General features: G+C 42.1%; 4 protein-coding genes and 1 long non-coding RNA gene across 7 annotated transcripts; 3 read left to right on the top strand and 2 right to left on the bottom strand.

The window, feature by feature from the left end:
• Positions 1–5,249: 5,249 nt before the first annotated feature.
• Positions 5,250–9,470, bottom strand: LOC9271391 (wall-associated receptor kinase 1). Its single transcript, XM_026021626.2, has 2 exons — positions 8,448–9,470; positions 5,250–5,620 (listed from the first exon to the last, which is right to left on the bottom strand). The coding sequence occupies exons 1-2, from the start codon at positions 9,400–9,402 to the stop codon at positions 5,472–5,474; spliced, it is 1,104 nt and encodes a 367-aa protein (XP_025877411.2). The 5' UTR covers positions 9,403–9,470; the 3' UTR covers positions 5,250–5,471.
• Positions 9,471–20,217: 10,747 nt separating this feature from the next.
• On the top strand, positions 20,218–30,082 carry LOC4325722 (putative wall-associated receptor kinase-like 16). 2 transcript variants are annotated; one of them, XM_015774104.3, is made up of 4 exons: positions 20,218–20,427; positions 23,687–24,615; positions 28,005–28,163; positions 28,610–30,082. In XM_015774104.3, exons 2-4 carry the CDS (start codon positions 23,736–23,738, stop codon positions 29,836–29,838), a joined length of 2,268 nt encoding a protein of 755 aa, XP_015629590.1. In that variant the 5' UTR covers positions 20,218–20,427; positions 23,687–23,735; the 3' UTR covers positions 29,839–30,082. The 2 variants fall into 2 exon arrangements, with proteins under 2 accessions (XP_015629590.1, XP_015629584.1); XM_015774098.3 differs by having other exon boundaries at positions 20,221–20,427; positions 23,692–24,615.
• Positions 30,083–31,526: 1,444 nt separating this feature from the next.
• LOC9269648 (uncharacterized) lies at positions 31,527–33,905 on the top strand. Of its 2 annotated transcripts, XR_010738985.1 has the most exons (3): positions 31,527–31,712; positions 31,827–32,209; positions 33,294–33,905. It is a non-coding gene; the product is annotated as an uncharacterized lncRNA (long non-coding RNA). The 2 variants fall into 2 exon arrangements; XR_001547322.3 differs by lacking the exon at positions 31,527–31,712 and having other exon boundaries at positions 31,716–32,209.
• Positions 33,906–34,537: 632 nt separating this feature from the next.
• On the bottom strand, positions 34,538–46,696 carry LOC107275705 (wall-associated receptor kinase 3). The gene is made up of 4 exons (XM_015775947.3): positions 45,720–46,696; positions 40,148–40,648; positions 39,843–40,004; positions 34,538–35,985 (listed from the first exon to the last, which is right to left on the bottom strand). Exons 1-4 carry the CDS (start codon positions 46,609–46,611, stop codon positions 34,745–34,747), a joined length of 2,796 nt encoding a protein of 931 aa, XP_015631433.1. The 5' UTR covers positions 46,612–46,696; the 3' UTR covers positions 34,538–34,744.
• An 8,878-nt stretch (positions 46,697–55,574) lies between these two features.
• Positions 55,575–58,897, top strand: LOC4325724 (uncharacterized). Its single transcript, XM_015790864.3, has 6 exons — positions 55,575–55,911; positions 56,722–56,859; positions 57,161–57,337; positions 57,478–57,531; positions 57,648–57,794; positions 58,426–58,897. Exons 1-6 carry the CDS (start codon positions 55,816–55,818, stop codon positions 58,513–58,515), a joined length of 702 nt encoding a protein of 233 aa, XP_015646350.1. The 5' UTR covers positions 55,575–55,815; the 3' UTR covers positions 58,516–58,897.
• The last annotated feature ends 13,192 nt before the right edge of the window (positions 58,898–72,089 follow it).

Below are 72,089 nucleotides of genomic sequence, written 5' to 3' on the forward strand. Positions count from 1 at the left end.
CTTTGGCATAACGGATTTCATTTCGGACACCGGTCTAACCATGGCTCAGTTGGTTGGAGGCGCACCAATCCCGAAGGCGGAAGTGGCATACAAGTTTGAACTCGGTAAACCGCTTGTCAGGCCTGAGCAGCTGCAGTCCCTACCGACACAAATGTACAAATTCCATGAACGGTACATGGAAATGAGCGCCAATGGTAGAGAGATGTTCGGAGCGAGGATCAGAAACCCCAACTTCTTGCAAGGAGAAGATGTTCTATGGATCCATTTCAAGGATGTCTTCAATCTGTACCATCGGGACGCCCTCGACGTCTCTCTTTTAAGCGTATGGATTTTGTAAGTATCTTTGAGTTCGATTTGTTTCGTTCAATAATTAGCTCCTGGCATATATGTAAGCAATAATAATTTCCTTTCATTGTTGTAGAATGGAGATTCAAAGGGCCCGACGGCGGGGGGTTTACAATACTGGGTTCATCGACCCTCGGAAAATCAACACCGAAATGCTCGACAAGTACGAGAAAGACACAGAGGACAATCTTGTCCATCTCCTAACGCAGCAGCATTTCAAGACGTTCATACTATTGCCGTACAACACAGAGTGAGTTTTTATTGTCGTTCGAACAAATTTCATTCCCATACATATAACATGTACATTCTGATATTTATCTCATCTCACGCATATTCCAGATTCCACTGGGTCCTGTTCTTTTTCGACTTGGACGCATGCAGAGTCACTGTGTACGACTCAATGAATAAAGAGGAGAAGGTTTTTGACAAGGTCTTCCAACTGATAGACAGGTAATATAATGCCATCTATTTCAAAGTCGCGGGACTCTGTTGCTATTATGTTGATCTCGGGTAATATTTAATTAATCATAGCTTGCAACTGCACATGTAGGGCTTGGGATCGGTTCCGTCAGTTGGTCCGCGGGACTTGGAAAGCAAAACTTGGACGGAGGTTTCATTTTCCAGGGAGTACATGCATGATCCAAAATTATATTGAATTGAATCTCTAGTTACAGTTAATATAAAGAGTATATTAAATCTCTCATCGTTTCTCATGTAGTGTGCAAAGCAGGTCAAGGGAACTAACTTATGCGGCTACTACGTATGCGAGTATGCCCACTGTTGAGATTATGGGCATATAATGATTTAATTTATTCCATAAATAAGTCATGACATTACAGATGAAAACTAGCATGAACGCATCATTAGATCTACACATGTAAACTACGCAGAATAACATGAACAGATCAAATATGCGCAACATATTGAACACGTACCGAGGTGACGAAAAGACCGGCTGCTTGGTCGAAACTTTTCGCAGGTGTCTACGAAGGCACGAAACACGCGAGCGAAGAGGAAGGCGAGCCGTCGCGAACGAACAGGGAGCAGTCGCGCGAAGCGCTTCCCAAAAACCTTATTGCCGCCTTCTCCCGGTGCAGGACGTCAAAGGCAGAGGTTCCGGAGACCTGCTCTCCCGATCGCTGGTGCACGCCGGCGAGCGGGATGGAGTAGTCTACGAGCGACGGCGCAGTACAGAGTAGGAGGCAAACCCTAGATTGATTTTCGCATTTATCGCGTGAAGACGGCGGGTCGGTTTATATAGAGAAAGGTCGCTTGATCAGGGCGCCCGCACGATCTCTACTGCGCGTAACCGAACCGGATAAGTCGCGCGTAACTTATCCGGACTCCACGCCGTTTGCACGCATCGGATTTTTCGGAACGTTTCCAAAACAAAAACGAATCCGAATTTGCAGCAAAACAAAACTGCAAAAAGAGGCTGCATCTGCGCAAGGGTGAGGAGCCAATTTTTCGGACCATTCGACGCGTACGTCGTGCACGCGCGCCGCCTGCCCTGCCCTGCCCTGCCCTGCCCTGCCCAGGCCAGGCCAGGCGAGGCGAGGCGAGCGAGCGCGCGCGTGTGTTTCCCCTCTTCTCTCCACCACACATGCTTCAAGTGGCTAGGAGGGCATCCTCCCTTTTAAGGAGGTCCCCCTCTCCTAGAATAAGCAAGGTGGTACTAAACTCCACATGCATGCCATCCCATGAGGTGGGCTTTTGTGATTTTCCAAAGAATTAATCTTCGAGTGGGCTAAGACCCATTCATTAATTCCAACAATCCCCCACCAAATCTCAAAATCCCACTGAGATTTGCCTTTTCCAATGTACTGTTTATATACCAGCGGTTCGATGGAGACCAATTAAGGTTGAACATCCACCTAGAACTCCAAGCTACACTTACTCACAACTTGAACAATGGACTACGCCTTGAATTGCAAGTCTTGTGCAAGCAAGTTTCACTCAAAGTCTTATCTGGTACTAGACCGTCTGTAGACTACCCCTCGGGTGGAGCGTATAAGTCATACTCCTAGGTCTTTAGTAAGCTTCCTAGAAGATTCACCCAAAATCTTCATGGACTGCGACCAACAGTCAAGCTCACAAAGGTGAGTTCCTTCAAGAATGCTCTGCAGGACAACATCTTTGCTAATTAAAGCCAACAGAACTCATTAAGGCATAGCCAACCTGCCTTGCAGCTCACGAGAGTATATGCATCTTCACTTAGAGAGGGTATATATATTGGTACTCTCCTCTAGTTTATTAATGGTTTGTTCTTCCCAGGATCTAATTCACGGGATCTCCGATCACATAGACTGGGTTACCACCATAGTATAACTCACATGGGTCTCAAACCCATCTCCTTCGATGCATTGTCTATCACATTTCGTGATAGTCCCTTCGTGAAGGGATCTGCCAGGTTTCTCGCTGTTTGGATGTAATCCAACGTTATAACTCCGGAGTTTCTTAATTTCCTGACAGACTTCAATCGTCTTTTCACATGTCTAGACGATTTCATATTATCCTTAGAACTATTCACTTTGACAATTACCGTTTGATTGTCACAGTTCATAAGGATAGCCGGCACCGGTTTTTCAACAACAGGCAGATCCATTAATAGATCACGCAACCATTCTGCCTCAACAGTAGCAGTATCCAGTGCCGTTAGCTCTGCTTCCATGGTTGACCTCGTCAAAATTGTCTGTTTGCAAGACCTCCATGAAACAGCACCACCACCCAGTGTGAAAACATATCCACTAGTGGCTTTGATCTCATCCACATCAGAGATCCAGTTAGAATCACTATAACCCTCCAGTACCGCAGGATACCCAGTATAGTGAAGCCCCAATTCCACAGTACCTTTCAGATAGCGCATTACTCGCTCAAGCGCACGCCAGTGATCATCTCCCGGATTAGAGGTAAATCGGCTCAACTTGCTCACAGCAAAGGAGATATCAGGCCTAGTTGCACTAGCCAGGTACATCAACGAGCCAATGATTTGGGAGTATTCCAGTTGATTCCTAGCAATTCTCTTGTTCTTGCGAAGCGACAAGCTAGAATCATAAGGTGTTGGAGAAGGCTTACTATCAATGTAGCCAAAGCGATTCAAGATCTTCTCCACATAATGAGACTGCAAGAGTGTAATCCCATTCTCACCTCTAATTAGCTTAATGTTTAAAATAACATCAGCTACTCCCAAATCTTTCATATCAAAATTTTGAGACAAGAATGATTTAACCTCATTTATCACCTCAATGTTTGTCCCAAATATCAGTATGTCGTCAACATACAAGCACAAAATAACTCCCTCACCCCCACCATTGCGATAGTACACACATTTATCTGCCTCATTGACTGCAAAGCCTGCAGATGTCAATGTTTTGTCAAATTTCTCATGCCATTGCTTAGGAGCTTGTTTCAGACCATACAAAGACTTCAACAATTTGCACACTTTGCCTTCTTGACCTTCAAGTACAAACCCATCAGGTTGATCCATATAGATCTCCTCATCCAGCTCTCCATTAAGAAAAGCTGTCTTAACGTCCATTTGATGAACGAGAAGACCATGTGAGGCTGCTAGGGAAAGTAGCACACGAATTGTGGTCAATCTAGCAACAGGTGAGTAAGTGTCAAAGAAATCTTCGCCTTCTTTCTGAGTATAGCCCTTAGCAACAAGCCGAGCCTTGTACTTTTCAATAGTACCGTCAGGCCTAAGCTTCTTCTTGAACACCCACTTGCACCCCACAGGTTTACACCCATAGGGTCGCTCTGTCACCTCCCAAGTCCCGTTAGCGATAATGGAATCCATTTCACTACGGACAGCCTCCTTCCAGTAGTCTGCATCAGGAGATGCATATGCTTCTGAAATTGACTTAGGAGTGTCATCCACGAGGTACACAGTGAAATCATCACCAAAAGACTTAGCCGTCCTTTGTCTCTTACTCCTTCGAGGAGCTTCACTGACATCCTCCTCAGAGACAAGTTCATGTGTATGTTCAGTTTGTTCTGGTGGTGTGATTGAACTGGGAATTATTTCAGAGGGTTGGTTCGAACCACTATGTGTATCCTTCATTGGGAAAAAGCTCTCAAAGAAGGTAGCATCACGAGACTCCATAATTGTACCAACATGCATGTCCGGTACCTCGGATTTAACTATTAAAAATCTATAGGCAATGCTATGATGAGCATATCCCAGAAAAACACAGTCCACAGTCTTAGGTCCAAGTTTGCGCTTCTTCGTTATTGGTACATTGACTTTCGCCAAGCACCCCCATGTGCGCAAATAAGAAAGTGATGGTTTTCTACCAATCCATATCTCATATGGTGTTTTGTCCTTATTTCTGTTAGGAACTCTGTTTAACACATGATTTGAGGTCAACAATGCCTCCCCCCACCATGCCTTAGGCAGTCCCGCGGTGTCCAACATGGCATTCACCAAGTCAGTCAGTGTGCGGTTCTTCCTTTCAGCAATCCCATTAGACTCGGGAGAATAGGGAGGCGTCCTCTCATGTATGATGCCATGTTCCTCACAGAATAAGTCAAACTCGTTCGAGAAAAACTCTCCACCACGATCAGACCTAAGCCTTTTTATCTTTCTGTCAAGTTGATTTTCAACCTCTGCCTTATAAATTTTAAAATAGTCTAGAGCCTCGTCTTTCGTTTTCAACAAGTACACATAGCAAAATCTAGTAGCATCATCAATCAATGTCATGAAATATCGTTTTCCACCCTTCGTCAACACCCCATTCATTTCACAAAGATCTGAATGTAGGAGTTCTAGTGGTGCCAAGTTTCTCTCCTCGGCAGCCTTGTGAGGCTTGCGAGGTTGCTTCGATTGCACACAACTATGGCACTTAGAACCTTTGACAATGGAAAACTTAGGAATTAAACACATGCTGGAAAGCCGAGACATCAAGCCAAAATTAATATGACATAAACGTGAATGCCAAACATTAGCCTCATCATCCACACTGCCACAAATATGGTTCACAGACTTATTGCAGAAATCAGAAAGGGAAAAGCGGAACAGGCCTCCGCACTCATAACCTTTACCAATAAAATATCCATGTTTAGACACGACTACTTTATTAGACTCAAAAACCAACTTAAATCCGTCTCTAGTCAGACGGGAGCCACTAACAAGATTCCTGTCGATAGAAGGGACATGCTGCACGTTCTTCAGCTGCACGATCTTTCCCGAAGTAAACTTCAGATCTACCGTGCCAACACCATGAACAGAAGCATGTGACCCATTCCCCATTAGGACGGTGGAACCCCGTGCGACCTGATAAGAAGAAAACAATAAGATGTCAGCACAAACATGTACATTGGCCCCAGTATCAACCCACCAATTAGTAGATTGATTAACTGAAAAAACAGTAGGTAAATTACCATACCCGCTTCCATCTCCAGTGTTGCCAATGGTCACATTAGCAGACTTAGAAGTCTGCCCTGCAGGTGCCTTCATCCCCTTGCGTTGTGGACACTTCCTAGCCAGATGACCAACTTGGCCACACACAAAGCAAGTCCTCTCATCCTGATTAGGATTGTTGTTGTTCTTCTTCTGCTTCTTGAAGTTGGTGGTCTGCTGAGCTTTGTATTTCCCCTTGCTCTTGTTCTGGGCCTTGTGCACAACATTGGCACTGGACTGCCCACCATCGCCCTTAGACGCGGCATCTTTTTCCCGAGCTTTCTCCTCAACATCAAGAGACGCAATCAACCCCTCAACGGAGTATTCCTGTCTCTTGTGTTTGAGTGCAGTACCGAAACTCCTCCAAGATGGAGGTAGTTTTGCAATAATGCACCCGGCCACAAATTTGTCGGGTAAGACACACTTAAGGAGTTCGAGTTCCTTAGCCATGGTTTGTATCTCATGAGCCTGTTCGACTACAGAACGGTTGTCAGCCATTTTGTAGTCATGAAACTGCTCCATGATATACAGATCATTGCTAGCATCAGTAGCACCGAATTTAGTATTCAGTGCATCCCACAACTCCTTAGCGTCGGTCATATGCATATACACCTCGACCAGACGATCGCCAAGAACGCTAAGAATGCATCCCACAAAGAGAGTAGTGGCTTCCTCGAATTGCTTCTGCTGTTCAGCAGTAAGAACTCCTTCAGGTTTGCCAGTACTCACCCAGAAGCATTTCATAGCTGTCAGCCACAGAGTGACCCTGATCTGCCATCTCTTAAAATGCACACCGGTGAATTTATCCGGCCTCAGTGCATCGGCAAAACCAGCCATAGTAAAATCACAGTGCCTATAATAAGGTTTTTGGATTGTTGAGATTATGGGCATATAATGATTTAATTTATTCCATAAATAAGTCATGACATTACAGATGAAAACTAGCATGAACGCATCATTAGATCTACACATGTAAACTACGCAGAATAACATGAACAGATCAAATATGCGCAACATATTGAACACGTACCGAGGTGACGAAAAGACCGGCTGCTTGGTCGAAACTTTTCGCAGGTGTCTACGAAGGCACGAAACACGCGAGCGAAGAGGAAGGCGAGCCGTCGCGAACGAACAGGGAGCAGTCGCGCGAAGCGCTTCCCAAAAACCTTATTGCCGCCTTCTCCCGGTGCAGGACGTCAAAGGCAGAGGTTCCGGAGACCTGCTCTCCCGATCGCTGGTGCACGCCGGCGAGCGGGATGGAGTAGTCTACGAGCGACGGCGCAGTACAGAGTAGGAGGCAAACCCTAGATTGATTTTCGCATTTATCGCGTGAAGACGGCGGGTCGGTTTATATAGAGAAAGGTCGCTTGATCAGGGCGCCCGCACGATCTCTACTGCGCGTAACCGAACCGGATAAGTCGCGCGTAACTTATCCGGACTCCACGCCGTTTGCACGCATCGGATTTTTCGGAACGTTTCCAAAACAAAAACGAATCCGAATTTGCAGCAAAACAAAACTGCAAAAAGAGGCTGCATCTGCGCAAGGGTGAGGAGCCAATTTTTCGGACCATTCGACGCGTACGTCGTGCACGCGCGCCGCCTGCCCAGGCCAGGCCAGGCCAGGCCAGGCGAGGCGAGGCGAGCGAGCGCGCGCGTGTGTTTCCCCTCTTCTCTCCACCACACATGCTTCAAGTGGCTAGGAGGGCATCCTCCCTTTTAAGGAGGTCCCCCTCTCCTAGAATAAGCAAGGTGGTACTAAACTCCACATGCATGCCATCCCATGAGGTGGGCTTTTGTGATTTTCCAAAGAATTAATCTTCGAGTGGGCTAAGACCCATTCATTAATTCCAACACCCACTGCCTATCAAACCAAATATACACTACACGAGAGCTCGATGTACGTATACATAAACCATTCAAAATTTCATTGCGTATCGATTTGTTAAGTTGTTTATTAATTTCATATATTGATATGTCATTATTTTTCGAATGATAGCGTATTCACATGAGGGAAAAACTCCCACATAAGGATTTTATCACGACTGTTCAAGAACAACTGATGGGGTTCATCAACGAAGAAGTCCTTAATCCCGATGGTGAATTCTACTACGACGGATCGACAATTCGTAACGTCGGTCCTTCCTCTTCTGACGTAACGCAGGCGTCGAAGTCATAGCTATAGCTAGCGAGCAAATGAATTGTACTATACATGCATGTATATATATATATATATTTATATATGTACGTACATTTACTTTAGAGTTAATATATATTTTGGTAACATATATGTACATAAAATGTTAAGTGCTTTAAATTATAAATATGTGTGTAATATATGTATTTATACATATATACATACGCATATATATATATATATATATATATATATATATATATATATATATATATATATATATATATATATATATATATATATATATATATATATATATATATATATATATATATATATATATAATCAACCATGCAGCAAACAGGGCCATGCAAATAAAAAAAATGGTACATAGATCTTTAGTCCCGGTTCGTGTTACCAACCGGGACTAAAAATCGATCTTTAGTCCCGGATTCGTAGTCCCGGTTGGACAACCGGGACTAAGGGGGGTTACGAACCGGAATTACAAACGATTTCTCCACCAGTGGGAGGTAGTATGTTTGTAAGTAAACATGCAGTTAGAGTTACCTTGGTCGCAGTCACCGTCGAGGTAGGGATTGCTATTAGTATATTTGATGCATGCACAACGGTAGCCTCCATTTTCGTCATCCGCATCCAAACATTTGTTATCACCACAAGCATACCGCTCAGGATCCTTCTGCGCTATTGTACAGTTTGGTTGGTCTGCGATAAAGGTTGATAGGTACGCCGAAGTAGATGCAACAGTGGTTTCATTTATCTCATCGGAGAGGAGATCTCCTATTGTAAAATTGTAATGGTAGGTCGTACTCTCTTCTGATAAGAAAACCTTGATAGTACTAGCATTAGCAACTTGGAAAGGCTGCGTTGCTTCTCTCTGAGTGATGGAAACTCTGAAAGCCCGGACAGGTCTCCGGAAGGTGACGACGCAGCAGCCCATGCCACTGCAAGCTTTCCCCTCTGCTTCCTTGTGCATCATCGCCATGTCAGTACACATGCTGAAGCAATAGCCCAGCATATCTTCCGTATCAGGGTCGACCAAGTAGACCTCAATTCCGCAACCGACAGCCACCAAAGCATAATAATCCGGCCCGATGCTAAGGATTCTCCCTGGGGACTCCCATGTCCTGTTGTAGGTGCCGAGCACACCCGGTGTGGTGGCTATGTTGAAAGAAACATAGGCTTGAACATACCCATCTCTATATTGATCCACGATCTTGGTGGTGGTGGTGTTAGTGTTGGTGGCAACACCCAATAAGAGGAGCTTTGGGGGTTTGGTGGAATGGTCGCAAGTGAGCTCGAAGCCGGGGCGGAAACAGCCGGCCCCAACGCCGTAAGGATAGGAGATGTTGGCGCCCCCGCAGGATTTGAGGCAGTGAGCAAGCTTGGCGGCCGTGGGAGGCGCTCCTGATGCAGCCTGCATCTGCATGGCGGCCGCGATGACCAGACACATGAGAACGAGGAGGCGCATGGCGAATAGCAGGGTATCAGCAGCTGCACTCATCCACAGCCCTACACAGTGCAGACCAAGAGATATTTCTTTACTGCTCCGGGGTGAACTTTCAGCCTTGTATATATGCCAATTTTACGGATGACTCTCCTCCATATCGGAGGCCCAAAGTTTAGTCAAGTCAAGCCGACGTGACTGGGGCGGCAATCATCTCAGTACTGTCTCAATCTAATTAATGTGCAGACTTGGACGCTGCGATATCACCACATAATCGAATGATTTTGATTTTTCAAGTTGAAACTGTTTGCAGTTCTGGAAGAGATTATTCTCTACCTTTAGAAATTTCTAGTAATACAAAACTTGCGCCCATGCTAATTATCCATAGACATACGTACGAAAAGATAGAAACTATTTCGATTGCAATATCGTTAATTACTAGCCGTGCTAACTCCGGCAAGTCTATTAATTATCTTCCCCTGCCCAATCACGTTAAAGCCTGTCAGGGAAAGCTAGACAGCAAGTCTATACGATGCAATGCAAGCTAGGCAGCGGGATGGAAAGATTTCCACGAGTCCAATTCAAAAGAGAGAAAACGTACGTATAGGTGGTTCGTTCTGTTCTCTAATTTGAAGTTAAGCTAGGTCCACGAAGCCACACGAGATGTACGATTCGCATCGAAACATCTACAGTAAACACTTAGATATCGCAGTCAACTTTTTCAATCGTAGGATCGGTCATAATTCACGTAGCAGAACGTCGGATGATGGAGAAGGTACGTGGCAGCTACATTAATACATATATAATATTTTTTAAAAAGAATCAAATCTTAAATTTGAATTTGTACATTCGTAATGTCCATATTTAAGATTAAATTTTCTTTAACAAAGGGAACTACAGAAATCGACATCGGTGCTGGTTGGGAACCCCGCATAAGTATCGGATTTCCCAACCAACACCTAACAGGCGGCACTTATGTGAAGGAAAATAGGTATCAGTTTAGGAATCGGCACCTTTGAGGTTCAATGAAAAGCTAGCTCGATGCATCGGGCTCGAGAGCATCCACCCCACGTCTACCCCGAACAAACTCCCAAATCGAGCGCATACTAACAACGAACTCCTAAATCAACATCGCTGAACAATGAATCCACAACCAAATCGACATCATAGAACAATGAATTCACAACCAAATTGACATCACATAACAACGAATTCACAACCAAGAACAAGGCCGATGTAAAAGGATTGAAAGCTAACGCCACCGATGCTCACTATCACCATCAGCCAGATCCGCTGTGAGAGAAGCCGACGCTTCCGCACATCCGCCACCGCCGCCTCCTGATCCACCTGCGGGAGCAGCAATCTCCGCCACCACTGGTCATTGAATCCACCCACGGGAGAAGCCGGGCCGCCGCCACCCGTCGTCGCGCAAGCGGGAGAAGGCCGACGCCACCGTTGCTCAGCATCGCGGGAGAAGCCGCCGCCACTGGATCTGCCGCGGGAGAAGCCACTACCCGTCGTCACGCATGCGGGAGAAGCCACTGTCACTCGTCGTCGCTCACTCGGGAGAAGCCTCCGCCGCTCGTCGTCGCGCACGTGGGAGAAGCTGCCACTGCCTGTTGTCGCCACCACCGCCCAGAGAGGAGTGCAGATGTGATGGACGGAGAGGAGGAGGGGGAAGGGCGTGGGGGAATGGAGTGGAGCGGAGGGGAGGCGGGCCGATGAGGCGAGGTGGGGAGTGCGAAGAGGACGAGGAGAAGAGGAGGTAGGGGTGAGAGTGTTGCTGATAAGGCTGGGTGGCGAGAGTGGTGTGGATAAGATCGAGCCGAGCGGCTCGGCTTGGTTTATGTTGGTGCCGGTTTTTAAAAAAAACTGACATCTACGATACTATAGGTGTCGGTTTTAAATTAACCGACACCTATAATATATATATTTTTTGCGGAGACATCTATAATATATTAATAGGTACCGGTTCTTATAGAAAACCGACACATATAGTATTGGTTTTTTTAATAGATCCGACACATATAGTTGCTGAAAGGTCCCGCTTCCATATTTTCTCACACCGTAGAGGTGGGAAAAGTACTATATGTATCGGTTGTAGCTATTCCAACACCTATAGTACCGATCTCTATGTGTTTTTTAAGTAGCGGGAGTACTACGGAACAATTAATTATTTAGTTAATGGGCATGGTTGTTCAAGGTCATCGCTGAAGATCAGCACGAAATTTACTCCTAGCATCTATGCCAATGTCCAAGTAAATTGATATTCTCTCTCAAACTCAAAGTGTAGCTTAGCTCCCATTACTACGCAACACCATATCAATGCCGGTTTATGAAGGTCATCAATGCTAGCTTTTGAACATGACCTTTTGCACCACAGGTGAGGAAAAGCTATCAGCGTCGGTTCCAAAACCAACACTGATGGGTTTTCATCAGTAAGAAAAACAGCACCGAGGATTTTTGTGATAGAGGTAGTTTTAGAAAGAGTGATAATGCAATAGGTCTAAGTGTAGTGGCTTTTCTTTTTAATCTATATATTAGTGAATATGTTGCATTATAAATCATATGAAATTATGAATCTTGATTGTTTACTTGAGCTTAATTGCCATATCTTTGGTTCTTACTTATACTAAATGCATGCTTGTTAATTAAATGATGAATTTATTTCATTTGTTTTGCAACACATGTCCTTGAATTGCCATATAAATATTTCAAATCTCTATGAAATAAAAAGCTGAATTACAAAACTAAGAAGAAGAAGAGATACAAAATGTGCATGTTTTCAAGTGAAAGGGAAATTTCTCTCTTTTAGAAAGAGGGAGAAATTTTCTTTTGAATTTTTAAGCACTCCGATGTTTTTTACCACTTCTTGATTTTTATTTTTTTAAAACACCAAAACAATAACATTTTGATGGGTTTACTAATGTGTTTATGAAGGGGGAGATTGTGAAATCAAATTAGTGTTTTGATTATTCATTTATGATAGATAATTGGCATGTGATCGATAATTGATTTTGATATTTGGTGATTATTGGTGAAGTGGTCCTCTCTACGTGGAGCCGGTCGGACCTCATAGGTAAGGCCGGTCGGACCAGTGTGGTATGTGCGATCAGACCAGTCAACCCGACGGTCTGACCAACTGGATTCTGATTAGGGTCGATTTTTGGTTGTTTATTTGATACTTATGATTATCTTGTGGTTATGATTTCTAGATGATTTTTATACGTGTGTAATACTATTGTCTGCTAATGTTGAGTCAAATTGGGAAAGAATTTGTGCTCGGATATAGTTTCTTGTTTGAGTCATGTGTAGATGTGCCTTGATGTCTCAGGAGGACATTGCCGGGATGGATCGGGAGTCAACTTGGCAGAAGATGACACTTGAATGTTTGGGATATCATGCTGATGGAACGTTTGGGACACCAACCTCCCTCCCTGACCATGCTCTGGCCACTACAGCAATGAGAGCAGAGGTCGTCCAGGCCTCCAAGATCCTTTTTCTCCTCGATTTCATCTCCAGCTGCAAAGAAGATGCTATCTCCAATCGTCACAAGGTCGTCTTCCAAATATCTCTCACGTTCCATTCTGTGATGCACAGCATGCCTAAAAACATTGATTTAGTCTTTCCTCCGTTTTCACCCGTCGATCAACTGAAGTCTGGAACGCGACCACGCCACCGGAGGTCTCTTCGGTGCTCCGGTCCCTCCGGAGGCTGTTGATGGCGTCGTCTGGCTGCCATGTTCCCGTTACCTCGGTTGCGTTGATTCTGGCCGAATCGCTGCCGTGTCCCCTAATCACGTACTTGTGCATGCATATGCCAGATCGAGCGGTCATCGCCGCCATGGAGTCCCCTCAAGCCGACGGACCATTTTCCACGCCGCCACCGCCAGCCGGACTTTGCTGGGCTTCGTGCCAGGTGAGCACCGGGAAAAGTACACCGAAGGTTCCTCAACTTGTCATCGAGTTACAAAATCATCCCCCAACCGCAAAACCAGATACCGGAGGTCCCTCAACTAACAAAACCGTTCGCTTGAGGTCCTCTGATGGTTTTGAGCCCGGTTTTGTCTGACATGGCGGGTGAGAGCGTGGGCCCCACCTGTCACTACGCCAACTCATCTCTCTCCCCCTCTTCTCTTCCTCATCTCTCTCTCACTTCTCTCCAATTCGATGGAGACGCGGGCAACGCGGCTGTGGTGACGGCGACGACAGGCGACGCGGCGGCGGTGGGGGGAGGAGCTGCGAGCAGGCAGCGGAGGAGGGGCGACGGGGGAGGAGCAGCGTGCGGGCTCCCCCACTGGCCGCCACCCACAAGGCCCACGAGGCGGCGGCGGGGGGAGGAGCTACGGGCAGGCGGCAGCGCGCGGCAGGCGGACCGGGCGGCGGCGGGCGGAGCGACGGCAGATGCACCCGCCGCACAGTCCTGCCGGAGGACCGGGCGACAACGTGGGGAGCAGCCGGCCGGCAGAGCAGACGGGAAGCGGGCAAGCACGTTGCGGAAGAGGAAGATGGCGCCGACGGGGAGCGGGATGGGGAGTGCGAGGACGCCGCCGCCGTCGTCGTCCATGGCCGTAGATCTCGCGCCAGCGCCCTCAACGGTGTGGCCGGCGGGAGTGTGTGAGCGTTTCCCCTCTTCTCCCTTTCTCTCTCTCTATCTGTTTTCTCAGGACGGCGACGGGCGACGCTGTGGGGAGGAGGGCCGGCAGGCCGGTGCGCGTGGCCGAGGGCGGCGTCGTCACCGAGCTCGACCGGCCATCCCCATTTTCTCGCCAAGGAACACGCAAGAGGGGCGGTCGCCGTTGTCGGTGAGCTCCCAGGAGCTTGGGGAGTCTGACGGTGGTGGCTTGCCTCAACCTCCCAACGAGCTAGGGGACATCGCGATGGCACGACCCGCGGCTCTTCCGCTGGTTGGAATCGAAGCTGAAGCATGCGCAATCGCCGGAAGGGACCGCTTCCACATCAGTGTCGGTGTCCAGTGGCCGTGGTGATGACGGCGGCGGGCAACGTCAGCGCCCACATAGGAGGAGCTGGCTGCTCTGGTGGCAGAGAGTGCGAGGAACCGCCGCCCGCGCGCCGCTCCTCCCCGCCCACCCCACGCAGCTCCTTCCACCGCCGCCTATGCCCGCCGCTCATGCCCAGCTAGCCAGCTGCTTCCCCGCTGTCCGCCGCCCGCACCGACCCCGCTTTGCCGCCGGCCGCCTCTCCCTTCTCAAGTCGCAGTCGCAGCCGCTGCCGCCTCCTTCTCCTGTGTCGTCGTTGCCGGACCTCCTCCCCACCCGCTAGCTGCCTTGCAGAGAGGGGGGAAGCGAGAGAGACATGAGGAAGGAGAGAAGAGGGGAAGAGAGATGAGCTGGCGTACTGACAGGTGGGGCCCACGTGGGGTCCACGCTGACTCACCCGCCATGTCAGACAAAACCGGGCTCAAAACCACCAGAGAATCTCAAGCAAACGGTTTTGTTAGTTGAGGGACCTTCAGTATCTGGTTTTGCGGTTGGGGGATGATTTTGTAACTCGATGACTAAGTTGAGGGACCTTCGGTGTACTTTTCCCGTGAGCACCCAGGACCTCTGTAAGTCCATATGCACCCCAAAACTTTCCACCGCTCGCCACCCCGCCGGAGATTATTCCGGTTATCAGTCTGAGCAAGATATCACCACCGTTGGGTGTGCAATGGGCTTGTGCATATTTTTCATTTTGGCCGCATCGTCTAACTCGCCCACCGCTCGCCGCCGCCGCCGCCGCCAAGCTCGCTGGCGCCCGCGGCTGCTCTGCCAGACTCCACGACAGGTGGGCGCGGATCATTAGGCGCTAAGGACTGCAATTAGTGATAAGTTTTAAACATCAAGGAACAATTTGTAAGAGTGCAGTAAATGACATGTGAGACCAGGGACTTGATTGGAATAACAGAAAACTACAAGTACTCTTTATAAAAATGGTTTTAAACATGTGGGAGGACCTCGAGTACTAATTCAAGAATGCCAGAGGGCCTAATTGCATAACAGCCAGAAACTGACCAATGGACCCCCTGTATTTAAAATCTGGGAAATGCAAAGAAAATAACTAAAAGATTTATTGTTCAACTGAAAAATGGAATATATTGTAAAATCCATATAAAATTCATTTTATCTCCATTTGAGGTGAACCGAATTTCAGTAGATTCTTCAAATGATGCTCTTTAATGTGGTAGGATAAAACTAGGCACTTTCAGTAAAGAATATACCGCTAAATATTTGTGCAATAAAATAATTACTAAAATGCAACTACAAATTATAAAATTCATAGAAAATGCTCTCTAGCTCCAAATGGACTGAAATAAAATTTGTTGGACCCAACTTTAATTCTAATAACTACTCCCTCTATCCCATAATATAATAAGTTTTAGAGTTAGACACGGTTGTTAAGAAAGTAGGTAGAAGTGAATGGTGGAGGGTTGTGATTGGATGAGTAGTGAAGATATGTAGAAAAAATGAATGGTGGAGGGTTGTGATTGGTTTTTGTTGTATTATGTTGCTTTAGTTATTTTGCAAGTGATGTATTTATTTTAGGTTGAGTGCTATGGGATTCGTTGCTTCTTCATGACGGTTGTATTAGGGGCATATCCCTAATCGGTTTACTTGTGGGAAATGGGTAGACAAGCTTCCACCGAACTCTGAATATTTGGCTTTTTAGCCTATGTATCTCTAGTTAAGTTATAATATGAATTTAGTTATTTATCCTATTGTTATATAAAATTGCTTTTGGTGAAAGTGTCAGACTAGCCCTTATCCTAAGACCTAGTTGAGTATGAGTACGAGTTTTGAGCAATTGAGATGATCGTGGAATATAGCATTATTATGGTCACTGTCTCCTGAGATATTATGTAACACATTTGGTCACTGTCTTCGAGTGTTTTGATGAGTATTTTTAGGTTGAATTTGACTAGCAAGCTATCCGATCGAATATCTCCCTTGCTCATTACTCAACGCTTTGGGTTTTATATTATGTTTGGTATTTCACATGCCAGATCAGCGATGAGGTTGGATAGTTATAGTTTATTTTGGTTTTATTTGAGACATCATCCAACTAAATAGTCTGTGTTGTCATGCTTAATAGCCTACATAATATATAGCCTGGTTGTCTTGATATCCCTCCTCGTGGTCATACCATGATACATTTGACTTCTCTGCAGTGCTCATCTCACGAAGTTGAGGGTGGGACGAATGAGGAAGATGCAGAGTGGAAGGAGTCGAAAACTGCGAGTGGTGGGAGGAGGAGGCGGTGGGAAGAGGGGGACTAGGAAGGCAAAGAGAGCGATAGACAGAGAGTGCAGATAGTGAGGCCTAGAATCAATTTCCCCCACACGGCTTAGCTCAATTTTCTATGACAGTTCATCATAAAACAAACACTAATAGTGGTTTTTCTGTGCCTATTTGTTGTGCAGTCATTAGTGTCGGTTTTTCCCTGCCCGGGGTGTGCACATGTTCCGGGTGGCAAAAAAACCCTCTATCATTGCTTGTTAACCAGCTGTGAATATATGTTGCACATCTGAGCGTGTTATATAGAAGTGTATCTTCAGCATTCAAAATATGTTTCAGAATATAGTTACTCCACTTTTTAACTTCTCTCTAATCTCAATTTAACATAGTCACATCTAATTTAATTTATCCACCTACTTAATTATCTCAACCAATCACAACCTTCCTCATGTAATTTCATTCCATTCCTTAAGCCTTCTAAGAATGCAAAGAGGGAGCAGTGTATAGGTACTATAATGAAAACAACATACCCAATGCATGATGTTTATTAATCGATCCTACATAATTATTCCTTTCATCGATCCTACATAATTATTCCTTTCATCGATCCTCTCACTTTCTCTCTCTTCTCATAATGCAATTAGTCATCATCTATTAGATCATATGAGTGGCGTAGCCAGATATATTTCCTTGGGTAGTCCTAGTTCACAGGTCCACATCACATACTAAATTTTTTTAACACCGTAAACATGATATATATAAGTGAAAACTTAGTGAAAATATAATAAATATGTAATAATATTGTCTTATAACATGAATAAGTGGCTTACTTAACAAGCTATACAACAGCACATTCACTAATTAATATCAACACATTGTATATTCAGTTATTTACTTATTCACATATTCATTAATCACAAATCTATTTTTGAAGCCATTATCTACAGAGGCACAGAACTGCTGCGCTAATCAACTAGAGGAAGAGAAGCAGAGGCATCTGTTCATTACCTTAAAATACCTGCAGGTGAAGGCCATTGCGTTCCACTGGAATCGAAGCGAAGGCTGCGAGGCTAGGGGCCAGCAACCGAGGTGACGAGCGCCGGAGCAGGAGCAGGAGCGGGGGGCCGGCCGGGAGCACCAGAGTGGGAGCGGGAGGTTAGTCGCTTGGCAGGCCGAGAGCGCCGGAGCAGAGACAGCGGCGGAACCCGCATCCTGTCGTGCGGCGCCATGAGGACGGGCGCGGCCGCGCAGGCCACGCGGCGCAGCGCAGATGGCAAGCGGCTGACTCACGGCAGCACGGCGCACAAGCGGCGGTGGCGTGGTGCGGCGCACAGCGTCACCTCGTCGGCGACTCGGCGACGGCGCGTGGGGCGAAGCCGAAGGAAGGGAAATAGGGAGTAGGCTGTCAAAAAAGCTAGAGGCTCGCGAGCAGCTCGAGCTTGGCTCGTCCTAGGCTCGATTCGAGCTCGGCTCGATCTTCAAACGAGCCGAACCCGAGCCTGAACAAAAGCTCGCGAGCTTTACCGAGCCGAGCTCGAGCTTTTGCCAAGCCTGGCCGAGCTTGACTATTTATAGTTCATATTGCATGTTCACCTTATTAATATAATAAACTAATAGGGACTACTGTATTCTTTCCGATGAGTTCGCAACTTATATCTCTTATTTTTCACGTGCACGTTTTTCAAACTGCTAAACGATACGCGTTTTGTAAAATATTTATATAGGAAAAATTGCTTTAAAAATTATATTAATTCATTTTTCATGTTTTTTACAGCTAATACTTAATTAATCGTACGTTAATTTATCGCTCCGTTTTACGTGCGGAGGGGAAGGCTTCCAAACCCCTCCAAACACAGCTAGGTGGTATTTAGAACTCATGTAGGTGAATATGAAGATGAAGATTAAATGTTTTACGTAAAACAATGTGGTATTAATGTACGATAAATTGAGTTTTAATTATTACAAATTTGCAAAATATATTTATCTAATATTTTAGAGCAACTTCCATATAGAAAGTTTCTTATTAACAAACCGCTTAGCGGAATGAAAAGCGTGTCACGAATATCAAAATTTTCATCCAACTTAGGCCACGTTCGTTTCTCCAATAAAAGTTTCGTTTCTCCAACAAAAGTTGGATGAAAATTTTAATATTTGTGACACGCTTTCCAAACTGATAGCCTTCGTTCTTTTGAGCTTACGGGCTTACTTTTTTAGCGATATATGAAATTGGGTGACTTTACTATATTAGTTAAGCATTAACTACTGCAAACTTAAACTATAAGTATTTGAATATTTTAGAAAAGCTTTATGTACATATATCATTCACGGTTTGTTTCAGCTTAGAATTATTATGATCTGGATTATTAGTAATAATCTGAAACAAACAGATAGATTATTGTGATAGATTATTACTCTCACTGTCCCAAAATATAGCAACTTAGGATGGGATCATGTCCAGATTCGTTGTCCTAGGATGGGTCTCATCTCATTCTATTCTAGGTTGCTATATTTTAAGACAGATGGAGTATAATCTATAAGCTAGATTAGTATAATCTGATAATCTCCTCTAAACATGCTTTTTTTCATAATATTGGGTGGCTAAAGATTCACTATCCTTATTCTACCATGATCTAGAGAAACAAACAACTCATAGTTTATTCTACTATAGCTTATTATAATCCAGCTTATAGTAATTTGGCTCAATAATCTGTATTAGAGGCTCAGAACTGAGGACGATGTAATATGCTCATCGTGTAAGGGACAATATGACACCTAATATGCTCGTGCGGATGATAGCGAATTAAGGAAGAGAGCCACGAAGAGATTGCTTTGGGTACAAATACGAGAAAACATAGACGAGGTGAAATTAAATGTCGTATTACCATTTACGTATCTAAGTTTTTATTGTATTAATTAGTGTGGAGATTAATTCGTGTAACTTATTTGGTTAGTTTTTTTTCCGAGCGATGTTCCGGTTCTCTCTATTAATAGTCCTGTACTATCAATATTATTAGGGGTAAATTATTAATTTACTAATATAATAATTAGTAATTACTTTGTCATTTATATTTTTTTCCCAGCTAAATCGATCTATGATCATCCATTATGTTGGCATCGCTCATATTTCATCGAAAAAGAAAACAAAAGTATAGTCACTACTAAATAACGATTATACTATTTTTTTCTGATAATAATGCCCCTCCACATTAACTGGGGTGGTAGTATAAGTAGATCTAAACCCTTTGGTCACTATTAAATAATGGTTTGTGTTGTTCTACTACCAGTAAAGATCACCGTATTGAGCCTCTTTCTTTTCATGAAACCAATTCATATGGGTTTAAGTTCTATACTTGATTCATATGCTCTCATTCATGACTAATTATTTTTTTAATGGTATACAACGTATATGTCACTAGCGAGATGATCGCGGTGACTTTTAGTCACCGTAGGTTGAGTATACGTACATTTTGAGGGTCTGTTTCCCAAAAATTAGTGTGGAGACCTGCAACTTGCAAGCTGCGTCAACCATTGTACATGCATCACTGGAACTGGTCTAGCCTGTCATCAGTCTGGTGAAATGTCAGCTTCGCAGTCCTGTTTCTATTTCCCAGTTAACTTCCTTGGGCCTACTGGATCGCAGCGAAGAAATGGTCCTGCAAGAAAACTGAGTCGCGCTTACCAATCCATGGCTTCAGGCTTGTATTTGGAGGTGAAGTCGAGTTGCAACTTCCTACGAGACACCTCCTAGATCGCTCTGGAGTCTGGAGTCTGGACCGAGGGCCACAACTACTCTCATAAATCATCAGATTTCATATATAGTTTCTTCATCATCCAGTTCAGCCCCCAAGGTATATACACTAATTCATCCGAATTATACGATTTATTGCTGCTCCTCTCTCTTCTCTCTTCCCGCTGTGTTCATGCAAGATTAATCGGTTCCTCGTACTGCTAAAACGCTACTTTCTCCGTTTCGCATTACTCATATTTATATATATGTTAATAAATCTAGACATATATGCGTGTTTGGATTTATTAATATTTATATGAATGTGGATAATGCTAGAAAGTCTTATAACGTAAAACGGAGGGAGTAGCTACTAAAAGCCTACTAGTTCCTGGACAGGATTGACAAGGTTGCAGCTTATTAAGGTGCCCAGCCGATCGATCGCCTAGTTTGGCTGCGTACGCTGCGAGTCCTGAGAAGAGGCCGGGTTTAGAATATTCGAGCCGATATAGCGTTAAAAAGTTTAGTGGTACTGCAGTCTAAGGAGATCTTAGGATTGCAGCCAATTCTTGTCTTACCAATTATTTGGTAGTTTTGAATAGTACTTGTTAAACCTTACCAATTACTTGCTCTATCCCTAAATATTTAACGCCATTGACTTTTTTAAACATGTTTGACCATTCGTCTTATTCAAAAATTTAAGCAATTATTAATCTTTTCCTACCATTTGATTCATTGTTAAATATAGTTTTATATATACATATAGTTTTACATATTTCGCAAAAGTTTTTAAATAAGACGAACGGTCAAACATGTTTAAAAAAATCAACAGCGTCAAACATTTAAGGAAGGAGGTAGTATTTGCTAATTTTGAATAGTACTTGTTAGTTATTTGGATTGAGATCAAATCTTAGCAATTCAATAGGGTTAGAAACAATAAAACCGTACCAAAATTTTTGTAGTGGCAAATAATAATGAGTACCCCGTTTAATATTATAAGTCATTTAAGTTTTTTTTAGTACTATTTTCAACATAAAACAAATATATCATTAAACTATATCCAAGGTTAGATTTAATGGAACTAATTTCATATTTTAGATGTTAATTTTTTCGATAAACTCGGTTAAAGTTTGACAAAAAAAAAAGTAAAACGACTTATAATATAAAACGGAGGTATTATAAACGGAGGGAGTACTTGGTAGCTAGTACTTGTACGGCCCAAATGAATGAATTACATATTAGAGAGTTGATATGTTTTAAAAACATTCTCTAACAAAATGCTGATAAATATTTTTTTATATTTCTTTTTTGGGAAAAATAACGTGTACAGCATGCTTTGAGTTGGAGAACTTTGACCGAAATAAGACTCTTAAAGTTCGTAGTCACTAACTTTGGCAACCACACTACATGAATCAAAGATGCCAATGAATTTTTCTGAGGTTGACCTAGGATACTCGAGATTGCAAGATTTTTGTTGGGATATGTGTAGGCTACAATAGCATAAATCAAAATTTTCTATCGCGTAAACCAGGAACCAGGCAAGTATTAGATCATAGATCGTTACCACTCGATGCGCTGCGCAGCGGAAGAAGACGCTGAGAAGTCGAAGGAACTCTCGCGAAGTAGCGCGCGTCGATGTAGAGGAAGTAGTCGATCACACCGGCTCGACCTTCTCCTCCTCATGCGTTCTTCTCGCCGTACTCCTACGCCGATCAGCACCGCAAACCAGCGGCGCCTCTACCGGTATCCACACGTACAGGGACGGAACGCCACGCGTAGATGTGCTAGCACCCGTACGCGGCTAGGGTTTTGCTCGGGAAGGGAGTGGCGGCTAGGGTTTCTCACGTGATGCGATGCCTCCGCCGGTCACACCCCTCACGAATATATAGGATCCATCACTCGAGCCTCCAAGGCCCGTAGGACTCCTATTCGGATCCCTATCCGAATTAAGCTCATATTGGATCTCCATCCAATCCCCTTATTCTGACCCATTAAGCGTGCGACCCTGTAGGTTCATGTACACTCGGTTGTAATCTGAAAACTCCTTTTCGGTCCATGCATCAACAGCGGCCCCTAGCAGAATGTATTGACCCATCGGGCATACATAAAGATCATATCGGCTGAACCTCTAGTGTATACTTGTATGAACCCATTTGCCTCACGATATCGATTAAGCTTAAGGCTAGATATGTGCCATCCTCTAATAGCTCAATCATTCACTTGAACCTGTGATAGATTATATAACTTGTGATTGATTCCTCAATCACCTTTGGCATGGCCATGCACTTCCATAATCTACAACATCGAGGGGCCCAGAGATATCTCTCCATAGGAGGGGCAAATCCCATCTTGATTATCCATATCCCACTACATGTTTCATAGCATACCCGAAAACTATTTTTATAACTACCCAATTACGGAGTAGCGTTTAGCAGTCCCTAAGTAAGCTACTACACATGTTGGAAATCATGATAATCTCAGGTCTAAGGATTCAACACCAACATTAAATGAAATCACTGATGACACAACACATATGGCTCTTGCAGTGTCTCATGTTGGGTCTATCCAACAACATGTTCCCCAATATGTGTCCACATTATTAATTTGGTATCTCTATACCATGATCCATGAGATATGATCATCAATTAATACATGTGCTGATTATCTAAACATATTTGTTCCACATATGATATTTGATCAGGGATCCTTTAGAAATAGTAACAAACAAAATAAAGAGTCTCGTGAAAAAATCACATATTCATTAACCAATAATGAGTTATCTATTCCAAGGAACAATATCGGATAAATATGTAAATATAGTATGTGATATAATCATCTCTATGATTGCCTCTAGGGCATATCACTAACAATTTTAACATTGAACTTTAAGGGTGCCTAGCTTAGCTATTATATTTGATACATTTGCGACATCATATATTACTTGAATGAGCATGCTAAACTATATTGCATTAAAAATACATAAGAAGTTCAGATTAGCAATACCAGAGCAGATAAAAGAACCCATAGAAAAAGTAGTTAATCATTCCTTTTATAACTTAGTTGTGTTTGAGTGACTGGTTCAAAAGAGGCTGACAAACAGTAAACTTATTTGTGGAGTGACTGTTTCAAAAGAGGCATACAAACATGAACTCAGTACTAGCAACAAACCGACACCATTATTACTAACATTATAATGGTGATTTTGACAAAAGAAACAAAGAGATGCAATATATATGTAACTAAATAAGCATAAAGAATTATATGAAATTTTACTACTTTGAAATATACCAAGAGGTTAAAACCAGTACTATAGTTTCTTTAAGCCTTAAACAGTTCACAAAAAGTGAGTTTTTAATGTGTGTTTTTTTTCTGTCCTGCTTTAGCGCAGAAGATACAATACTCTAGCAGCACCAATGTCAGAGAAGAAATAATATGTCCCCAAAACTACTTCTCAGTGTTGCACTAGTCATGCTGCATCTAGCGTCTATATCTGCGCAGCCTAACCCTTGGTGCAAAAAACAATGTGGTGATGTCAAAATCCCTTATCCGTTTGGCATTGGCACTGGATGTGCTATTGGTGAAGGCTTTGAGATCATTTGCAACAGGAATGCTGATGGAATTGACCAGCCATTCACCGGTAACATCGAAGTTCTAGACATCTCAGTGGTTTACGGTCGAAGCCGAGTATTAGGCTCCATCACCACAAACTGCTACAACTCCAGTACAGGATCAGCGAATGTCAATTCCTGGTGGATGGATTTATCAACATCGCCATACCGTTTCTCTGATGCGTACAACACGTTTGTAGTCATTGGGTGCAATACGCTCGCATATATCTACAACGGACTGAACAGAACATCATATACAACTGCATGTGCATCAGTGTGCGGAGGACCAGAAGACCTGACAAATGGTTCATGCCTCGGAGTGGGCTGCTGCCAAAATGCCAATGCCATACCCAAGGGTTTAACTCGCCAAGATATCTATTTGTATACTATTTACAATACTTCAGAATCAGATAGTTGGAAGTTCAACCCATGCAGCTATGCTGCACTGGTAGAAACAGAGTCATTTAGTTTCAGCACAGAGTACATAACTACCATGAGGTTCAATGATACCTATGAGGGGCAGCAGCCGCTAGTGCTGGACTGGGCAATAGGAGATGTGTCTTGCGAGGTGGCGAAAAACATGACTTCATATGCATGCCATAGTGGGAATAGTATTTGTGTGGATTCGAAAAACGGCCCAGGGTATCTCTGCAACTGCTCAGAAGGGTATCAAGGAAACCCTTACCTCCCTGATGGATGCACAGGCAAGTTTTCCTCTTCACTCTGCAATTCCTTATCCTTATATCTTCAGTTCAACGAGATCTTGAATGATGTACTTAGTGATTATCTTAAAGGTGTAAATTTAAAACCATCATTTCCAATGAGCAAGGTGATATGCAACAAAAGGGACGATACATCATATATAGGAGGAATTAGTTCTTTTTTCTATTAGGGCCATCACAAAAAAAATAAACCAAAAACGTCACATCAAATGTTTGGACACATGCATGAGGCATTAAATGCGGGAAAAAACCAATTGCACAATTTACATGTAAATTGCGAGACAAATTATGTGTCCGTATACTTCAAAAACTTTACACCCAAAGAACTAAACACACCCTAGGGTGAAGAAATTGAAGGCACATAAATCCAGGTTGAAAAGAACCTGAACCTAGACTGCATGTACAATATGACATGCTTGATTTTCTCTCAAAAGCTTTCACACAATCTGAATAGAGGTGCATATATAGGGATAAGAGCAAGTTTAATAGTATAGCCCACTACTAGCTCCAATTCATTTATAGCCAATCTAATAGCTAATTTATATAATAGTTGCTTACTATACTATTAATATATATATAGTCCCACCTGTCATACATACATTGCGTCTTGGAGTCCGTGCTGTAGCTGGCTACAGATCTGTAGCCCGCTGCTTTTCTCTCTCATCATTTATCTTATTAAAATATGTTTATAGCTGGCTAATAGTCTGCTATTGTATCTGCTCTAACACGGCATGCGCATGGATATTGAGGTAGACTTGGTTTATGAGTTATGCCACCACCCAATGTCTTCTTGATTCCAGATGCATTCGAAAAAAATGAGGTAGCACATATGGACAATTAGGAAGCTAGACATATATAATACCATCATACAATGTTGAAGGGCTAAACGATTTTGAACAATAATTTAAAATTAAGATCAATAGAAGATTTTACACTCTATAGCTTATCATATTTTCGCTTATGCTTAAGCTTATCAGCCAAAATTTAAATTTTCAATCTTAAATTTAAAGCTGATTTTAAGGTTTATTCATCGAAGTTTATATTTCAGCCTTTACTTTTAGATCGCTAAGAACACGTATATAAAAATTTTATTCACAAATTACTTTTTATTTGTAAATATGTAGTTTCGCACTTCCGCCTATTCCACAAATAAGCGAAACGATGGGGCTTATATATACTTCTTAATAGAGCAGATGATACAGTGAGAGCATGAGGTTCACTTCCATTCCTTTTCCATTATTGTTAGGAAAAATTATTTTGGTGGGAAAATATTATTTTCTCCTAATTCCAGACAGAATTTTTGCATGTAGCGTCATTTCACAGTTATCAATCAGTAATAAAACTTTCCAAATTTTTTTCACACAACTTTTAGTCTTTAAATGAAGGAGTTGATGATAGTGGATTCTACACCAATTCCAACTACATATCATTTGTGCGAACATATATGCGAATGTGTACATGCTATCTGTAAGATTTATAGAAAAATCTTGTATTATTGCATAGGGAAAAGTCCGAATTACTCCTCTAAACCTAAAAACCAGACATCTTTCACGCTTGACTATTAATATCGGACAAAGACCCCCACCCCCCCTAAGCACTGTTTTGGAGCGGTTTTGACCTGAGATTGCATAGGTGGCATCTACATGGCAATTCAGTCAACTAAATAAATAGAAAAAAAATCCATGGCCTCACTTGTCATCTCTCTCCCTCAAAATATCCCCTCCCCTAACCTCTCTCCCCTACTCTCTCTCTCTTGGGGAGACGCTCGCGGCTGCGAGGGAGCCGGGGGGGGATGTGCGGCAGCGGACGAGCCGGGAGGCAAGCGTAGCGGCGGGGCAAGCCGGGAGGCACTCGTGGCGGCGGGGGAGTCGGGAGGCGCTCGCCCTCGACGCCCCCTCCGCGCCCCGACTACCTCTGCCCTCGCCCCCGTCGGCCGCCGCCCCGACTGCCTCCGCCCTTCGCTCCCATCGGTCGCAGTCCTCGGCTCCCCCTTAGCTGTCCCAACTGCTTCCGCTCTTGCCGACGACGGTGGCTCCCCTTCGCCGCGCCGACTGCCTCCACCCCACCCCCGTCAGGTGTCGTCGCTGACTACCCTCCGGCCCTAGAGCTGCCCCTCCTCCCCACTGCATCTGCCCGCCACTATTCTCGAGTCCCCCTCCGCCGCCCTAACTACCTCCACCCTTGCCGATGACGGCAACTCTCCCTCCGCTGTCCCGACTACCTGCATCCATAGTGGAAAAAACCGGACCGGTAGATGACCCGGTCACCCTGCTGGTTCACCAGTTTGACGGTCCAATTGTGAAGCGGCCGGTCAAACCGCGGTTCACTAAGTACATGTAATACATGTATTTCCATACTAATACATACATCCAGCTGGTAGGATGGCTACGGAAGTTTGCTTGTAACCAATTGACCAGGGGTCGACTCCCCACCTAGCGCCGGCAAAAAAAAAAAATCAAGCCTGCGGACATGTATGGCCCAAAACACACTAAATGGGCCGTCGCGTTGTGTGGCCCATTCATTCACTGACTTGTATTAGTCCAGTCCGAGCGAAGGAGGTTTATTGCCCGGTTCATTGCAAAACCGGCCGGTTCAAGCGGTTCAATTGCATATCTGGTCTTTCTATTCGACCGAACTGTGCCAACCTCTGGTTTTGGTTTTTTCCGGTTGAACCGCTGGTCCGGTCCGGTTTTTTACACTAGGCCTGTGCCCCTGCCGATGACGACAGCTCCTCCTCCACCACAACGACAACCTCGGCCCCACCCCTGTGGGCCACCGTGGAGGAGGCGCGCCGGCGGTTACGTGTGTCTTGCGGCGGAGGTCGACGACGAGCCGCGTGCCGGCGGCCTCGAGCTGCCTCCGCCTCCACCCCTATCGGCCGCCGGCGCTCCCCCTCTGGTGAAAGAGAGACATGGAGATGAGGGGAGGAAGAAGAGAGAGAGGTGAGGGGAAAGAGATAGAGAGGGTAAGAGACTGACAGGTGGGCCCCGCTGATTTTTTTAAAAAAAAATTGCTGACTGGACTATCACGTAGGATTAAAACCACTCTGGTTTAAGTCAAGGGGATAATTTGTCTGGTATTGATAATTGAGGGTGAAATATATCTAGTTTTCGGGTTTTAGGGGGGTAATTCGTACTCACCCAATAGTTCAGGGGTGTAATTCGGACTTTTCTCTATTGCATATGAGCATTCATATATGGTCAATTTGGATTCGTATAATCATGTCTATAAGTTTTACATTTAAAGATAGCTATTTATCTATTGTGTTTTAAATTCTAGACTGATAGTAGTAAGGATCCATTGAAGCATTTGATGGACATGATAGCTAATTTGCAACGATTGATTGGGAAATATTTTTATGTGTAATGCAGATGTCAATGAATGCGAGCAGAATCCAAGTCCATGCACAAAGGGTGAAACTTGTCGCAATACAATAGGATGGTACTATTGTTCTCGGCCTTCTTGCCCTCTGGGAAGAAAGTTGGCAAGGGAAACAAACACATGCAACCCAGACATCAACCTTATCATAGGTAAATAGCTAGAGGTTAATTAGGAGCTTACTCTACTTTTTGCAAAATAGGTAAACTGCGCCTGCTCCTGCAACTCTATTCTAGGTCAGGAAGATAATTCATAAGCTTAGTTAGTAATAAAGTGGTCCCTTATGTAAATGGTACATATCTGCCCATGTGCATGGTATCATAAATCACAAATGCAGAAATGCTTCAATGAATGAGCAGCTACAAGCACACAAGGAAAAAAAAAGGCACAAAAGCATCTGAACCGCAGAGCATGAAAGAACAAAATGGCATGAGCTTGCTACTAGGCCATGCCAAGAATCTGAAAAGGAGAAGACAAGAGAGTAATATAATAATATCTGTAATTGTAGTAATAGTAATGCTACTGCTGCTACTAATAACAGTAATAAATTGTAGTCCATTGACATGCTAATGTGTGGAATTAATTTTACATTATACAGGTATCTGTATTGGCTCTGTTGCTCTAGTGATCACCATTTTCTTCATGCGTTTGATGTTTGAGCGAAGAAAGCTTACAGATGTCAAGAAAAAATATTTTCAGCAACACGGAGGACTGATATTATTTGATAAGATGAAATCGGATCAGGGACTTGCATTTAAGGTGTTCACTCAAGCCGAACTAGAACATGCAACAAATAAGTTTGAGAAAAGCCAGATTCTTGGACATGGAGGACATGGCACCGTGTACAAGGGTATAACAAAGGATAACATTACAGTGGCAGTTAAAAAATGTGCATTGATTGATGATAGGCATAAGAAGGAATTTGGTAAAGAAATGTTAATCCTTTCACAGATCAACCACAAGAACATTGTTAAGCTGCTGGGTTGCTGCCTTGAGGTGGATATCCCAATGCTAGTGTATGAGTTCATCCCAAATGGAACATTATTTGATCTTATTCATGGCAAGAACCGTACGTTTCATATCCCTTTTAGTTCTCTCCTAAGAATCGTCAATGAAGCAGCTGAAGGGCTTGCATTTTTACATTCCTATGCAAACCCACCAATTTTGCATGGCGATGTGAAAACCTCTAACATCCTTCTTGATGAGAACTACATGGCAAAGGTGTCAGATTTTGGAGCCTCCATATTAGCACTAAGTGATGAAGACCAATTTGTGACAATGGTTCAAGGGACATGTGGCTATCTAGATCCGGAATATCTGCAAACATGCCGATTGACAGACAAGAGCGATGTTTACAGCTTTGGTGTGGTCCTTTTGGAGGTCATGACTGGGCAGATGCCATTGAAATTTGAAGGTCCTGAGATTCAGAAAAGCTTGTCATCAAGTTTCCTACTGGCAATGAAGGAGAATAATCTTGAGGCCATGTTGGACAGTCAAATTAAAGATCATGAGAGCATGGAACTGCTAAGTGGGCTTGCAGACATAGCTAAGAAATGCTTAGACATGTGCAGTGACAATAGGCCATCAATGAAAGAGGTATCTGAGGAGCTTAGCAGACTACGAAAATTTTCAAAACACCCTTGGATACAACGTGATACTGAGATAGAGAGCTTTCTCAGTGGACCATCAACTAGTAACCTAGAAACTGAGCACAGCTATCTCAGTGGACCATCAACCAGTAACTTTGAAATCGAGCACAACACCGAGTATAGAAGGAAGGATGAAGAAATGCCCATAAACCCAAGCACTTCATACTTTATCCGGTGAAAACAAATTGTTACAAGATTGTACTCAAGCATTTCCACTTTCGTCCTTAACCTTATTCTGTCCAGTTCGCTGGTGATGTTTTATATTGCAATTAGGAATAACTTCTGTTTGGTTGCATAATTTGTCACTGTATATGCTTATGATAGTTGACCATGATTAAATCTATAGTGAAGTAACTATTATGCTATATACTTTTTTTTAAAAAAAAGTATAATGCTATATGAAATAAGTCAGTGTCAGGACATATTTGTGGCCAAAACATAACTCTATTTAGTATGTAACTCATGTTAATGTTCCTCTAAACAACTTCCTAAAAATTCTTGAACACTCATTAGCTTGGTGTCTGAAGAAGTTTATGTTTTCCGTTTATTCCGAAAGTGTTTGCTGAGTTCCTGGGTTCAATCTTAAAATTAGGAGTATGATGTAACACAAAGTAACTTACTTTGGGGGTGGTCTGGTAGTTTAAAGATGCCATTCTTGGCAACAATTTAAACTACCTACAGGAGCTGAGAAGTCTTCAGATGTAGCTTCTGTCGTTGTGCATAATCAGCCAAATCTACCGCTCCCGCACGCAAGGAAAAATTGCAAACGATTGTACCGAACTATGCGGAATCAGCAAGTTGGAAACTGTCATGGATCCATTCAATCTACACTATGGAGATCGGTCTGCGCTGGCTGGATGGGATTGGAGATCGGAGGAGAGACCTACGGATCGGAAGGAGAAAAAAATCGGACACCCATCCCATCGGATCGAGGGATTAAATCCCGACCATTGATAGCGCGTCGTCACTGTTGGATGCAAACTTCTCCGGGCAGCTGCATGCATGCAACTTTTCCCGCCCACAGAATTGCATGTGTGACAGGGATAGTTAATGTCTTGTAAGCAAACTGTAAACTATTTTTTCTCTTAAATTATTAATCCAAATCATGATCCAATTACACCATTAAATTCGTTGCAATTAAATCTTTAAAACAAGATCACACATGGATATATTCCGACGAAATTTTTTTTAACTTATTATTAAATTATTTTTAAATGTTGCACGATGTTACACCAAGTACATTGGAATTGTTTCACTGAGTAGATCGAAAATGTTTCAGTCATTTAAATCGGGCGTTGTTTCACCTTACATAAAAACAATATTTCAGTAAATAACGAAAGAATGTTTCAGTTCACTGCAATATTAGATCTATACATAGTGAAACATTGTGAGTACATTAGGTGAAACATTTTATGTGGAACAACAAATAAAACGAATTCCCTTAATAGAGTATTTCCAAAATACATGGCAAATATTTGATTTTTTAAAAATATTTTTGTATTTAGCTTGCATCGAATTGTAATTGTTGAAACATAAAAAAAAATGTTTGCTGAAACATATAAAAAATAATGTGCAACATGGCTAATGCATTAGTGAAATATTAATAAATACTTGTTGGAACATACATTAACAATGTGTGCAACATTTAAAAAGTAAAAAAAAAGTCATCAAAATATAGTCATGTGATATCTTGTTATAAAGATTTAATTATAACAAATTCAACGATATAATTAGTTTGAAATTCAGATAATAGTTTGAGTAAAAAAATCATTTTAAGTTTAAAATATGCTTACATGCACGCTCAGACTTACCACCTGCTGCTCATTTGGATTGAGGCGTCCAATTTTTTCTTCCGTGTCGGACGGCTGATGGTAAGCATTATCGGGGATCGGAACTTTCGGGGTCGATCGATCTGCACGTCGTGCGCCATCTTTTGTCGTCCCGAGGGGATGGGCGGGGTTGATCGGCGCCGCGAAGGATGCGGCATGGTGTGAAGGATGTGGCATGGTGACCGGCTGGAGGGACACCCGTTTCCCTGACTCGATTTTCTAGGTTTCATCCAATATCAATCTCTTCTCCTCATCGATCCTCAACATCTCCCTTTTTTTTCTCTTGTCCTTTCTCCACCGTTCTTCTCGTTCAATCGGCGGGCAACTGCTGTTGCAGCTACATCGGCGGTGACGCCGCCACAGCTCCGCCAAGCTAGGCTTCCTCCCGGCGACTGCTCCCCCAATCTCTGGCGCCCTCTCTGTTGTTTGCTCATCGATCATTGAGGGCGAGGTGGTGGGGAAAGGGGACCGTGAAGCAGTGGAGTTCTCGATGGGCGACGGCGATGGCAGGGCGGTTGCTCCCGTGTCTGTCCGCGAGGCAGCCATGGCTATTCCGGTGGCCGTCAGCGAGGTCCCCACGGAGCACTTCGTGAGGGACATCGGCGCAGCCATGGGGGTTCGCTTCCTGGCGTGCGAGGCGACCTACTACAATGGGGATCTCGTAGGTGGAGCTCTTATCCCCAAACCAGCAGCCAACCATGGGGCAAACTGGATCCCAAGGTGAGTGAGTATAATCTTTTTTCCACATTTTGTTCAAGGCGGGTGAAGATGTTGTGTTTGTATTTTTATAGGGATACTGTTTTTTGTTTGATAATGCATATGTCAGCACGATATATTTTGTTGAATTCGTTAGAACTGTTCATGGAAGGTACAATTTGTTTGATTCTTTGGTTGCTGTCAAGCCTGCTTTGAGACTTAGCAATCTGTTTAATATAATTTACTTGAAGCCACTGATTTATTTGCAACCAACTTGTACTGGCAGTAGCCCCATTATATGTTGTATATATTATTGTGATGGCATATGAATTTGATATGATTTGTCTTAAACAATCATTTCAACCTCATTTCAATTGTATGCATGGGCTTTTGTTTATGCTATAGAAGCTCAGCTTCTTCCTGAAAGGTTGACTAGCAGAGTGTTGATGAGCTACAGCAGGGTAGGATTTGTCAATGATGTATCCACTTATTCATATATTTTTTTTCCAGGGACAATTCTTGTCACATTGGTCATGCTCTGTTTAATGATCTGATCTGTTCTGCATTAAGCAAGTGTTTCTAGTTATTTCAATTGCACGTAAAATTCTGAGTTTGTACATGTTTGTATAAGATAGCCGATGAAAATTTGAGGACCAAGAACAACATTTATACATTGTTAATACACATAATAGAGAAAAGAAACAATTTTGCTAAACAAGAAGGTTGTTTTGTATAAACTATGAATCAGGACAGTGGCAAACTAATTTTGTATGAACTTATTTTTCAGGCGCAAACTAATTGACCTGTGACAATCGATCAGATGCTTTTTTCCTTCGTTGATACTACTATCTGCTAAGCTTACGTTTCAGTTTCCAGTTTTCATTTGTTCATGCACAAGTCCTCAAAAGGTCACAACCAACCAAATCAAGGATCTTTTTGCCACACACATAAACACTGCTGCAAAATTTGTTTACCTGTGTTTCTATGCACATTTAATGCGAAAGTGAGTTCATCGAAAGATCAGAGGCAGGCATCTTTTTCTTTGTGGTGTTTTGCTGCCTTTGTTTGGTTTTGTGCTTAGTTGAGCTGAGGTTGCCGTGTGATCCAGGTAGGGATGGTGGTGGTGGAGCAGGGGGGAGGGACAGTTTCTCAGCGAACTCTGCAAGCACAAGTTCAGCCAAGAAAAGCAGAATAGGTACAGTGAAAAGAAGCATTTGGACCACGCCTCCTGATTTACAAGGTTAACTATTTTGTAAAACCAAAATATTATGTGCACATTACAGTTTTGTTTTACCTTTATTGAATTATTTTGTAATTTATTTTATGTGTGTGCTGTGATTGATGCACATGAGTGGACATCTTCATTCCTTTTTCTGTTCTGGGATATTCTAACCTTCCTTATTTGGCCCTCCACGTGGACGTCGAAGATTGCTTCTCAACGACGGTTGTGGGGCATTTCCGACCATTCCAACCACCACAACCGTCATACTCGAGCTATAAATAGGTTTCACCTCCTCCACTCCTTCACACACTCCAAGAAGAAGATCAAGCTCTCTCTAAAGTTTAGTTTAGTATTCTAGTGCTAGTGGAGTAGAATTAGAATAGTTCTCTTAATCCTCGAGTCTTCAGAAGATTTCCGCTGCTGCTTCTTTGTTTGTCGGTACACTCTCTTGGAGTCACTCTGAAGATGTGACCTCCTAATAAAGGTATAATCTATCTATGTTGTACTTTGTTGCTCCTATGCATCTAAGTTGTCCGCAGATACCAGTATGGTGTCCTGGGACTGGTACCGGCATCTTGGTTCTGTAGGAGTTGGTTGGGACCGATTTCTACGACGCACCCTCTCTGATGTCACTGTTAAGTGGTGCCAGAGCGGGGTGTGACATAATACAAGAGATCTTTTAGACCGAAAGAATTGCAGGCCACATGATGATATATTTTCTTGTTCTTTTTTACAAGAGTAAGAGAAATAAGAGAACACCTCTTTTTTACGCCTTTAAATATTGCATCTTGACATTTGATCGACTTTATCTGGAAAATAAACTTGGAGAGATGTCAAAAGATGGCAGCACTATGCAACATCTTTGAGGCCACCTGTTTTATAGAGGTTTTCTCTATGGTAGCTTGAAGATATGGAAACAAATAAACAATCTTATTTTCAACAATATCTATCAGGCTCTTGGGGATTGGAGAGCTATGTTTAATGAGGAACTAAATATTCATTTGCTCATACTAAGATTAGAGATAAACATCCCCTTTAACATACCTTGTAAATAATATTTTTTAGGGTTAAATATTATTTTTATTAATATGTCGTGGGGGCCTCCCCACTGTTTCATGGTAAAAAAAATGTTTAACGGGAAGAGACACCAGGTCAATGTGTATGTATAAAAGCATATTACGTGTTTATACACAGCCCTCAAGCCTCCCAGGACAGAGTTTTTTTTTTTCATCCAACACTAATAGAAACTTTCTTATCCGTCCTCTCAACCTTACTGTTTTACACAAACCACACTGTTAATTGTCTTAGCTTAAAAAAATTGCTAGAAAATAAATAGTTTAACGAGTCAAGGAAACAAGTTCTTGTTCCATGGTATGGCATGTAGAGGCAAGCTGAGTTAATGAATCAGCATCCATTCCGATGTCAACATTCTGAGTGAAAGAAGTAGAGTCATAAACGGAAGGAAACAATTGCATCGCTTCCACGTTCTTTTGTGACTCATCTTGAATCTTCTTTGTAATATTGGCTCTTAGGAGCTGTAATCTTGACTCCACTTCTTTCATGGTCGGTCTGTCTTCCCCTCTAAGTCTCAAGCAAGCCTCAGCAAGTGATACAAACTCATCAATTTCTCCTAGGTTTCCTTCCTCAACTACCTGAGAATCCAACATATCAGTTGTTGTCTTATCCCGTAAACTTTGAAGGAAGTAATGACACAGATTTTGCTTTTCACCAGAGCAATTGAGAAAGATTGGTTTCTTCCTTGTTAGGAGCTCAACTAGTATTACACCAAAACTATAGACATCACTCTTTGCAGTTAACTGGCCTGTGTGATAGTATTCGGGATCCAAGTACCCAAATGTACCTTGCACAATGGTGACAACATGGGTTTCATCAATGGAAATAGACCTTGAAGCACCAAAATCGGAAACCTTTGTAGTGAAATTGTCATTTAAGAGTATATTGGCAGATTTGACATCTTTGTGAAATATTGGAATTGAAGCAGCACAATGGAGATAAGCAAGGGCGCTTGCAGTTTCTAGAGAAATTCTAACCCGATCATCCCATTTCAATGAGCATTCAGTGCTCATATCGCCATGTAGAATGTCATAAAGTGTCCCATTAGAGATGAACTCATACACGAGCAAAGGTACCTCGGATTCAAAACAACAACCGAAAAGCTTAACTACATTGCGATGAATGATTTGGGATAAGATAGCCACTTCATTGACAAATTGATCAATCTCACCTTGCTCTACAATTTTAGACCTTTTTATGGCTACAACACGCTGATCTGATAATATACCCTTATAAACTATTCCATGGCCTCCCCTTCCAAGAATGCGTGTGGAATTAAAATGGTCAGGTGCTCTTTCTAACTCCTCCAAAGAAAATATTTTTGTACTATGTGCCACACTTTCATCTGATGATATTAGTCGTTCCAGGACAAGACCTTTGTTTTTTCGGAAGTATGCCCTTCGAATTTTCTTTTGAATACCTCGCTTCCACCTTCGCAGTAATATAGTTAGGACTAATGAAAGGGCTAGAACTCCAGTACCAACAACTAGTCCAATAACAACCCCTGCAAATTAAAGTAGATTCAACTACAAGTCCGCATAACGAATATGTTTTTTTTTTCATAAACTACTACTAACATCTATGTGATCAAGTTTATTAATCCAAATATGTGTGAAGACAGCTGTATAAAACTTTCATCTTTAAACTTATCAAATTTTTCGTGGGAATTATGTTATCATATTTTGCTTAGCAAATTTGTTGCATCTTGATGCAAAGATTGCCATATAGAAAAATACCATTGAAATTGTATCTCCCAAATTTTATTTCAAAAAGGACAGTGTTATTCCGCTCGGCCTTCATCGGCCTCTACAACTCCTTCAAGCCAATTGAAGGGGAGCAAATTTTACGATTGATGAGTATCACCTGCCAGTCTGCCACCCATGAAAATGCCCAGGACAAAGCCAGGATAAATAATCATCGGGGTCAGTACTAGTTAACAAGAGTAACATGCTATAGCTTCTAATAATATTCAGGTGTGCAATAGGAAAGGTTCAACACCTTTCTCCCATGCACGGAAAATGTGGTAGCTTATTAGGGCATGATTAACTAATTAATATCTAAAAAACTTGAAAATGCATCAATACAATTTTTAGATTTTTTTTCGAAAACACATCGTTTAGCAGTTTGGAAAGCATGCATGCGAAAAACGATAGATTAGAAATTGGAAAAGCATATGGAACAAAAGGAATGACAGCATGTTATGATAAAATAAATTATTGTTCTTGTAGTGGCTATCTCTTACATGTTAATTACAATTTACAACATATCATTGTTTAGAATTGTGGGTAGAAATTCTAGTTTCACAAGACATATGAAAGCAAACGACCACATCATTATTTGGATATGAACTGTTGACTCCATTAGTCTTTCAAGAATCACCATTGCGGCGGACTCTAATATGAAATGTGTGTGTGTGTGTGTATATATATATAGTTATTCTATACCCCCTCCCCTTTCTTGCTTCCCCCTCCCTCCTCCTGATCTCTCTCTCTCTCTTTCTCCCTCCGCCTCCTGATCCCGATTCCCCCTCCCTCCTCCCAATCTCTCTCTCTCTCTCTTTCCCCCTCCGCCTCCCCCTCCCTCCTCCTGATCTCTCTCTCTCTCTTTCTCCCTCCGCCTCCTGATCCCGATTCCCCCTCCCTCCTCCCGATCTCTCTCTCTCTCTCTTTCCCCCTCCGCCTCCTGATCCCGATTCCCCCTCCCTCCTCCCCCTCCATATCTCTCTCTCTCTCTCTCTCTCTCTTCCCGATTCCCCCTCCCTCCTCTCGATCCCCCCTCCCGATTCCCCCTCCCTCCTCTTGATCTATCCATGGCACCATTTTTCCGGTTTTTTTCCTCCATTCTTTTTTCTATTTTCTAGCAAAATAAAAAATAGTTTGTCAAATTCAAGATTTGAACCCATGACCTCATAGTTCTAAGCATATTCTTATAACCAATTCATCTAATGATGCTATTTGTTTTGAGAATTCTGTGAGAAAGTAATATGATTATCAATTCCAATATTTTTCACTACCATCGTAAAACAAAAACAAATATACGTTACTACGAAAGTAATAACATGTTACTATGCTCTAGTAGTAATATTATCATAAAAGTACAGTAACACGCCACGTTACTGTACAACACATAGGACGTTACTGCACTTATGGCAGTAACATCGTAGTAAAATTGCAGTAGACCAGGAAGCGAAACAAAAATATATGGTTTAAAGCCTTATATGCTAACCATATACTTGTTACAGTATAAAAGTAGAAGCATTACTACATAATATGTGCATGTTACCACCTCCAAGTAGCTATGTTACTGCACGATAATTGTAGTTTTACTATGTCATTTTTACAAGATGAAGATCGAATAGGTGGGCCATTGGTAAAGTTTGTAGGTGGCTTCGAGCGAGGTCTGATTGATGTATGAGTGTTTCGAACAATTTTATATATTTGGTAAAACCATGTTACTGCATGTATATGTCCTTGTTACTATAAATTATACATTCTGTTACTGCATGTGGAGGGCTAAAGTTCAAAATGTTCTTTGAAAAACAATATCTCACAAGATACGTATTGTTTTTGAATTTTTGAAAACCGTTTCCACGATGATGCTATAGTGTTACTGCATGTGAAGGGTAAAACTTCAAAATGCACCTATGTACTCTCCTCCTCAAAAAACCATTTTGCATCCCTCTTCTCAAGAAAACCGGTCTCCTCCCTCCAATATAGTGTTACTGCATGCATGTATATGACGTTACTGCACTTCTGACAGTAATATTGTGGTGAATTGCAGTAAATCAAGAATTGGAACAAAAATATATGGGTTCAAAGTCTCATATGCTAACCATATACTTGTTACTGCACAAAGGTAAAAGTGTTACTACACGGCATATACACGTTACCACGTGTTTATGCAGTAACACTACCCAAAAATGCAATAAGATGCTTTGTTACTGCAAAACATATAGTATTTACTGCACTTTTACAATAACATCGTGATGTAATTGTAGTAACGTAAAGCAAATAGTAGTAACACTTACGATATAGTATTAATAGTAAAACCTGTGATATAGTATTATTACTTGTCAAGAGTTAAATTTTAATAGACTAATCTTTAAAGGTAATATCTCTCTACCCTTGCCCCACGAGTAAACCGAGCCAATTCTCCATATTCTTGTAGTAACGACATGATGTGATTGCAGTAATGTAAAACAGGCAGTAGTAACACTTCTGATATAGTATTACTGCTCGTGGAGACTTAATTTTTTTTTAAAAAAAAAATCTTTGAAGGGCAATATCTCTCACATCATGTACTACTTTTAAAAACCGTTTGCACTGTAATGTTCGAAAAAAAAGTCCTTATCAAAAGTAGATCCATCATAACTATATTATAACTGAATTTTAATTTTGTTATTGCAAGTAAAACATGGTGTTACTGCACGATGAACAAGACATTACTACGTCGTTCCGAGACGAGATCTAAAAAGAGAGGGGTGGTGGGGAAAGTCACTGGCGGGTTTGACCAAGAGTTGACCACGTGGGGGACCTTTGACCGGCCTTTGACTGAGGTGGGAGGTGGGTTTTGGGCCCTTGGGGGGAGAGGAGATGGGTTGGAGGGAGGGGGGTATAGAATAGTTTATATATATATATATATATATATATATATATATATATATATATATATATATATATATATATATATTTATTTATTTATTTATTTGTGTGGACTGACGTATAATCATAAACGTTAACTAATTTTGTATTTGCTACCTGCTAATAGTGTTGTTCCTTGCTGTCAGTTGAGCTTGAATAAAACAAATCATTGGAGTCTAGTGCTTTTGTTGACTGGGATCATAGCTGTAAAATAAAGGGGATATAGGGGAAGCTTAGGAAATCATCGGGGTCTAGTGACCCCAATGACTTTACATAGCTTTACTCCTGAAAATGACACATGTGACCCTCCGAGTCAATCACACGTGAGTTAAGGATATTGCAAATAATCAAATCCCCAGTCTATGTAATGGTAAATCATCAAATCCCCAAGCAAAATTGATGATTTGTCACTCTTTAATTAGCCAAGCATAGAAATTTTCAACATCAACTCTATACCATGTCTTGTTTTCAATTCCTGCAATATCTCGTGCATTTCTCAAACAAAATAATCCCTTTTTTCCCGTGGACAAAACTAATCCCTCATATATTTACGTTTGATGGTCAATGGTGTCCATTGTACATGATGATATAATTCTGACAATGTCATCTGAAGTGAATATATGCAATAATTGACTAGTTTCACTATTGTTTCAAGCGCAGGAAATTAATGCTGTAATATCAAATTTAACAGGAACAAAATGGACTGTTCGATGTAATATACCTATCACAATATTATGCCGCCGCTCATGAGGCTGAGTTGGAATGCATTTCGTTTCCACAGGGTCAAAATATGTGCCGTAGGGACAACCAGTGCAACTGTAGTTTCCTTCTCTATTCTTGCATATCCCCTTACAAAAGTTAGGTCTTGAGCACTCGTCGATATCTGCGTATAGCACCTTAAAAATGTAAAGCTGAAGTACACTATGACTAATATATATATATATATATACACACACACATATATATCCTACTTTATTGCTTTCGATTTACTCCGTAGTATTTAGTACTGGAGGTAAGAGCGGGTACCTGTACAACCCGGCCTGGTGTAAGGATTCCCTTTATAGCCAGGAGAGCACTTGCAGCGATAACCAAAATAGACATTGCTCTGAGTAACTGGAACACACTCGCTGTGGTCACTAATGCATGCATATGCAGTATTGTTATTCGCTGTTTCACATGATATATTGCTGACTGACCATTTCCAAACGCCATACACTTTAGACAAGTTGAAGTCAGTGTCATCCATGAATATATTTTCCAGTAATCTGTCAACCTCGTAATCTGTAAAGTGCCGTGCTGTCGTATTTTCATCAACTCTATCCAAATACACTAGTCCTTCATCTACCGAAATACTTGTCACTTCCATTTGCATGGGTGGTCTTCCGATAAGCGTTTGATTCGACGTGCAATTCAGTTGAAATTTCTTTTTAGCAGAACAACCTTGTTCTAGACCAAAGGGAAAAGGAATATTTGTACTGCCACAAAATTCGGAGCAGTTCCGCTTTTTCCGTGCGGAGATGTAGTACTCTGTTCGATTCAGAGAACATTTGTTACTTATATGAACAACACTAACAGCATGTGCGCATACTATTGTACACAGCAGTTCAAATAAGTTAATATGGTTGGAAAAGGATGGCTTGTTTTCGTATGAGGAGTGAAAAGTTTTGTTTCACAAGTTGGGATAAACATTTGAATGCCTCTTAATTTGTTCTCGAGACTAAAAAGCAGGGCAGACCCAAGCCCCCGTCCTTATGCTATGCCATTGTCCAGGGCCTGAGATGGAAGGCCCATTGAGACCCTTGAATTTTCACCATGTGAACTTTCGTTGGACCAAAACAGTAATGGGACGGTCCAGGCCTTGATCTATTTTTGGGTTCGTCGTTACTGAAAAGTACTTGCTCCGTTTTGTTTTATATTACAAGTCGCTTTGAAATTTTCTTAGTTAAACTTTTTAAAAGTTAAAAGTTTTATTGAATTTATAAAAAAAATAGCAATATTTATATCACTAATTAACAGCCCTATTGTTTGGCTTGTTCATGGAATAAGCTAAACGACATATTTAAAAACGAAAAATAATTTGTAAATAAAACTTTTATATATATGTGTTCTTAGATATTTAAAAGTAAAGGCTGAAAAATAAGCTTCAATGAAAAACACCAAAATCAACATCAAATTTAAGGTTGAAAATTTGAATTTTGGTTGATAAGCATAAGCATAAAAAAGATGAGATCGTAAATTAGTTTTATTAGTTCTAACATTGAATATATTTTGATAGCTTCTTTGTTTTATGTTGAAACATTTATTATATTTTTTTATAAATTTGATCAAAACTAAAGAGGGTTAACTGAATCGACTTATAATATGTATTATAAACAGATGAAATATAAGTAAGTACTTACAATGTACCTTCTTACAATAAATTAACCTTTTTATGTGTATCACTTAATGGTATATTCTCAAGATTCTTTAAAACCTTGGAGATAAAAGATACTATGGGTATTGAGAAACAAACAAATATTTAATACTTTTAAAAAGCAAGTACTTTAGGGAATGCACAACAGTCGAATAAAATAGAAAATAGCGTGCCCTGGATATATGTAAAGGACTACCAAATATGTGCTGCACCGTGCACATCAGATATACGACTTCATGAATCCAGACGTGATGAAAGGATTTTGCATTACTTAAATCTTTTATTAACAAAATTATATACCTAAACCCAATGAAAATATTTTTCAAATAAATATTTTGGCCACACCATCGGCCATATGCATATATAGCGTGAGAGAGTGTTGGCACGCCAATAAGTTATTGGTGCTTGATTTGTAAAATGTTTGTATTATATACTACAAGTTCAATAAACTTCCTACGAACACTTCTAAACCATAAGAGCAGTAGAAAATAAAAACTTCTAAACCATCATATCGCATTTCTATAAATACTCCTAAACTACCACATGGACCTATCAAATCGATCTCACTATTGATTTTCATTTAGATTAGTGAACCCATTATTTTACATCATTAGATTAGATTTATTATTAATAATAATAATTTCTTCCTGTTTATACGAGACAAACACTGCTACTGGGTTCTCGTATGGACGACTGAAAACAAAACAATAAAACTTACATATTGTTCACCACAGAACCATACGAACGTAGATAAAAAAGACTTTTTAAAAATGCTCTTAAGGCTCTCCTATAAACTCTTCTAAATCTTCACAGGGTACTATCTAACATTACCGTTGATTTTCACTTAAATTGATAGACCTATTATTTTACACAATTAGATTACATCTATTATTAAAAAATAATAATCTCTTGTTTATACGATACAACGCTGTTACTGTGCTCTCCTAGATTGGAACCAAAACAATAAAGCTTACATACTGTTCACCAAAAGAACCATACGTACTTAGATTAAAAAAGACAGCCAAAAACATACTCCTTCCGTCCCAAAAAAAAAAAAAAAACTTCTGGGGGTAAATCTGGACAAACATTTGTCCATATTCATCCCCAGAAATTGGTTTTTCATGGGACGGAGGGTATACATCCATAAAATCACGGTCTTTGAAATATGATTTTCTACAAAATAAAAATAAAATATATTAATTCAGATATATATATATATATATATATATATAATATACATATATATATACATATATACATATATAGAACTAAGATCTATAATAAAATATAAAGTATAAAATTTGTGATTCCATTGTATTACTTTAATTAAATTGTTATAAAAGTTATATTATGGTCCTAATACAACACGACACAAGGGACCAATATATAATAGTTAGTTCTATGATAATTTTCCAGAACATTCGCATCATATTTTAGGGGTTGAAATATCACTTTACAAGTATACAACACTAATTTAAATCTACATATTAAAAATGAGAAACACAATTTAGTTGTGTTTTTCAAGTATATCTAATTAAATTATAATTTGTTTGAGATTAAGATTTTCAAAGTTTTGTATATTTTCATAACTATTTGATTGGTATTTCAAAAGTGAGTAGCATACATAGCATATACTCATTCATCTCAAAATAAAACAATTAACATCACTCATAATTTGTCACAAAATATAACAGCTTTTTCTCCAACATTTTCTTCTCAACCAATCAACCCCCCCCCCCAATTTACTATCACACATACCTTCAATTCTCAACCAATCACGACCTCTCCATATTTAATTCTAGAGAAAATCCATGAAATGCCATCGACAAGCATCATAATCCTAGAAATGCCATCGACAAGTGTAACTTCCTGAAAATGCCATCGCCATCAACCTACCGTTCATTTCACACCGTTACAACCATAAATTTGACTAAATTACCCCAGTCCAAAATATATCCTCCCAATCCACAGTAAAAGAAAAAACAAAAATGGCGTGACGGTCGCAGCCAAGGGCACGGGTGTCGTAGGCGCCGGGGCGAGGGCTGCAGGAGCCGATGGCGGAGGGGGAAGCGCCATGCCCGTAGTGTCGGCTGCCCGCACGCCGGGCCGACCACCTGCACACCTGCAGTGCCGGCCATCCACCTCGTAGCCGATCCGGCCGGCCGCCGCACCTCCATATCCGACCCTTCGCTGACAGCTGTGTGCCACCGGAGCGAGGAAGAAGAAGAACAACAACAACAAAACAAAAAAATGAAAAAGAAAGGAAAATCAAAAGCAGTACGCGTCGCGTCGCCGGGATGTCGCGCTCGCGCCGCGCCGTCGGGTTGCCGCAGCCGCGCCCTGCGCCTAGCCGCACCGGGGACGTATCAACTTGCACGCTGCCCGTGCCGGAGCACGGTCTCCACCGCCTGCGTTACGCCTGACCGCCACATGACGACTGCTGGGCACGCACCGCTACCGACCGGCTTGGCCCTGCCATGCCTCCCCGGCCTCCCGCGCGCTGCGCCGTGTCTCTCACCAAAGCCGCTACACTAGCGCCACATGGGATCGACTCGTTGGGCATACTGCGCCACCGCCGTGGACTGCCGCCTCGCCGCCGTCGCTGACCGGGAGAGTTGCGCCGCCGCCGGGGGAGGCGCCTAGATCGGGTCTAGGGTTATAGGAGCAGCTGTGATGTTTTTTTTTTCCATTTTATTTTTTTCGATGTGAATTGGGAGGGTATATTTTGAACTGAGGGAAATTTGGTCATTTTTATAATTATAACGGTGTGCATCAACGGTAGGTTGACGGCGATGGCATTTCTGGAAGAAAAAGGCTTATATGATGGCATTTTTTGGAAGTTATGTTTGTCAATGTCATTTCTATGATTAGATTAGAGTGCTTGTCCATGGCATTTTATGGATTTTCTCTTAATTCTACCTTCTTTTTTAATAACCATGTTCAACACTAAAATATTTTGGAATGGAGGTAGTAGATATAAACAAAATATCAAAAATATTTAATGCGATCCCTTAATCCATCATAAGATTTATGAGCATATATTTTATTTCTTTGCCAAATATTTTTGACATAAATGAACAATGAAGTAAGATGCGTAATAAACTACTCATGATATATTTTCTTAAGGAATTTCAATATGTCAGATATAATTGATGGATATATGTCATAAACTCCACTAACATGACTATAAGTGTACTCGAATGGATTAGTTGTTGTAAATAAGTTTGGAAAATAAATACATTCTTCAAATTAGTAAAAGTGTCTCATATGATTATAAACAATAGTTGTTGAAAACGAACTAGACGCTAAACTATTCATATTTGTCAAAATATAAACAATAATATGGTGTTTTGTACATTATTGTAGTGATATGTCTCTTTAACTATAATTTTTTTAAAATATCATCAAGTGATTCACCTTGCCCATTTTCAAAAGAGAGTTTTCTATCTATATCGTAAAAATTTGAGTAGTACTGATCAACGCCATAAACAAATTGTGTCTACACTATATATACCACAAATCCGCTCAAAACATTTAGGAAAACATGGACAATAGAGTTTTCTACAGTATCATAAGTATAGCATGAAACATATGGCTAACTTAAGGCGGGCCTAGTGGAGGCCACCATCACTAATAGTGCTCAACATTCTACTTACCGATGCAATACTCCATGAGTATGTGATAATGAATTAGGTATTAAAATTATGCTCCAAGCTAGTCTTGAGGAACATGGCTACATTGATGTGGGGCCCATGTTTTAAGGCAACAGAGAAAGAAGTTTTGGTGGCTATGATCGGCTTCACCCATTAGAGTAGCATTTGTATTAACTTTAATGGTGCTATCAATCAATGGATAGAAGTGGTGGTATTTTTCAATATCTATATATGGTTTTAGAAATAAGTGAGATATGAAACCTAAATAGTGGATATTTTAGTGTATAATGATGTATTAGGCTTATGTTATTGGTACATATGCAGTAATAAGTAATTGCGACAATAGGAGAATTTATATATTATTCTTATTATTTAATAACATTTAAATGGAAATTATGAGATATAACTTCTTTTAGCATTGTTTTTATAAAACAACCAATAATATACACAAAGTATCTGCGCGGGCTTTCTTTCATCCTAGTTCATTATAACTATTCTTTATTCTCAGTCGCAATAAATTGTATAGGAATACCTTGTTTGCAGCCGTGGAGAAGGTAGGGATTGTCATAATCGAAACTATCAGCAGGGCAGGTACAAGAATAGCCGCGCTGGTTTCTCTGATCAACGCATGTGCTACCGTCGCTGCAGGCATAATCTGTCTTATTCAAACCCAACTGAGCAGTTGAGCAATTGAGTTGATCTGTAATAGCAACTGAAAAGAATAACGATGTAGCACCGATGGTGTTTGCGTTTATCTTCTCTGACAGGAGATCTGCCGTATTGAAGTAGAACTGGCTGTCACTTAAGAAGGCCTTAATTGTAGAATTACCAAGTGCAACCGAATGTGTTTCTTCCCTCTGAGTGATATTAAACCGAAAGGCACGGACTCCACCTGGCAAGTCGATGGTGCAGCAACCGATGCCATTGCATGGTCGTCCTGATAACTTTTTGTCCATGAGCGCCATGTTGGTGCACTCACTCCTGCAATACCCCTGTAATATATTGGTATGACTGCGGAACAAGTAGACGTCGATTCCGCATCCGACAATCACCAGAGAATTGGTCGTGTAGGTGCTTAAGACCCTCCCAGGTGCCTGCCATGACCTGCTATAGGTGCCAAGCAATCCTGGGGTGGTGGCGATGTTGAAGACGACAGAGGCCCTGACATATCCGTATGGATATTGATAAGAAATCTCCGTCGTGTTACCGAAGAAGAGCTTGGGCGGCTTGGTGGTGGTGTTGCAGATGAGCTCGAAGCCCGGCCGGAAGCAGCCGGTGCCGATGCCAAAGGGATATGTGATGTTCACGTCCCCGCAGGAAGTGGGGCAGTGACGAAGATCACGGGCAGAGGGAGGCACGCCGAGTGCGAGATGCAGCGTCGCCATGGCAGCCACCAGGAACAGCAACCAGCAGAGCCTCATCATATCCACCACTACAACAGCCAGAACGGTGTATCAGTATACCAGTCTGTACAATTCAATCTGGGGTAATTTTCTATGGCCGCTGCTGTTTATATAGGGAAAGACCACCACCGTGTGTGATTCGATTTATGTATTTCTGCACTGCTGTGTTTACTTCCACCGGCAAAAAAATTTGGCGGGTCACATATGATATACAAACACACATTTGAAGTATTAAATATAGACTAATAACAAAACAAATTACATATTTTACATGTAAACTACTAGACGAATTTATTAAGCCTACTTAATCCATCATTAACAAATATTTACTGTAGCACCATATTATCAGATCATGGCGCAATTAGACTTAAAAGATCCGTCTCGCAATTTACACACAAACTGTGTAATTAGTTTTTTTTAATATTTAATACTTACATGTGTTCAAATGTTCGATGTGACGGGGCAGAAAAATTTGCCTGTGGATATAAACACCCTCTAAATAACAAGTCTGAGAAGTGTTGTGCCTAGTCTAGCCAACGACGTGGATGATCAGAAATGTATAAATCTGGGTTAATTAAGGCCTTGTTTAGACTTAAAAAATTTTGGCCAGAAAACGTCACATCAAATGTTTGTATACATACATGAAGCACTAAATGTGGACGAAAAAAAATAATTATATAGTTTGCATGTAAATTACAAGACGAATCTTTTGAGCCTAATTACACCAAGATTTAATATTGTGATGCTTACAGTAAACATTTGCTAATGACGGATTAATTAGACTTAATAAATTTATCTTGCAGTTTACAAGCGTAATCTGTAATTTGCTTTGTTATAGGCTATATTTAATACCCTCAAATATGTGTCCATATACTTAAAAAATTTTACACCCAAAGAACTAAACACACCTTAACTGCAAAATGTGGGTATGCAAAAGATCACAGTGGAGTTGTCCACCCCAACTGACACGCCAATGACTGTGTCCTTTCAGTCGGACTAGCGAGACGCGCTAATACTCGCTCAACCGGAGACTGACTTTGCTATTTGTAATTATACCTTAGATTTAGTGAACTTCTCGGTACTCCCTCCGTTCCATAATATAAGGTATTTTACGTAGATATGACATATCATAGTACAATGAATTTGGATAGACGGTATGTCCAGATTTATTGTACTATGATATATATTAGGGCCTATTTAATTTGCGAAAAGAAAATTTTTGAGTGTCACATCAGATGTTTGACCGGATATCGGAAGGGGATTTCGGACATAAATAAAAAAAACTAATTTCATAACTTGTCCGGAAATCGTGAGATGAATCTTTTAAGCCTAATTAATCCATCATTAGCATATGTGGGTTACTGTAGTTCTTATAACTAATCATGGACTAATTAGTCTCAAAAGATTCGTCTCGCGATTTCCTCCCTAACTGTGTAATTAGTTTTTTTAATCTATATTTAATGCTCCATGTATGTGTCAATGATTCGATGTGATGTTTTGGAAAAAAATTTTGGGGAACTATAGGCCTTAGGCCATTCCCAACCCAAACACTAGACATAGTTTTCATAAACTCCACATCATCACGAAACTAGTACTAGACACCACTCTTCCAATGCAAACACCACTATTCTATACTTAAATTTAATATTACTTATCTCACATGATGTTTTGGATGTTGTGTAGAAATTAACCATGCCTCATGCAAGACATGGTTTCCTTCTTTTTTCTCATTTATTCACTTGCCACATTATTTTTTATTTTAGGTGGTAGCTTATTTAATGGTATGGACACTGTCTCATTGGGTTGGGAAAGGCATTGGTGACAACATGCTGAAGTAATTGTCAACCAATTAATTTGTAGAGGAAGAAGTTGCTTTCGGCACCTGTGCTTACTTGACTACATGCTGAAGTAATTGTCAACCAATTAATTTGTAGAGGAAGACCTGCCTTGCCAGTCAACGATTAGCTTCATGTTAGAGATTCCACCGTACATAGCAATTCTGCACTTCCTGGCCATAACCAAATAAAGGCAAAGTTCATATGTAGCACCGAGTGCTTGCGATTTCAGTTTTAAAACATCAAAAGTTCACGGTTTCATGTAATCACACTGAGCTTTATAGTTTTACCGCCATTATATCTCACATAAGCTAACTGCCAACCCGTTGACGTAAATATGAAAAAGATAGGTTTTTTTACGTTCTAACATATTTTTTAATTATATAACTACAGATTCTTTTAAACTTGTTGAGAATTTGTATTGTTTAAGGATGCTGGAAATTTTGGGAGAACCTACACAGGTAGAACCTCCAAATGGGAGGCCATAGTATTTCCATCACTTTGCTTGAAGGGTGCAAAAACTTAACTACCCACTAGCAATATGTGAAGTGGGAGTGACGGTGGGTCATGGATGCCAGCGATGGATGGGCGTTGTTGCTGGCAGTGTTGTGGATAATGGAATACGGATGTCGGACAGAGAGGGTACCGGTAAACGATTAATCGGAGTACGGACGAATAATCTGAATTTAACGGAAATTTAACGTTTAGCACAAATATATCTATAACTCATAATAGCTTACTATTTTTGACAGATACATGCATATAACTACATATATATACCTACTATTCTTAAATAAAAATAAGGATAACATGATATTAACTCGACATATAGTAAAATATAGGTCTGAATAATCATAGTTGTGCATCAAATAAGGATTAGATGAGAAGAACTAACCCTAGACTTGCTGGTTGTAGCGGCAGGAATGAGCTGCAAGTGTTTTGGGATTGCAAACGACGTTCTGTTATCTATATAGTGCTAGGTTACACAACTAATGAGCTAATATAGTTATTATGGGCTGGCTAGGCATGGTCTTGTCACGTCATTAGGCCCGTTTATTCGGCCGAGTCGAGATGGGGAGAGACTACCGCTGGCGATGTCACTCATGATAACCATCAAGTTCTAAGTTGTGGCCGATGCGAAAGTGCAATCGAACTTTTCGCTTCCTCTTGGTGCGCCTGATTGCTTTCTGTCCCCGGTGTCGGTGTGTACGGCTGCTTCTGCTTCGTAGCTCTTCTCGGCGCTGCGAAGTTTCCTCGTAAGTTTCGCACTATTAGAGTATATTGACCAACCCGAGTTAAAGCCGTGCTTAGGTCCCTTCAAATTTTCAAAAATTTCGTCACATTAAATGTAACGAAAAAAAATCAATTGCACAGTTTTCATGTAAATTGCGAGACAAATCTTTTAGACCTAATTACGCCATGATTTGACAATGTGGTGTTACAGTAAACATTTGCTAATGATGGATTAATTAGGCTTAATAAATTTATCTCGCAGTTTACAGGCGGAATCTGTAATTTGTTTTGTTATTAGTCTACGTTTAATACTCTAAATGTGTGTCCGTATTATTAAAAAAGTCCCACTGTGAACATCAGAGCGATCTCGTGGCCGTTGGATGACCCGATCGACGAGGCCTCTATGAGGGCTGTGTAGCCTCTGGAGCGTCAGCAAGCTGAGAAGGTCCAATCTCGTCAGCTGGAGCGTGGTCGGCGTCGTCCTCGTCACTCTCATCTCCTTCATCACTATCGTCCTGAGCAGGGCGTGCGACCCTAGTTGTTCGCCTGGAGGAATCAGCGTGCTGAGGCGTTGCTTGAGATGATGATGCGTTCCAAACCGGCGTCCTCACCGTTCCTGATGACGACGCCTGCCTCGAAGACCGAGACGCCGCCGCCCGCTTGTATGCCTATTGTCGCTTGTATTCTTGATTGCGCATGCTGTTGATGATTGTGATGCTAGCTGCTGCTGTTGATGAATCTGAGAAAAATCCTCCCTAAAACATTTTGCTGCTATCGGTGAAACGATTTGTGTGTGGTTAATTTCTTTTTTGGTAAAAAAATCTTTTTGCTGGCAGGTGACGTAAGGACACCGATTTTTGCAGGCGGGTGAAGGCTCCGCGCAGGCCTTTACGTGCAGGCAGATCATCTGCCCGCTGGTGAAAATGCGTTTCGGCCACCTGCAAAAATGTTTTTCTAAAAATGATACTAATACCCACCTTACTACCTACTCCCACAAGGTGAACCAGGTATTAGGAATTATTACTACTGACTTTTTCACACATTGTTGATGCCCTTATGAATGATACCCCGGGCTGACTTTTGTTGATTCTACTTGTAAGTCGAATCAAGGCAAATGTACCATCATGATCTCAGCGTATCGTAGATCATTTTTTTCAAATGTACCATCATGTGAAGAACTCCTTATTTGCATATTTTTCTCTTATTTATGAATTTTTCATATTTTCTGTTGGATTTTTACATTTTTATGATCTTCTGGTTTTTCTGTAGGTTTTATCCATTTCATCTGGATTTTTTTATTTTGTTTCGTATTTCACCTTTTTTCTGTATTTTTATAATTTTGTTTGAATTCTTTCATATATATTTTTGAAATACATTTTGTTCCATGCAATACTACATCCCCTAGAGTTTCCAAACTTGCGCAGAGAAAACTCTCCGACTGGGAATCTCCCCCAAGGAAATGGATGAGGATCGAGTAGATGCATGTCACCCAAAAAATTGCTTCACCGAAGCTTGAGCACCTGACTGACATAGCTAAGTCACACAGCAAAAGGCGCTAAAAGAAACCTAAGCAACAATCTTGCGACATTTTTGCGCTAGCTATATACTAGTATATATGCTGCGTTACCGAGCCTCTTGGATAACCCCTTCGATCAGTTGCTGCAAAGTTTTGTCCTCACCCCGTAATACTCTTGCACTCCTTTCCTGCCATATTGATCTCAATCGTTTCCTGCACTTCTCATCGCCCGAGTTCTGTTCCTTGATGCCAGTATGCCACCATTCCATTTATAAATGAATGTGCATCACTTGCATTTCAATTCCCCCGTCTATGTTCTAGGACCAGCTTTCTTCTCACCCCTTCCCAAACGGATGCTGCGCCAACTGACAAAACTTGGCAGTTTAATTTGGCCATTGTCTTCTCTGCAGTCGAGACAGGTTCCTTTCCTTGGCGCTTTCAGTTGCAGTTAGTTCTCATCTGAACTGGGTCTTGGTTTCCTCGCACTCTGCTGCCTGAGAGCAAGGACTATAATTCTTTATGTGCTTCTTGAATGTGACGGACGCAGGATTTCGGTGATAGGGGTACAGACTTAGTAAAGCATTAATAATGCTGATCCCAGTTTTGAGATCCTCTGCTGTAATGCAGAGAGGAACTTTGTGAACAATAATTTAAAACATGTCACCCAACTAGACCCTTGTTGGTGAGGTTAAGTGCCCAACTGGGTAACACATACTACATGTTCTTCTTTTTTATTGGACCACTTTGTCGATCTGCTTATGAAAAGGCTGTACTTTTCTCCTAAAGGAGTCCATATATTATCCTCAAATTCGTGTGAAGTTGCTTCACGATTGAAGCTATCAGCAATTCTGTTCTTCCATATTGTTTTCAAGCTAGTTTCGGTACTCGTGAGCAATCTAGAGATAAATCGTGTTACTCAATAACCGTATGGCTTAGGTGGACAAAATCGTGCTCTCATTTATAAAAAAGCCAACAGGGTTTGCATTCATCTTCCGCTCTAACACAGTAGTATCTCACATTCTCGCTCCCTTCCTTTCTCCGATCCACTCCTGCATAGATTTCAATGGAGGTCACCGACCCTTGGCCGCACATTCCTCCGCCGCCGTCCCTCATCTCTCCCCACGGTGCTTCTTTTTCATCTTTTTCCACTTCCACCGTTCATGCTGCGGTGATCATCATCCTCTCCATCGCGGCGCTGGTTGGGGCAGTGTTGCTGTCCATCGGATTGTATCTTCTCTGCTCCAGGTGGATGAAGCCCAGGATGATCGCCGGAGAGCCGCCGCCGTTGTGCTCCCACGAGGTGGTCGTGCAGATGGCGCCGATTCGGGTGGGCTAGCGAGCCAGCGATGAGGGGGATGTCAGATTTGGGAAGTATTAACTGATCAGAGTTGAAGCACCATGGCAGGCAGCTGCATAGCTGACATGGAAAAAGGTGGGTGTAACAAACTACTACTTCCTCTGTTTCACAATGTAAGTCATTCTAACATATCCCATGTTCATATATTCACGGATATGTGAGTATAATTCTATCGTATATTACTAAGGTCAATTAGTATTGGGTATTTGGGTGTCATGGATGTTCGATTCCAGGTGGAGGTGGTGTATTCATGCAGTTTAAGTGTAGTAATACTCTCAGGAGACAGTAACGTAATAACTACTGCCTGGTTCTGTTTTACTCCTATCCTATGTTCTGTGATGTCTGTCTCTTCTGCTTCCAAATTTCCAATCGCATGTCGCATTAGATAAGACCTGGTTTAGTTCCCAACTTTCTCTTCAAACGGAGGAAGCCCACGTAGATACGTGGGCAATTTATTTATTTTTTATTAAAAAAATGTTAAAAGATGTTATCTTACCATATTTTGTTTAAAAACCATATATTATCTTATCTCTACCCGAAAATTAACCATAGACTTTGATACACTAAATTAAATTATAAGAACGTCTCTCATATTAAAATAAATCGTTGTGTCCTGGTTATATATAAACTCTCCTATCACAACTACTTATTATTTCTCTTGAAAGAGCTGGGTGCCTTTTTAATAGATAGAATTGCTTATTAAAAACAAATGTAATATATCATTAATACAATAAAAAAATCATCTCCATTTCATACCGAAGTGCACATATCTCACTTGTGTCTAAATGTATAAATATTTTTAAATACCACTTCTAACAATTAATAATTAATAAGAGAAAACCATTAAAATTAGATATAAATAGCCATCTAACGTGTTAAGTTGGCCATAGCTACTAAGGTTTTATTCTCTAATGCTTTGAAATATGTGTCCCGTATCGACGTAGCCATGCCCCTCAAGACAAACGTCGATCATAGTTTTAACACCTAGCTCACTGTCTACACACTTATAAAAAATTGTATTAGTAAGTAGGCCAGTTGAGTTCTACTATCAAGAGTGAAAGGAGTCATAGAGGACTCGATGGACTCATCGTATGTAGGTACAAACATAATAAAGTTATGAGAGAATCCACTCAGTACCACCGAGTTTTCTCCACTTCTACAATCTACCACTGACTTTGTCAAGTTGAATAATATGCTATCGTGTTTTCTTAAACCTCTACTATGTACCATCGTCGTCCACAAGCCGTTAGCTGGACATCTGTTAGAGCTGTAAAAAGACCTATTTGCCCCTAACTCACTGTACATGGTATTTTTTGTTTAGGGAGAAATGCTAGTATTCAGACACTAGCTGTGCAGAGCTTTCTCGAGCCCTCTCCTCTGCTACAGTGAAGTGAACCGGCACCGGTTGCGGCCCACGGCGGCGGCGACGCGGACGCGGCCAGCGATGGCAGCGCGGTTGCGGCCCGCGGCGGCGGTGATGCGGACGTGGCTTGCGACGGCGGCGCGGTTGCGGCCCGCGGTGGCAACGACATGGACGCGGCCTGTGACGACGGCGCGGTTGCGGCCCCTAGCGGCGGTGACGCGGACGCGGCCTGTTACGGCGGCGCGGTCGCGGCCCGTGGCGGCGACGACGCGGACGTGGCTTGCGACGGCGGCCCACGGTGGCGGCGACACGGACGCGGCCTGTGACGGCGGCGCGGTTGCGGCCCGTGGCGATGGCGTCGCGGACGCGACCTGCGACATCGAAGGCGGCGCGGATAGAAATTGTTTAGAAAAGATCCCAAATGCTTACTTAATAGAAGAAGTTTCTCCGAACCTAGAGCAAAGTATACCGACAGCTCTGGTACTCCTCCAGAATTCCTCCTAGAAAGCTACATTCATCAAGAAAGAAGTCGGAAAGAGCGCCAAACTTCCGGGCACCCCTTCAGAGCTTCTTCTCACTCTCTACCTATTTCTAATGTACAAAAGAACAATAGAGCGTATTGCAATTCAGCTCAAAGTTGTGTGTGGGTGAAGTGAGATGAGCTCCTCCTTTTATAGCCTTCATATGACAGCTATAGCTATGGGAATTATCCAAAATACCCTCCAGCCGTCATTGGGAAGACATCAGCAGCGTACACGTGGAAGGCCAGGATGAAAGGATCGAACCAGTGGTGGAACCCTGGGCCCCACCTCCTGGCCTCTCCTTTCGCCAGTAGACTGATTGGTGGGTCTTGATGGTAGTTATGACAGTTATGACCTATTCCATGGCGGTTTCACCCAACTTGTGGGCCCTTCAATCCCGATACTTGCGTCTGATTGGTCGGAGGTGTGTTTTCTTGCATGACGGGTGTGTTTTCTCCTTAAAATACCTACATACACATATTTCGCCAACACTAGTGGAATTAATTAGTAATAATCCGTATACCATATTTTATTTCATTATATGCAGGTATTGACAGTCAAATATTATAATTTGGGTATGCCGGTGCCTACCCGGCACCCTACCTAGGTCCGCCCCTGGCTGCCAGTTTAAAACTTCAAACAAAATTAATAAATCTTAATGGACCTCACGCCGGTTCAAACCTGTAACAAAAAATATTTTCTTAATATACGGTGTATGTGGACAAGCACTTGTTTAGATATATAGCAAAGTTTACTTATATTTTGGGACAGAGACAGTAAGATTCGTATACTTATTAGCAGATATGTAAACAAAGAAATGTTACATGACTTTATAGCAGGACAACGTTTAAGCCTTTGCTATAATTAATTTCACCATGAATAATGTGGATAATCATATCTTTCAGATGTATATGTAATCTGATTTTGCTTCTAGCTATGCAAGTTGCATGTGCATTAACTGCTACATATATAGTTGTATCTTTCAGATGTTATATTATGACATGTGCCATATCTGCATTAATTGACCTTAATATTAGTTGGACGCATTTTGAATTCATGGCGATTAATGCGAGATTGTGTGGCAGATTCATCCTTTCATTTAGAACATTTATTTCCATATCTTCATATATGGTTCCATATGAAATTTGATGATCACACACTCATGTATGCATGTTATTAGTATTGTTTTCTATATCTTCTGTTATTAAATACATTTAATTATGCCCTTGTACATATTCTCCGCAAAAGGTGAATCGTCCATTTCTTTAAGGATTTTTATTTGGGATTGGTGCCAGCCAAATTTCCTCTACGAAGAAAGCATCTATGGATGTCCTCTATATAAAGGATTGGCGGAAAGCTGACTGTGCTGTTCTCATATCCTTTCTCTATGGGTACCCAAAATGTTTAGACTTGTTCAAGTGTTGCAAGCAATTTCTATGTGTGCGTTCTTGCTTGTAGATGCAAGAGCTGTCCGATTGTATCCTTCTCTTCAAGAGGTACTGTATTTATGTGAATGTTATATCGTTTCTTACACGTATATTCTATATGTCTCCAGAACATATTATCTTGCATGCAGTGGCAATTGCTTTCATTTGATATGATATAATATTAATGCATCCATTCTGGTGATTTGATTATGTTTCACTATTTTCAAGAGTTGACACATTCTTCCGTTGGGTGTTAGAACATTAATTTTATATGAGAGGTGAAATTAACGCACAATTAGTTTAGAAATTAATTGTGTGTCTGATTAACTTGTACAGTAGTTGTGTTGGAATTTTAGAGATATATTATTTCTCCAGCTTTCAGTAGAAGAGTTGGTTTTGTACTTCTTGACATAATGACATTTACGGTGTAATAAGCATGTACGGTGTAAGATGACTGATTCATGATGTGATGGTCTTATATATACACGGTTAGTGGGATGAATCCACTAAGCATGTGTTTTTCATGAATGACGAATTGATGGACAAACCCAATCGGTTTGTCAAACAAACATGTCAAGCCATAGGTATACGTATTCACAGCAAATTTTTAGACATTAAAACACTCGTACATCTAACAATAAATGTTACTCCCTCAGTCTCAAAATTCCCAAAATATAGCTACTTGAGGAAGTACATTAATTGGTTGTATGGAAAGAACATGCATATATATGAATTGGTTGACTGGTTGTTTTATTATTTCCATTAAAAAATAAACAGTACATTTTAGTCGATACCTAATTTTTAGCCAGAAAGATAAAACTAGCATTAACTTTCCCCTGTTAACACCCAGCTAATTTCTTTTCTTTGCGCTTCATTCAGGAAAATAATTCATTAGGGCAATATCTGCTACATGCTGCACCCAATCAGAAGATGATGCTGTATAAGACATTCATGATGTCAAACTCCATTCTGACAAGAAAAGTTGTACACGACATTAATTCAGCGAAGGTGTCATATGTGAGTTAAAAATTATATTATTGGTGTCAATTTAATTATTGCAGGATCAATTTAATCTTGCAATTGTTACTGTTTTTTTCGCGGGGATTGCAATTGTTATTCAAAGTCGATCTTGTCAAAACAAAATAAAGTACGCTTTATATTTTTGGTCAGGGGGAAGCAATTGAATGTCTAGCGCATATTTATATTTCTAAACAGTAATAAATAGCTAGATTCCTGGTTTTTGGAGTTGCTGTTGGTTTCATTGATATGTTTAGCAGCGGTATAGTTTGTCTGACTGATTACTGTACTGTACGTGCAGTTTGCCACGCATCAATCTACTGGTCCTAATGAGAATTACTACGGGCTACGTGCGACGATGGATGTGTATGGTCATGAACTAAAACCCGGTCAGCTGAGTGGAGGTGCACTTTGGGTCAGTCATTTCGGTGACGATGGCAAACTATCAAGCTATAATGCAGTTGGCGCTGGTTGGCATGTAAGCAACTATAATATTTAACCTTTTTTATTTAAATGCTGTGTTCAACTGTAGTCAGCCGCTATGAATGAAATTTTAATGATATATATGACTGCTTAGACATGCATCTTCCTTTTTCCCATTTGTGTTTGTGTTTACAGATTGATCCTGAACGCTATGGCGACTCTCGTCCTCACTTTTATACTTCCTGGACGGTATGTGAAAACTGATGACAGGATTAATTGCAGCTAAGTACTAATATGTACTGTTCTGTTAAATTTTGTGTGTGTATATATATATATATATATTTTACTTTGCGTATATGAAACAGAGAGATGGCTATGCGACCACTGGGTGCTACAATATGGACTGCCCAGGTTTTGAACGAGCAAACGGTGCTGCGGTTGCACCAGGTGCTTCTATTGACCCAGTTTCAGATGACAAAAGCCTACAGAGTATTACAGTTGAAGTGCTGTTGGTAAGAGTTTCATCCTTTTAGCGTAACAAAATTTTATGGTCATTAGTAACGGCGGAAGAGGCCTTATTAGTCAACCTAACTTCTCCCTATGTCCAAAAAAAACTCAATTCTTAAGTTGTTGTGTCCAACGTTTGACCGTCCGTCTTATATAAAATTTTTTTATGATTAGTATTTTCATTATTGTTAGATGATAAAACATGAATAATACTTTATACATGACTTATCTTTTAAATTTTTTCATAATTTTTTTTAAATAAGACGGACGGTCTAACGTTAGATACGGAAACCCAAGAATTGAATTTTTTTGGGACGGAGGGAGTACGTCATAGCCCAAAGCCTATGACGAAAAGTTTATGGTTTCTGGAATAAAATATTTAATTCACTAGTGGTGTAGTAGTTCCATTCACTTGGATTCAAATTCCGGTGCCAACGAATATTATACACATACTAGTGGGCTTTCAACATGATTTTGGTAAGATCAGCGATGTGCCACTGGTTTCCATTTTCTGGAGCGTGTGTTAAGTAACCCATATGCGGGGTGTGATGTGGTGTTACATGTGTAGTAATATATGCGCGGTGTATCTGCCGTGTAATAAGAAAAATATTTAACTGAAACCCTCGCCAATTGCAGGACAGGGACAAGTGGAGATTGGTGGGTGTACTATGGCTTCAACGGTGTTCCCACGGGGGTGGGCTCTTACCCAAAATCTCTGTTCACTAATATGGCAGAGAAGGCGAATGCTATCGCGTTTGGTGGCTATGTGGTTACTCGACGAGCACTGCCTACTCCACCAATGGGAAGCGGGTCTCACCCACATACTAATAAGAGCCGTGCTGCATCACTGACTAATCTTGGTGTGATCAATCAGGATGGAAACACCAACCCTATCAACGCAGACTTGCCTACTTATATGGGCAATGAGTAATGCTACTCTATTACTCCTGTTGCGCAGGCTGAGTGCTTTTATGGCGGGCCTGGTGGATGCATGCCCTAACTTGTTTTCTTTTTCGAACTTTGATCTATCCAGAAAGTTATTTTGATCTATATGGATTGCAATAATTCGTGATGTTTTTAGCAATATAATCCTAGCCTTCTATTGGGACATCTTGCAAGCCTTCTTTGTGCTAGTGGACGGATTGGCTTGTCAGTAGTATGAAATGTAGTTTTACATACGGTCAAATCCAGTTTTCGCATGCGGCTTAGTGACCCGCACGTACCAAGGGGTTTGCAAAAATCACTATTTTTACATGCAGGTGCTTAAAGTTACATCATCCACATGCAAAAATAAAATCCGGAAAAAAAAAAACCAAAACTAACAAAACCCTAACACTAGAAGCCGCCTCTGCTCTCCTCCTTGTCATCGTTGTCCTCATCCTCGTCCTCATCTTTGTCGTTATCGTGGGGACGTAGGGGTGGCTGGGTCCGCCCCTCCCATCGCCGCTGCCAGTCATCATCATAGCTGTTGCCACGCAGTAGAAGGAACCGGATCCGATGTTACTGCGCCTACCCACCTCCGCTGTGTGGGGTGAGGGCCGCCGCCATCCGATCCGCACAGGCGACAACCACCATCGCCGTCGCTTCCCTCCTCCACCCTCCCGCGCTGCCCAAGCCCTCCACCGTTGTCGGGAGAGAGGAGAGAGGAGAGGAGAAGTGGAGGAGAAGAGGAGGAAGCCGTCACCTTTGCCCGCCGTCGCTGCTGCTGTTGCGCGTCTCCTCCGCCCTCCCCAGCTGGACGCACCCTCTACCGCCTTCAGGAGGGAGGAGAGGGGAGAGGATCGAGGAGTGGGGGAGAAGAGGAGGAAGCCTTTGCCATCGTTCTTGCCCACTGTTGCCGCTGGGAGGAAGGAAATGGGAGAGGAGTGGAGGAGAAGAGGAGGAAGCCGCAGCCCTTGCCCGCCATCGCTGCTGCCATCATGCGTCTCCTCCGCCCTCCCTAGCTACCTAAACCCTCTATAGCCGTCAGGAAAGAAGGAGAAGAGAGAGGAGGAGTGGGGGAGAAGAGAAGGAAGCCGTCGCCGTCGTCCTTGCCCACCGTTGCTGCTAGGAGGGAGGAGAGGGGAGAGGAGTTTGAGAGGAGTGGGGGAGAGAAGAGAGAGAGAACCAGGAGAGGAGAGTAGATGGTGGAGAGTGGATAGAGAGGGGAGAATAAAAAAAAGTATGGGAAGACAAGGGGGATTTTTGTATGCGGGTGAGTTAAAGAGCCTCTTGGTCAAAAATACCGTTATTTTCACGTGCCAATATTTTAAGTGGCCCGCATGGAAAAAAATGATTTTTGCATGTGGTCTCTTAAGAAGCCATATGAGAAAATGAGTTGCAGACGCGAACAGTATATCTTTTCTAATTTGAGTCTGTTGTACGCATGAGCCCGCAACATGCATGGGTGCATGCCATAATAGGAGGTTTAGTTTTCATCGGGTTCTTCTCGCTCTGCGATATGACGTTATGCGATGGCTTGACTACTGCTGGTCATGCAGTCAGTGGAGTCCGATCTTTTCTTGAGGCCATTTCACAGTATGCGTCCGTGTCGTTTGGCCCGAGTGCCCAACACGGAATATTCGCCTCCACATCGATCACTCGTGGAGCCAAACGAAACACGAGGAGCCAAAATTGGACACACTAGACTTCGCCTCTATCGAGGGCGTGCGGCGTGGAGAGAATGATGGGTACTGCATTTGTCATAGGCTCTCCGGACCTTCTATTATAATTGGGAGATGAAGTGAATAATTCAAGTCACCAAACAAGCATAATGAAATATCCAACGCCTTGAGAGAGGAATATTGGAGATATTGTTGGGGCTTTAGCCTGCCAGTTAACTTCAACCTAAGATGTGCCCGTCAAACCACTCGAAGGCGGCGACAAGATGTGTTACACATTTAGGAGACTTGACAAAAATGGCTAAAGATCTACAACATCTTAAATATTCCTAACTCATACTCATGCGAATCTATTTCCCAGGATGTGCACTAGATTCACACTTTCATCTCAAGCATGATTATACATAGCAAACACAAATAAGATAAAAGAAATTATAAACTACATCTACTTTAGTTACACTGGCCGACCGGCCAAATAAATATTAGAACAACGGAAGCTTGTCTATCCAATCCACAAGCACACTGACTAGGGGTTTACCCCCATTAAGTTCAAGTCCTAGAAGAAGCACACGATTACCCGCATCACTCAAAGACTAAATCTAAAACCTGCAAGCAAAAGGTTAATTCAACAGCAAGAGTCAGCACATTATTAGAAATAATGTAGTGGCAAGCACCATGGCAAATCTAACACCCTACTTACAAGGCATATAATCAAGGAAGGCATAATATGGTTCTTTTTAGCATAAAGCAAGTTTTATTTGGATAAAACACTTTCAAATCAGATTTGCTTTCAAATAAATTTCAGCAAGCTAGTACTTTAGCATATGGGCATCAAAGTAGGCATTAATCATGTGTAAATATGCACCTCATTGCCATCCATGGCAGTAAGGAGATCATTCTCAAATCTCATCACAATTTGAAGGTAAATTTCAGCATTTAGAAGAGTAATCACAAGTCTATACTCAATACATATCCACACGCCGCTCATGATAGCGAGCACGGCTAATCGATTAGTTTTTACTCTGCAGAGTTTGTACACTTTACCTACATGATGCGAAATAATAATCATGCAAGAGCATGGCACGCAATATATAAGTACCCGATTTATTACCCGCAACAAAGCTTTTCCAAAATTCATAATTTAGCCTTACATCAGCACAATACGTATTCCTCTATCCTAGTCATACTAGAAATATGACCTAGAACCGTTAAGTGGCTGGCCCACGCCTTAAACTTAACGCCGTGGTGGCGGACACAACGGGAACCCACCATGTGGCATAATACCGTTGTATTGGACACGCTTAGTCACCTAAACTACCACTTCAGGGTAAATAGGAAGCTCCTCTGAATTATACGAACTCATACACACCGGCCTACCGGAATGTAAGGCTAAACCATAAATAATTTACTAAGCTTGGCTATCCCATACTAGCACATGTAGTTGTATTCTATACGAAATGAACTGACATTGAGTGAAGTCCTTAGGTCGGTTTGGGCACACTCTCCCCCTGTCGGTACACAACTAATCACCATATGTGCACCAGTTGAGGCCCAAACCTAAAATCCATGTTTTCCACCATTTTATTTATCAAAATCACAAGTATTAAAGTTCTGTCCAGATTATTTAAAAATCAATTTTCGTGTTTATAATGAGCCCATAATGACAAGGAAGACCATTCTAAGCATGGCTAAGCATTATAGTAACCTACTGTCACCAAAACTCATATATAAAGTGGTATAGTCATATTGTTCCTAAGGTTAGGACTGAGGGATATGGATATATGTGGAGTTAAGGTGATAATGCAAGTAGTAGGAGTTTGTCTAACAAGTTTAACAAAATTTTAGTTTATTAGTGTACAATCGACATGCAAGATTTGCAAACATTTTCAATAACCTCCAAAACATAGGTTCAAAGTGATCAAAGAGAGGGAGGTGGGACTTGCCTTGAAACTGGAAAATGTCAGCACCTAATTCACTTCTTCACCGATTAAGCAATTATCAGAGGGGGTGGATTCGGCAACGGCGACGGTGACCGGAGGTGGAGAAGATGGTGGACGATCTCCACACTTGTAGCACCATCCTTCGAGGTTCTTTAGGGGAAATGGAGAGGAGGTTGAGGCGAAGACGCTGGTGCGACAGCTTGGCCCGGCTTGGTCCAGATAAGCGGGAACGACGATGATGTCGCTGCGGCGGTGCACAGAGCGCGCTCTAGAGCGACCATGACATGGCGGCTTTCCCACTGCTGTAGAAGATGAAATGGAATGGTATCAAAACCAAAGTTGTTCGGCATGGTGAGATGAGAATGGAACGAGTATGAGTTAGAGATGGAGAGGGCTCGACGACGGTTGGCGATGTCCCTCTTCTTGGCGGCCGGCGACGAAAGAGAGGTGGAGAGGGAGAGCTGGAGCTTCCTCCCTTGGTTGGATCGGCACTGGAATGGTGGGTGAAGAGTGGTGACGCGTATGGAAGAGGAGTAGAGAAGGAGCTCGGCGTTTTGAGGCGTCGACACGTCGTGCACACGCGTCGAACCCAGCCGGCGCCAATCTCTTTCTCTTTCGGCTGTCTCTGGTCAGTTGGAGGAGATGGACAAGGAGTGGACAAGCCCAAGTGGCTGCCAAGTGGGCCCAGATCGATGTAAACTAGGTGGGAGTGTGAGGGATGGGTAGAAGATTGGGTGTTGATTGATTTTTGGATGATTTTCAGATTAATTCTCTCCCTCCAACTTTACATCTCAATATTTTAATGTGTGAAGCATATAAATTAGTGTGGGTTTTTCTAAAGGTAGATGAATGTACCTAGTTTCCATTTTCTTTGGTTGCACTTAAAAATTATAGATAGATTGCTCACAGAAAATAGAGGAATATGGGCTCGATAGAACTTTGTTTGAAGTTTAAGAAGACCTAAACAGAGAGGATAAATTCTGGAAAAATTATATTTATTCATGATAATTAACCTAGTATATGAATAAATTATTTCCCCTATACACTTCCATGCAGTTAAATGCACATTTTAGTTATGTATGGTTTTAGCTGATTAAGAACTATATTTAGTCTATTATTTGACTAGTTTGACTTGTTTATTTAAGGTATCAAATTTAATTATTAAATTGTACCAAAATTACAGTGAGTTGAGTTGTATATGTTAAGTAGAGCCTACATAAATTTTCCCATGATTTTATCTTGCACGAATTATTTTAGATAATTAGCAAGACTTATCTCTTATATGTGTTTCCCTTTTCCTAAATGCATGTAAATGTTTATAAAAGTTTTATTTGGACTGTTCTTAACCTGAGGTGATGTTGATATCTTAGAATTACAGTTTAACTTACATAGGTCATAAGCTTCTTACCTATTTATGCATAAGTTTACTTTAGTATTAAATTAAGAGGATGCTTACCGAGATGATTAAGATAGAATATACCCTATATGAGTTAATTTATTTGTTCACTTTCATGTTCATGACATGTCTTCAGATGGATGTCCAAATTAGTTTTATGGGGCTTAACATTGGCCTTGTTGATATATTTTAAGGTGTATAATGGTTCCTATGTATTATTTTCCAATAGTTAGCACTAGGCCCTAATGATTTAGTTGTTTGTCTAGATTTGAGTTATTATTCATGAGACCTATTATGAAATGCAAATCGAAAAATCCAAATGCATAAGGACTCAAGTCAAAACATGTCCTATGAGAATATGCATGTTTACACATAAGTTTACATTTTGTCCTAGGTTATAAATGAAAAAGTTTTAATTTGCCCTCAAATTTTATTCGTGCAAGATTTAAAAATCAACTTCACCTAGGTTTAAAAATGAAAATTTTTGGTTCACAAAATTGAAGAACTTTAACTAGTTTTGATTGAAATTCCTTAATCCTAGAATTCGGGTATGTTACAGCATTGTGGTGGTCGTCACCTCATCGCTATGTGGCTTCGCGTATTCCCTAGCTACCCCTGCCTCTTCTCGTGCCAACAACTCGCGCAAGGGCGACGGAAGGGAGAACGAGAGGAGCGGTGTCAAGAAAGTGTGCGGTGGGGGAGAAGAGGAGCCTACCGGCAACCTAGGAGCACCACCATCGGGATCTACTGCGTCACCGTCGAGGCAACTCCACCGCACCGCCCTCGCTGGCCACGCGATCACGATCCGCGCCGCCCGGAGCTCGCCGGCCACACCGCCCCCGATCCGCACCGGTCGGAGCTCGCCGACCACGCCGCCTCCTAATCCCGCATCGCTCAAAGCTCGCCAACCACACTGCCCCTTGATTTACGCCGCCTAGAGCTCGCCAGTCATGCTAGATAGAGCTCGGCGGCCACGCCGTCCCTCGAGGAAAGAGGGGAGCGGTGGTCGTGGCCACTCGCATCAGCCCGGCGTGAGTGGAGGGGTAAGGTTGATGGGAGAGGAGCGCCGGCGGTGGGTGGTAGTGCGAGGGGTGGAGGGGGAGAGGCGTGCTGGCGGCAGGGTAGCAGAAAGGTGGAGGCCGGAGTGGGATCTGGGAGAGGATAAGGGTGAGATGGGGGAGAGAGAGGGGAGGGAGGTTTTATATTATTTTCTATATATTAGGATGTTCAGTGTAAATTTTGGACCTCCATACAAATTGAGAAAAATATGAGAACTGAAACAAAAATATTAGACTGAAATATAAAACAAAAGCTACTCCTAGAGCCACTTTGCACACCGAAGGACCAAAATTTTTAGACTCATGGCTCTATCCCACGTGATATTCCGAGACTCCTCAAATGAGAGGGACGCACTGTGAATAGCCCAAAAATAAGAGGAGACGAAAATGACTGAAAAGCTGCAAAAGGATTAAGGAGAAAATAACCCTTTCTACCTAGTGAGCTCCCGAACTTGTCACACCGTGAACAATGCTTTCACCATGTGTTTGATAGTTTGCTTTCCACTTTCTCCTCTGGTGGGGCTATCAATTGATACCAGAGCCGTGTCAGCTTCAGTGGGTGCTCATTCGGTGCCTCGGGCACCATGACGATGTGGTGGCCGTGAGATCGATGGTCGTGCATCACATCGTAAAGATGATTAGAGGGTCGGCGGTCAGGGGTGCGCAAAAAAAAAAAGCGAACCAAAAAGACCGAGACCAAGAAGTTTGGTGATCAATTCGGTCCTAGGCAGTGAAAGACCAAATTTTGTTCGGTCAATTCGGTTAGTAAAATGGTAAAAAGAAAAACCAACACCTATTTAGAATATGTCGGTGTTAACAGTGAAATTTAGTAAGCCTGGAGTAATCATCGGCTTAGAGTCAGCATCGGCTTCGAAGTCCTGAGATTAGCTGATGAGAGTTATCAAGTCGTCAGTTGTCGGATTCTTGTTATATTCGGTTAAGGAAATTGATCTACTAAAGGAAGCTTATCCAGAAGAGACCGAGTTCAAAGAGAATGCGGCATGGGAAGTTATCTATTAATTAGGAATAGTTTGTTAGTTTCCTTTTATCTTTAGGAAAGTGTGTTTAGTGTCCTATAAGGACTTTATCTTTTCCTTTTATCTTTAGTTTCTTTCTTTTCCGACAAGGACTATATCTCCCTATGGGTATAAATATGTACACTCGGGGTCATTGTAATCTATCAATCTCTTGATCAATACAACTACTCTCGGCGCATCGCCACCCCCTTTCCTGAGGTTTTTACTTATAAACCAGCGGAATTTGGCACCTGACGCGGGGCTGCATCGGTTCAGTTCGATCTCCGGCGAAGGGGTAATAAGTCCTATGTTCCGCCGGCCCTGGTGAATCTATTGGCTACGTTGGTGTTGTTCAAGGCTGCATCGTTTCGATCCCTTGGATTGCTCTGGTTTGGTTGATATATTTGCCTACCTGATATCTCAATTCTATCTCTAGTTGCATTGTGTTTAGAGACGCATCGGTTTAGTTGGGACTGTCTCGGTTAGATCCGATCTTCTGCCTTAGCCGACATATCTCTATAATCACAACACCGTTATAAATAGATTTATTATATCCATCACATTAGATAGATCTATCGGCTCATCGAGTATTAGATTATCATATACAATCTCGTGTTGCATCGGTTAGGTTCGACCTACTAGATTGTTATTGATAATATAAGTCTTGTTAAGCCGATAGATTCATGCTAATGTCTTATCGGGGTGCTAGCCGATAAGTTATCCGGACGTTGCATCGGCTTGTAAGGATTTCATATATATATCGACTCCCTTATCGACTCCCCGGCCTCTGGCGAATGCTGAGTAGATGTTGCTGTGTCTTCGGCTCCTCATAGGTGCCTCGAAAGTTAAGGACAAAGACATCGCGCAATTGCTTCCATGAGAAAATGCTATTAGCTAGTAAATTGAAGTACCAAGAACGGGCGATGCCGTCTAGAGCGAGATGTATTACCTTTGCCTTGGTATTTTCGTCGCCATGAGCGGCTTCGATCGTGGACTCGTAGATGGACAGGAACTCTTTTGGGTCCGTTTCGCCCGAGTATCGCGGAACGGGTGGGAACTTGTACAGGGGTGGGATTGGACGAATCTTGATTCCCCCACTCAGCGGCAGCCCCTTTTCGCCCCCCGCCTTGCTCACAGCACCTTGCTGTAGAGGCCCATTTGGATATGGCGTGGCGAAGGACGAAGTCATGGCTTGCGCGTGCGGTTGGGCCACAGTGTTCGGCTGCCCGGCCCCGAACGGTGACGCTTGGTGCGCCGCCATGGATGGGTCGAACGAAGGCTGGGTCCATGCCATGGCGACCTGGTTCGGCGCCTGATTTGTTCCGCCATTGCTTGCGACATTTGACCGAGCGGCGGGTTGCGTACTTGGGCAGCGACCGGCCGAACTTGTGGCTGTACATGAGGGGTCGGGTGTACTGTTGCGGTCGAAGGCTGTCCGGCGAAGTACGCTGGCACTTGCATGACTTGTGACGGAAGGGCTTGCATCGGCGCTTGCGGGTAGACCTAGGGTGGGATGTAGCCTGCCAAATACTAGAGAATGAGGGCCGAGGCGACCTTGGCTTGCCGGGCCGCTTCGTATGCCTACTGCTGCTCTTGCATTTGACGAAGCATGTCCTGGAGTCGCGCCATGTTCTGACGCATGGCCCCCATGTTGGCTTCGGCTTGCGCTTCGAGGTTGGAGTTGACTTGTGTGGCGGTGAGCGCGGTCGAAGCTATAGCCTGCTGCGGCGAAGCAGTTTGGGGCGCCACCAGCTGACTTGTTGAAAGGATCTCCGCCCTGGTCTGGAGCGTCCTTGCCACCGCTGCCGCCTTCGCCGCATCGACCGTGTTCGGTGCCTGCCCCGTCGAAGTGGCAGGAGCCGAAGGTGGTGGTTGCGGGGCAGGGGCCGAAGTTGATGGTGCCACACCAGCTTCGACGCCGAGCGCCGGAGGCTCTGCTCACTCTTCGGCTGCCATCTCCACTCCTGCTTCACTCTCCTTACGTCTTGCAACCCTCTCCTTTGTGACCTTCTTCGGTGACATTCACTCTCAGTGGTTTCACTCGGAGGTCCCCACGGTTGGCGCCAGCTGTTGTCGAAGTGACAACCGCGTACGTCGAAGGATGTGGTTACTCAATAGTTGTTGGAAACGGTGAAGTGTATTATGTTTAGAATTTTTCTTGGGATCCCTCTTTTTACATGGCCCTAGGGGTCTATTTATAACCCTATTACAGGTACCCCTATTAGGGTATAGGTTTTACAAGGGAATTTACATTTACATGGTTGCCCTTATGAAAGGGACATTTACATGGGTATATAGTGTAATTGAGGTACATGGGCCTCTAATGGGCCGACTGGCGAACGCTGGCCCAGTGGCCCCCGGGCTTGAGCGGCTGAGATGGCTTCTCGGGCCTTCTTGAAGTTGGACTCGTTATGGCGAAGTCACCCTCCTTCGTCATACACTCTTCGCCATATAGTCTTCGCCCAAGATGCCTTCAGCCTTGTGGGATACTAGCGCGATTCTTCGCCGTTCGCCGTCTTTGCTTCATAGTCTTTGCCATGGGGGCTTCGCCCCGACGAACTCGACGTCTTGGGCTTGAACCCCCACTGGTTGCATGGTTTCGGCAGGTCTGGTCGAAGGGTCTCATGACATACCGCCAACAAACCATATTGATCTTTTTTGAAAAAAAAATAGCAAATACTTAATTAATCACGCGCTAATGGACTGCTCCATTTTCCTTGCCAGAGGGTAACGTTCCCAACCTAATGTAGGTAACGAACGCAGCCTAAACATAGAGACAAGAACATTAACTTCTTTTTGCTGAATGGCCATCGCTTGGGTGTAATATTCTGAGTAACAACTACCCGAGTCCCTTTGCTCGAGTACCATGATGATGAGTAGTGTCTTCCCAAGTGGTATACATATCGCATATCTACTCTGTATTAAATAATATGCATAGCTCAAAGCCTAATGCACAATAGATTGGGTGTCCTCAAACAACACCTACGCCAAGTTTATTAATGACCAGCTGTCGACTCTTCTTAAGAGCATGTTGTTGATCCTGAGAAAATTATGATTCCTAGTTTCAGCTATTTTATAGTTACATGAGGTGCATCATAAATTATGTATTTGTAAGGTTCGACGAACACATGACATGCATTAAGATTTTAACATATCTGGCGATCTCCCCAATGGGTGTGCCAAGTTTACCAACACCCTATTTTTAGTTTAGCCCGCTGTCGAACATAAAAGGCCAAAGCCCATTACGCCAGCACGACCTCTTTTATATCTTCAAATCTTTGGCGGTCGTCCACTCCCCTCCCCTCCTCCTAGATCTGGTCAAAGGGGAAGAAGCCCGCATCGACAAAGGAGGTAGCGGCAGCAGATGGAGTGGCTCCTTCGATTGGCAGATCCAGGTGAGATGAGTTTATCAACGGCTTCGGCCAACGGATCCAGGTGAGGCGAGGTCTTCCACGTACAGCTCCAACATACGGATCCAAGTGAGGTGAGGGGAGGTCATGTCACCGTTGTGTAGATGCAGCCAAGGGAAGATTATGGCTCAGGCGTGTGGATGCAAGGGAGTACAGGTCACACTGCCTTAAGCTGCTCACCTCCAAGGACCAATGCGGCCTTCCTCTTGGTCTTCTTGGACATTTTTTGGTTTTGATTTCCATGTTCCTGGTGTATCAATGATGATTTAGGTTTTGATTTGTTCATGTTGTATCAGCGAGGATTTTGTATTGTGAATTTTGATTTTTGTTAAGCATTCAAGATTTCAACTGCTGGCAATTGGTTTTAGGCCCAGCTATTTTAGCGGCACAGCTGATGATTTTCTTTTAGCTGCGAAACTATTTTTCTAGGTGGCCTGTATTGTAGTCGTCTATGAAAATTGAGTTTATAGGTGGGTGACCTAGGTGGCTTGCTTACAAAAATAAAAGATTTTCAATCACAAGTAGCACGGCTGGCGGCCTGCGAAAACCTGTTCTGGTCATATGTGAAAATGGTTTCCATAGTAGTGATTTCGCTAAAAAAAAAAGCCTTTCTCTGTAATAGTAGTATGATCTTGCCTCATGCTTTACAATTTGTCACTCCTTTCAGTGTGTAGGTGTAAAGCGTTATTCTGCTCATACATGATCTATGCCATCTCATATGTTGTTAATTAGAGTGGAAAGTTTGAAATTTTCTTCTCATGAATTTTAATTTTGCCATTTGACATATCTACTAGTTTTTCTTAATTTTTGGAAACATAACGTTGAATTCTTCACAGTTCATTGATTTTCCTATAATTTTTTCTATGTTGTTAATGATTTGAATCTATATATTAATCACACAAAAGATCGAAATAAGCAGTACAACCACATAATTTTTTGTTTACGTCTTTAAATCCTAGCTAGGATCGAGTTGGATTTTTTTGGATGCTACAACAAATTTGCTAACATACCCAACAATTCTTTGATTTAAATAAGTAAAATACCACAATCCTTTTTATGTGTGATCATAATTTTGTTACTATGAACACTTAAGACGCTGATATTTTCAGCTCCACAGTAAAACCAACATTTGAAATGTGTGTACACCCTCCGTTCTATAATATAAGAACCTAAAATCAGATAGAATATTTTATAGTAGAACGAATATGGATAGTCTCTTATGTCTATTCGTTGTACTTGAAAATATCCCATTCAATTCTAAGATCTTATATTCTAGGACGAGAGGAGTAGCTGATAACAAGATGATGAGAGTGTACATTATACAATGCAGAACCTAGAATAAATTAGGACGGGAATATTGGCATGGCAGGACGTTGATCTTGGCAGATTATGCGACCATGTCGTCGACAATCATCAGGTAAAGACCTTATCTATCATGGGTCAATACTTAATAGAGCCGGCTGATATAGATATTCCCTGAGAAAATTAACATTAATTTTCTAGTCCAGAAGGAGTTAAATTTTCACTTGTCTGTGGACGGCCTGCTCTTCGATCATGTGAAACCATGTTATATAGGTTATAGACATTATGGCATTTGGTGTGGTTACATGTCATCAACAAAGCTGTCAAGATTCCATTTTAAAGGCATCATTTTATTTTTAATGTACAAGGTGCCAAAGAGCAATATTTGTCAAAGTTATCTGAATTGGGTGATTAAGAAAACAATCTTCTATTAAAATGTTTCAACAATATATTTTTGAACAACCCTAATTAGATTGTATATGCTGATTCAAAATATCCTCAAACTCGTAAGGGTGTTGAGGGCAGGCATTGAATTATCAAGCGAGGCTTATCATCACTACTTAAAAAAACACATACAGATCAGCACTATAGGTATCGGAACATCTAAAATTGGCATCTATAGTGTTTTCCCCACCTCCATAGACTGAAAATACAAAAAAAGGCACCTTTAAGTAACTATAGGTGCTGGTTCAAGAGAAAAACTGACACCTATAATATATTATATGTGTTGGTTAATTGAAAATAAACACTAATAATATAATAATATATTATAGGTGTCTTTTTTTAAACAAAAGGCACCTATCAAACGAGCCGAGCGCGAGTGGATAAAGACACGGGTGGGAGGTGAGGGGGGCATCCTTATCCACTCGCCCCCTCCTCTCACCCATCTCTCTCTCCCTCTCACTCGGTCACTCCCTGTCCTCCCCTCTTGTCCCTGCCCCCTCCCCCTCTTATCTCTCCCTTACTGGCAGTAGAGGAGGCGGCAACGGCTCCTGCAGCAAGAATCCGGTGGTCCTCAACCCCCTCCCGCGGATCCGCCGATGGCAGTGGTGTTTTCGGCGGGCTGATTCGGTGGAGGCGTCAGCAGCTCCCGCTGGCGGGTCTAACAGAGGCGGCTGCGGTGGCGTTTCTGGCGGGTGCATCCGGTGGAGGCGGTGGCGGAGGCATTTCCGGCGAGTGGATCCGGCGGTCCTCTACCCCCTCCTCCTCTCCCTCCGCGCCCAAGCTTCTCCTACAGCGGCGGCGGTGGCCTCAGCGCTCCCGTGGGCAGATCCGGTGGAGGTGGCGGCGGTGGTGTTTCCGGCGGCCGAATCTAGCTTCTTTGAAGCAAAGACCAGAATTTATTCTATTATCTAAAAAATAGGCTGCAGGGGCATGGGTATTGGGACCAAATTAAAGCAGCAGCTCAGTTACAGAGCATCCGAGGCATGTATGGTGATGTCGATGTGCAAGGTATTTTGCTAGATGGCTTGCCTGTTAGATTGAGTAGATTTGGACATGTGATCATATGCGATGATATATATACGTGTTGAATGTTTGAGGATGAATCTTGACCCTGCAAATTCAACTAATGATGAA

The sequence above is a fragment of the Oryza sativa genome, chromosome 1 (assembly GCF_034140825.1).
Source record: "Oryza sativa Japonica Group chromosome 1, ASM3414082v1".
NCBI lineage: Eukaryota > Viridiplantae > Streptophyta > Magnoliopsida > Poales > Poaceae > Oryza > Oryza sativa.

Bases quoted from the DNA above. Each gene is read 5' to 3' on its own strand.
- LOC4325724 (XM_015790864.3), top strand. From the start codon at position 55,816: ATGTTTAGACTTGTTCAAGTGTTGCAAGCAATTTCTATGTGTGCGTTC. The intron at 55,912-56,721 runs GTACTGTATTTA...CGCTTCATTCAG, and splicing joins TGTATCCTTCTCTTCAAGAG to GAAAATAATTCATTAGGGCA. The intron at 56,860-57,160 runs GTGAGTTAAAAA...CTGTACGTGCAG, and splicing joins ATTCAGCGAAGGTGTCATAT to TTTGCCACGCATCAATCTAC.
- LOC9271391 (XM_026021626.2), bottom strand. From the start codon at position 9,402: ATGAGTGCAGCTGCTGATACCCTGCTATTCGCCATGCGCCTCCTCGTT. The intron at 5,621-8,447 runs GTAACTCTAACT...TCTTCTTATCAG, and splicing joins CGACGGTGACTGCGACCAAG to GTCGCACGGGGTTCCACCGT.
- LOC107275705 (XM_015775947.3), bottom strand. From the start codon at position 46,611: ATGATGAGGCTCTGCTGGTTGCTGTTCCTGGTGGCTGCCATGGCGACG. The intron at 40,649-45,719 runs GTATTCCTATAC...TGAATCGAACAG, and splicing joins TCTCCACGGCTGCAAACAAG to AGTACTACATCTCCGCACGG. The intron at 40,005-40,147 runs GTACCCGCTCTT...TGCTATACGCAG, and splicing joins CACCAGGCCGGGTTGTACAG to ATATCGACGAGTGCTCAAGA.
- LOC4325722 (XM_015774104.3), top strand. From the start codon at position 23,736: ATGTCCCCAAAACTACTTCTCAGTGTTGCACTAGTCATGCTGCATCTA. The intron at 24,616-28,004 runs GCAAGTTTTCCT...TGTGTAATGCAG, and splicing joins CCTCCCTGATGGATGCACAG to ATGTCAATGAATGCGAGCAG. The intron at 28,164-28,609 runs GTAAATAGCTAG...TACATTATACAG, and splicing joins AGACATCAACCTTATCATAG to GTATCTGTATTGGCTCTGTT.